The 72,089-nt window shown below is 42.5% G+C and overlaps 1 long non-coding RNA gene across 1 annotated transcript; it reads right to left on the reverse strand.

Moving 5' to 3' along the window:
• Positions 1-7,537: 7,537 nt before the first annotated feature.
• Positions 7,538-34,545, reverse strand: LOC144690702 (uncharacterized). Its single transcript, XR_013578938.1, has 3 exons — positions 34,453-34,545; positions 8,731-8,776; positions 7,538-8,085 (listed from the first exon to the last, which is right to left on the reverse strand). It is a non-coding gene; the product is annotated as an uncharacterized LOC144690702 (long non-coding RNA).
• Between the last annotated feature and the right edge of the window lie 37,544 nt (positions 34,546-72,089).

Consider the following 72,089-nt stretch of genomic DNA (forward strand, 5'->3'; position numbering starts at 1 on the left):
CGACAGCACCTTTCAAACCCACGACCTCTATCAGCTAGGAGGACATGGGAGCAGATGCATGGGAACACCACCGCCTGGAAGTTCCCCTCTAAGCCACACATTGTCCTGACTTGGAACTATATCTCCGTTCCTTCATTGTTGCTCATCAAAATCCTGGAACTACCTTCCCAATAGCACTGTGGGTGTACCTACACCAGATGGACTGCAGTGGTTCAAGAAGGTAGCTCACCACCATCTTCTCAAGGGCAATTTGGGATGAGCAGTAAACGCTGGCTTTGCCAGTGACACCAACATCCCCTGAAAGAATAAAAGAAAATAAGAAATGACACAACCTCTGATCACCCTGCCAACAGTCACATTAAAAAAAATATTTTTAAAGAATTTCTGATACTTATCCTCATCTGTTTACGAGAATTATTCAATTGATACGAAAACAAAAAAAAATTAATAATTATTTTCTTACATATTTATAAATCTCCTATAGCCATTTAAGCTTCATCTTATTCTGTACAGTTCCTTGTATTTGAGGAACATAGAAGTTCCTCCTACTATGAATATACATTTAAGTACACTTTTCTGTTACAATTATTTCTATCTAACACCACATTACACTTCATTCTACCTTCTTCAAATATTTCCTCATCTTTTAAAATTGCGCCCTCATGAAGTCAGGCTGGAACATTGTTCTATGCTGTAATAATTTATCTAACCAACTGATACTAATTTTATTTTTTGTCCAGATGTTCTTCTGCTGTTAGAGATCGGATATCATACCAGGGTCATGGCAAAGAACTAAATCCAATAGATTTGTTTCCCAAGTGTTTCCACCTTGCCTCCCTCTAGATTTAGCTGCTTTCAGCTACCCGCCAACTCTCATCAGTCCACTTAATGAATAGGCAATTGAAATCCTGCATAACAACACTAGTCTGTTCTACTGCTCCTCTCTAATTTGCACAGAGTCCACTGTTTTACTGGATCTGTTATGCCAGAAGTTTATGACAGGTGGAAAGGATCAACTTTGGACCAATTCATTGACCCAGCTGCATTCAAATCTTTACAGCTCTGCGTAGTTGACCAATATCCCTCTGGTTTATCGTAACTATATCTTTTAGAAATAGAGCTACATTCTTTCCTTTTGACCAACCGTATCTTTTTGGAATTCTCCTATAGTAAATATACAGAGCTGACTATGTTTGCTTCAGTCCCAATTATTTTTTAATTTCGAGTTGCTTGTTCCATATGCAGGGCCAACCACAGCTCCCAACCAGTTTATATGAATCCCATTCTTTCTATAAAATTTATGGTCTCAGACAAAATTCCAATTGTCCACAAATATGAGCTTCTTTTTGATAACGAGAGCTCTAACCAATTCTATGATTCCAATGCCACTACTCTGGGCTGACTGAATAGTTCCCCTGAAGATCTGTGGGGTCTGAATTTCTGGATAGCTGAGAAGCTCATGCAAACTTCTTTCCACCGAGGAGCCTTGAACCACCATGGCAGCTGCCTGAGCTTCCACAGGAGCTTTGCCATTCCATGGAAGATGCTATGATTGTACTGCAAGCTATGATCTCAGTTATCAGACATTTCATAATGTTAGGCCCCAAAGGTTGTTGGATGGAATTGGCCAGCCTCTCACCCTGCAGAGGGTGGACTTCAGGTTCTGTGTCAAGCCACAGGGCCAGGTTGGAGGTGACCAGCCATGACCCTGTGCTCTGAGGCAGGCTCTCCATTGCACCAAGCATTTGTTTTGTCAGACCCACTGGCTTTCTTCTGATGAGGTCCTTATCTGACTTTTCAACAGCAAAACTAATATGTGACCTTTTCACCCCAGCAAGATAGTGCATGTATGCCCCTTCCATCCAAGGTGGCTGCTGCCCACTAATGCCCGGCATGTGCCATTGTGAGGATCCATGTTCCAACCACGCTCCAAGTTGTGTGGTACTGGCATCTAAGCTGGTGCCTGCAACAGTGGTAACAATTGACATAGTGAGGAATAGGTACCTCTTCCTCCTAGAAGTATGCAGTGATCAAGCTGGAAGGACTTAGGGTTTGATGTGTGTGGAGGATATGTGTGATGGGACTATATTGAGTTTATGAATGAGGATAAGTTTGTAGATTAGGGATCAGGAATAGTTGTGGATGTGTAGGGAAGCTGAAGTGGCCATATACCCTTAGACAATATGCCCCGCTCTACCTGTGGCCACGATGCCTGACACTCCTCTCCCAATCAGCATCAGCACTGCCTCTGCAAGGAGAGTGATCTCATGCAGTCAGTCATGTTTCCCTGCCCCACTTAGGTCCTGTTATGTCCTGAAAGAGAAAGAGTGGTAATTATGAATGAATGCATTGGCAGGTGTGTGTGTGTGTGTGTGTGTGTGAGTGTGTGCGCACATGTCTGTGTGTGTGATGCCTCACATGTTTGAAGAGCTGTGAGATGTGTCTGAGATGTGAGTCATACCTGTAAAGGATGCAATATTATGGAGTTTGTGAATGTCAGCATGTAGTTAAATGATGGATAAAGTGCTTTAAAGGTTGTGATGCTGGTGGTGGTGCAGTTATTACCTCTGGTACTGAAGGTGGGCAGAGGTAATGTTTCCGCCCATGTTAGTCTGTTTGTCTATAAACAATATATCTCAAAAACAAATGGGCTGAAGCCAGAGCCAAGTGGATGCTGACTGAGGCAGGGCCATCGCAGCCCAAAACTAGCACAGCAGGGCATCCAGTCTTTCCTTTTCAGATTCTCAGCAGCCATCCATCTTGCATGCTGACGCCACTCAGGTTGCACTTTGTAGAAGCATCAGTGTTGACAAATGCACTTACAGTAATCACTATGAATAAGCACCAGGGCTAGTAGTTTACTATTTTAAGAGCTGTTGGTTGTGTCATGTTTTAACTGTTTACTTTTGCTCTAGATAATGGTAAAATCATGGTAAATAGGTAGTGCTGGAATTAATTATCTTCTTTATTGCTCATTCAGAAGGGGTTAAGAGGATTGAGTGCAGATTGATGGATCCTCAAACATGGAAGATATGTTTCAATGTTCAGTATGTGCTCTGAAGTCTGATATCTAGGTCTCTCAAAAGCAACCTTCAATTAGATGGCAGTGAGCCTCCCTCCCAGATGAGGATCATCAGCCTGGAACCCTCATGTGCTTCCTTGGACCCCTTCTCCTCCTCTGTTGGTTCCTGAGTTTGATCCTGTGGTGCAATTGCTAGTGGTAACCTCCGGCCTCTCATGATTACCAGGTTATGGAGCATGCAACAAGTTACCATGAATCTGGAGCCCTCTTCACCCTCTTGTCCCTCCTCTTCCTCTCTTCTCCAGGGGCTGGTGCAACTCTGTCTCCCCTCAACTTCTATTTCTCCTCCAGACCAAGTGCAACCTCTAGCAAGAGCCCCATGACCAACCACTCCCTTTTTACTGCTGACTCCTATAAGGTCTCCAATAAGGCAGAGTAGCAGGGCACTTACTCTTTCTAGGTGAAGTCCTCAGATAATTAGCGGAAAAATATTGATCAAGTGCTGTTAATGTCTTGAAAACATGTCATAGAAAGTTTCCTGATCTGTATCAAAAGTCCTCTTCAAATGCAGTAAATCTCAATCAGCAAATGAACAGTGAAAGCTGAGCATGACATTAAATAGTCTTGACAATCCTCACCAATGATTTCTTTACTCCTGTTCAGCTGGTTGCTGTTGAGAGATATCTTTAACTTAAAATCTAGCCGACAAAATGGTGTGCAACCTCTTTAATGAGTGTTGTGGTCAATTTAAGTGGTAATGAAAGGCTTAATCATCCTCAGGGTGGCTGTTCCTAGCATGTGTAAACTCCTTTATGAAAATGGCATCTTGCACTAAATGTCGACTAACCAGGTGTTGCAGCTCAAGAGCCCATTTTTGCCACCTCGATGGCTCTTTAGCACCTAAACTATTAGCATTGCAGCAGGGAAAATACCCCCCTGAGTTTTCGCACATTCTGCTTTACTGTTTCTTCTCTCGCTTTTTTGCACTTTTCCCTTTTTTTCCCTTAGCATTTACTTATAAGCCTGTTATCTTCTTGCCCCTTATCTTCCCTGCATTACTGTACACTCACACAATAATATTAAAAACTGGCAAGGCAATTATTTCCATATCGGGGGCAAACTTACATGTCCTTTCTGCATTGAGATGCAGCCCATCTCGCTTGAACTGTGCTAGTTATCCGAATTATCTATCAATCAAGAAATACATTGAATATAGCACCTTTCACATTTTCAAAATGTCCCAAAGTGCTTTATAGCTTATAAATTACTTTTGAAGTACAGTCACTGTTGCTTTTTGAACAACTGCCGTCATGAATTTGTGCACAAGGCCCCATAAACAACAATGCAACAAATGATGAGGTCACCTGATTTGGTTGTATAAGTTAAAGGTGGAATTTTAGCCAAGGAAGAACTGCCAACCTTTTTCGCAGGAGCACCATAGAGTCTTTTTCATCAACCTGACCAGGCAGACATCTAAAAAATATTGTCTCTGGCAATGTAGACACACCTTGCAGATGCAATATACACTGAAAACCACGCTCACATCATCCAATTAGATACCTTGTTAGATCACTGTGACACAACCTAGTTATGTGACTAGTAATTATTTATGTAGAAATCTAGGAGTAGGCCATTCAGCCCATCAACCTGATGCCATTCAAATAGATTCTGGCTGATTTGTAGCTTAACCCAATCTACCTGTCTATGCTCTGTAACGGTTGAAAAAGAAGAAAAAACCCATCAACCAGAACTTTGAAATTTTTTAATTGACCTCGCCTCAACATCTTGGGAGTTCTCAACTTGCATTTCCCTTTGCGTGAAGAAGTGCTTTATAACATCTGTGTGCAGTTCTGGTCACCATATTATAGGAAGGATGTGATTGCACTGGAGGGGGTGCAGAGGAGATGCAGCAGGATGTTGCCTGGGATGAAACATTTAAGTTATGAAGAGAGGTTGGATAGACTTGGGTTGTTTTCGTTGGAGCAGAGAAGACTGAGGGGTGACCTGATCGAGGTGTACAAGATTATGAGGGGCATGGACAGGGTGGATAGGGAGCAACTGTTCCTCTTAGTTGAAGGGTCAGTCACAAAGGGGCATAAGTTCAAGGTGAGGGGCAGGAGGTTTAGGGGGGGTGTGAGGAAAAAATTTTTACCCAGAGGGTGGTGACGGTCTGGAACGCACTGCCTGGGAGGGTGGTGGAGGCAGGTTGCCTCACATCCTTTAAAAAGCACCTGGATGAGCACTTGGCATGTCATAACATTCAAGGCTATGGGCCAAGTGCTGGTAAATGGGATTAGGTAGGTAAGTCAGGTGTTTCTCATGTGCTGTGCAGACTCGATGGGCCGAAGGGCCTCTTCTGCCCTGTGATTCTGTGATCACTCCTGAACAGCCTAACTCTAATTTTAAAATTATGTCCCCATGTTCTATTCACACATTAAAGGAGAGAGCTCCTATCAATCTATCCTAGCACTCCTTCAATCGTATTAAATATCTCAACTAGATTGTATCTTAATCTGCTCAAGGGAATAGAAGTCTAGCCTATGCAGCCTGCCTTCACAATTTAACACTTTTAGCCCTGTTATCATTTTAGTAAAGTTGCCATGCACCCCATTCAAGGCTGATTTATCCTTCCTGAGGTGCAAAAACAGAGGCAAAGTAAGTATTTAGCAAGTCTGTCATCTCTCATTTTTAACTGCAATATCAACCGGGTACGTTTTTAAGAGCCTACATTGCTCTTTGTCATACTCTGTCTCTCAATATACTTGTAGAAGTTTTGTTCTTAATATCCCTTTTAAATTTTTGCTAATATTCCCTTTTTGCAGCTCTTAGTCCTTTTATTGTATTCCTTTGCAGTTCTTTATATATTTTCCAGTTCTTGGGATCTTTGCAATCATATAAATCCTTTCTTTTACTGATATATTATCTGCACTTCTCTTGTTGACCAAAATTGTTTAAAGGGTTATGTACAGGTCTTATAGTAACCAAATATTTCTTTGAACACCAACTTGCACGTATTTAACACCTTTAGTGTAGTAAAATATCCGAAGGCACTTCATGGGAGGTTTATCACACAACATTTCACACCAAACAAAGGGATATTAAAAAAGGTGACCAAAATCCTGATCAAAGAATTATATTTTAAGGACTATCTTAAAGGAGTGAAGAGGTTTATGGATTAATAGTTCTGGCCTGTCTAATGTGGTCAATTTCTGTCTCATCCCTCCAAATTTATCTAAGTTGCCTTATCTAAATTTAAATTTAAAACCTTAGTTCGCAAGTCACCCTTCTCACTCTTAAAACTGATATCGACTTCATTATACTGGGGTCCTTGTTAGTTAAATGTTGCCTTATCGTTAGATGATTGCCACATTTTTATTATCAGTCATCACTAAATCTTTTAAGACCTGCTCCATCATTGGTTCAAGAACAAATTGCTCCAGAAAGTTGTCTCGAGAAAATTGATGCCTTTGGAACTCGGGTTCTTCTGTTTCTCCATTTAAAACTTAAAGTCTCCCAACATTACCATTTTATTACCAATATTCCAGTTGGCCTGTTCATTTTACACTGTACACTGATAATGATGTGCACATTTAGCTTCCAACAACTCAAGGCTAATTTGTTCAAGCTTTCTGAATGCAAGGAACTCCCTGAACAATGTCCTCCTGCCACCACTGAGTGTATGAACTTCTTTCAGTTTGGCGGGGTGAAAGAAGGAGTCCATTAAAACAACACAAAAAGACAAGTATCGTGTGAAAATATCCTGTGCCAAATATTATGCCAACCACATTGGTATGGGACTAGAGTTTCAGATAAGCAAAATAGTGTAAGGAAAGCAGGTTTCCTTCCCTAAAGTACATTAGTGAACCGGTTGGGTTTTCATGAGAATCTGACAGTTTCATATCACTTCTATTTAGACAGTTTTTATTTCCAGATTGTACTAAACTGAATTCAAATGCTTGATCTGCTATTTGAACTCGCATTCCCTGGATTATCAGCCCAGGGTTATGGATAATTGTTCAGTTATGCACACTATTGTGCATTGTAATCCACCTCTCACTTGACGAACCTACTGAATCCAGCAATAATCACATATATTTGATAAATGGTTAACAATTACTGATCTCCCTATGCACATTGATCCCATTCCCCAACACTGCTATCCATTATTTCAGAAGTTTAATTAACAGACAATATTCACAACAAGTAGAAACATAGAAATTAGGAGCAGTACCAGATCTGACCTCCACAGCATTGCATACAATGAATAGACTACAATATAGATCAAGGAATTCATTACACTTCATCCCATATGTGGCAGAAGCTATGATTTAGAGTATTCACGATAACAATGCCAAATAACTTTCACTGTCCCTTTTTGCCAGTAGGTGAATACAATCAGATAATAAATTTAGCAAAGAAAAATAGCATCTCTAACCAGACTGCACGTTTGAGAAATGGAAATCTAAGACCTAGGGTGAAAAAAAGTTTATTTGTAATTTCATTTGTGCTTTCCAGAACAAGCATAGCTTAATGCACATCAGCACCAAATTTCCACATCATTTTCAGCATTTGTGCAAAACTGGGGCATCTATTTGCTTTTTGCAACAGAATGAGCTAGAAGCTGTTTCTGCTGGATTTTCAAAATTGGTCTTTCAGTTTCCTAATATGATTTGGCCTGTCCCATGATCCAAATCAATTCATGATCACAAATGGTAATGAGTGACAGTGGCACTGCATATCTGGATTTCCTGTTCTTGTGATCGATAGCTGTAAATGGAATGAGAATTATAAGGCACCTTTGCAGCCAGGTTTAGCTGAGGCTGGAAGAAGTGATGAGGTTTTGAGCTTAATGAGTGTGGAGTGGTTATTGAAACTGGTAATTACTTTTTAGAGCAATGCATTTTACCATTCTGCCTACACAGTCTTTTCATTGTTTTTTGGACAACTGAGATGAATGGGATTATTACAACTTGATTCACATCCCCACCAAGTGAAGATGGTGAGCAGGTTTGGAATTTTCCATGGGCATTTCTCATCCACTGCCCTCCATTGCTGTGGTGAATCTGCAGGAAAGAAGGGTACATGTTAGGAATGGGTGAGCATTATTCAATGAGATTAAAAAGACAAGGAGTGAGGATGTTTGTTTGCTGCTTTACAGGAATGCTAGTCATGGGTAGATGTTCAGGCACTAAGATGGCATTGGCAGTATGCCCCAGCCTCATCATCTTGGAAAGCAAGAGCAGTGTGTCTCCTCATCAACTCCATGCCCAGTTCCTTATAAACCATGAGCTCTTTAGTATCGTGCATATCCTTTACAATGAGCTTCCTCTTGTGGCATTTCTATAACAGATTGTCCTTCAATGTGATTGAGTAAATTAGGTTGATGGCCAGCAGTGGAGGAGTTTGTGAGAAACAGGCAGAATGGGGCAGCTGAATTAAAAGCATAGTGAGAGATTCAAGGACTAATTACTGAACAAGAATTGGAGAACTGGCGTGAGGGAGCATAACAAAGTGCCTGAAGGCTAGTGAGACTGAAACAAACAAAAAAAAGAGTCAAAACTGACATTATTGGTGGACTGTTATGCCAGTGCAGCTAATTTAGTTTATTGATTAGAATCTTGAGTGGTTAATAACAAAATAACCTTAAATCATTTTACTAACCTTAAATAAATTATGGTAAACATGTCAGAAAAGCTGAGGCCCATTACCTGCGCATGCTGTGCCATGTGGGAACTCAGGAACACTTTGTACATTCTGGAAAAGAACATATACAGGAAACGTAATCAAATGCTCGAGCAGAGCTCAGAGTTTCAGAGTTTGAGAAGTGACCGACATCACTATAGTGCATACGAAAAGTTGGGGAGTTTTACAAATTGCATGTTCAGGAGGTAGTCACCCTGCAGCTTGAGAGTTCAGGAGGAGAGAGAGTGGCTGACCACCAGTCAGAGGAACAGGCAAGCAGAAACAGGCAAGGAATCCCCTGGGAGTGTGGCACTCACAAACTGACATTCAGTGTAGAATACTAGTGAGGGTGATGACACCTCAGCGGAGTGCATCAACAACACTGTGTTATCCCGGCTGTACATTGTGGTAAAAAGAATTGTAGAAATGCAGTTGTTATATTGGATTCAATAGTCAGAATGATAGACAGTGATTTATGTAACCACAGACATAAGTCATCAATGGTGTGTTGTCTTCCTGATGCCAAGAGGGAAGGATACCACTGAATGGATGCAGTTTAGGGAAGGGAACAGCTTGAAATATCTATCTATTTTGGAATGAATGACATAAGTAGGAAATATGTTGAGGCCCTACAAGCAGAATTTCAGGTGTTAGGATTAAACTATGAAAGAACAGGATCCCAAAGGTAGTAATCTCTGGATTACTCCCAGTGGCACATGCTAGTGAGTACAGAAACAGGAAGATGGTGCAAGTGAGTGAGAAGTGAGGCAAGGGGAGGAGGTTCAGGTTCCTGTGACATTGAGATTATTTCTGGAGCAGGAGGGGCCTGTACAAGCTGAATGTGTAGCACATAAACAGGGCTGGAGCAATATCCTCACTGAAAGGTTAACTAGTACTGTGGAGAGAGAGTATAAACAAATTTGGCAGTGGGCAACCAGGAGGCAGCATCAGGGAAGAGAGGCAAAGTACAGAGGAAACCAAGACGGACAAACAGCAACAGAACAAGAAATCATGTAGGAAGAACACTAATTAGATGGAGGGAAAAAAACCACAGTCAATTAGCATAGTGTTGACATTCATGTATTTTAATATGAGGAGAGTTGCAAATAAAGTTGATGAGTTACAGCCACAAGTAACCACATGGAGTTATAATATTGTGCCTACAACAATGACCAGACTTAAATATGGACAAGAAGTGGAACTAAACATTCCTGACTACTATCTATTCAGGAGGAATAAGGAAGGATAGAGAGGCTGGCAGTACTGAGTAGAATATTACAGGTATACGGAGGGATGATATATTAAATGATACAAAGACTGAATCTATATGATTATAGTTGAGGAAAGGAAATAGAGATGTTACATTGCTGAGTGATACAGATATGAAGATTATAACTCGGTTAGGCTTTGGGATGGTCTCTTTAGTTAAACGGAGGAATAAAGGTGGTCATGTGATCTGCTCTGAATCTTGCCTGACAACAAACTTGCGCAACTTGATTGCTAAAGCCTAAAGGGAGGGCCCAGGTTGTCTTACTGGGCAGGAGGTGTGAAATATTCATAGCTGGCAAACGATAACTAGAGCAGCTGTGCTAACAGTGGATAGACTTTTAGGCCAGAATTTTCCAGCTCCTCACACTGGTGGGATCTTCTAATCCCGCTGATGTGAAGAGATTTCAATGGCTTGCTCGGGGGAACCCACTGCGGGGGCCTGGAAAATTCCAGCCTTAGTCTCTAATTCTCACGGGGAGATGTTAGGAATGTCAGGTTTTATAAATATATACTTTAAAGTGTTAGTTAATTCCAAGATAGAATGGAGTTGGGTATCTAAAGGACAGATAATCAGCATTTCTACCTGAATGCAAGGCTCATGTGATTCACATTGCCATGGAGATCAGCTTTGAGAGGGGAACAAACCACAGAAAGCCATAGTGGTATTGGCTTATGGGGTTTTCTTAAGATATCCCTGAATCCTTCCAGACAGGTCAGTGTGCAAGAATCTGAGAGAGAAGAGAGAGAAAGAGCAGAGAAATGGAGACAGCAGTCTCTATTGATCACCACACAGAATGTGGGTGGGAGCTGACACTCAGATTGAAGAGAACAAGTTTGTGAGGATTCAAACAAGGCTGGAAGTTTTGCCTAGCTTTAGTTAGAGGGAGGAATCTCCAAGGTAACCCTCACTGTGAAAGTCAGTTTGGGGATTAGAAGTTATCCATCTGAAAAAGGAAGAAGGAAGCAAAGCATTGGGCGCTGAGAATAACTTTGGACTGGTTCCTGGAGAATTAAGTGTTAATTTAAGGGACGAAGTGAAATATAACCATGGAGGGAGATTTTCAGTTATTTGAAAAGTTAAATGGAGGATCTTTTCTGTAGTTTAGAGTATAAGTTACCTACTGAACAATGTTTAGACTGTTTCTTTTAGCTTGTTTGTTGCAGTAAAAGTCTTAACATTTGAACTGTTGTTGATGAGCCTTCCAGGCAGTCACTAGAAGTTCAAATATCTTTTTAAAAGTTATCGATCTCTATGGGGATTGTAACAAATCGGGAGCTGTTGTGAGATTTTGCACCAAAAGGCTGAGATGAGTACACAGGGCTTTGTGAAAGAGAAATGCAAAAACTTGAACTTGTGTTTCAAGAGAATGAGAAAAGGAAAAATTAGAAAGGGAAAATCTTGAATGGCAAAGAGTGAGGGAAGCCAGAGAATTTGAACTGGACAGAGAAAAGCTTTGATTACAAGAACAGGGACCAGCAGGGAGACTTGGCGATCAATCAGCTTTAACTCCTGGATTTGATTTGGCAAGGAATGTGTGCCTAGTGTCTAAATTCAATGAGGAAGGAGTTGACATATATTTTGTATCATTTGAGAAAATTGCAACAAAGTTACAATAGCCAAGAGAAATTTGGACAATTTTATTACAAAGTGTTTTGGTAGCGAATAATCTGGAAGTTTATTCGACCCTTTCAGATGAACAGTCTGCAGATTATGGTTAAGACTGCTGTGCTTAATGCATATGAGTTAATTCCATAAGTTTACTGACAAAAGTTTAGAGGTGTAAGGAAGAGACAGAATCAGACCTTTATGGATTCTGCTTGAGAAAAATTAATATTTGATAGATGCTGTAGAGCTATTAAGCTTGAGCAAGATTTTGAAAACCCTAGAGAACTGTTGTTAATTGAAGAATTTTAAAACAGTATTCCTTTAGGAATAAGGTCCCGCCTAGAAGACAGTGACATTTCTAAGAGAAGCTGCTGGTTATGGCTGATGGTTACAACTTTTCCACAAACACATAGGTGGCAGTAAACCTTTATTTGCAAACCCACATAGAAACTGGGGAGATAAGATAAGTGATAATGAACAGAGCACTACTTCCAATGAAGAGGAAAGCAGAAGTAAAAAGACATAGATTCCTCAGAGCTGTGAAAAAGACAGTATGGGAGATAAATATGATCTGAGGGGACCAAAATGTTATTTTTGCCATAAGGGAAGCCATGTGATGGTGCATTAAAAGCAAAATGGTAGCCTTTGTGACCATCACGGCATGGCTAGGAGAGTGCGAGAGGAGGACTCTGGGACAGGCAGTCAGCAGCACCTAGAGGAGAGTGCAAGAGGAGGACTCTGGGACAGGCAGCAGCACCTAGAGGAGTTAGGAATTGAAAAGGAGTGTGAGAGGAGCCGGGAGTTGAAAAGGAGGGTTAGAGGAGCTGGGAATTGAAGAGAAGCGCAAGAGGAGTCGGGAGTTGGAGAGGAGCGTGAGAGGAGTCAGGAGTTGAAGAGGAGCGTGAGAGGAGCTGGGAATTGAAGAGAAGCGCAAGAGGAGTCGGGAGTTGAAGAGGAGCATGAGAGGAGTCGGGAATTGAAAAGGAGCGCAAGAGGAGCTGGGAGATGAAGAGAAGCTGGGAGAGCAGGGGTGACAGGGAGTTCGGTGAGGAGGGAACAAGGTGATCCTTTGAGTACCGTGAGTATGGCCCGGTAATCATTTACTACTTTTAATACTTATAGTTTTTAAGGTCTTATTTTGTGGTTCATCGTTTGTAGGGGTTATATTTTGTAACAACGAGGAGCAGAGAAGAAGGGCCCGAGATTAATTGATATTAAGTATCTTCCAAAAGGTTTAATTTAATTTAAAGGGGTAAGTCATGGCAGGAGAGCTCAAAGCCGTGGTGTGCTCCTCCTGCTCTATGTGGGAAGCCGGGCACATTTCCAGTGCCCTGGGGCCAGCATGTGTGCGGGAAGTGTCTCTAGCTGCAGCTCCAGGAAGCCCGGGTTTTGGAACGGGAGCAGCAGCTGGGGATGATGTGGAGCATCCGTGAGACGGAGGGTATTGTGGATAGCACATATAGAGAGGTGGTCACACTGCAGGCTAAGAGTCCACAGGAAGGAAGGGAATGGGTGACCACCAGGCAAAGCAAGAGGACCAGGCAGGCAGTGCAGGAATCTCCTGTGGCTACTCCCCTGCAAAACAGATATACTGCTTTGGATACTGTTGGGGGGGAATGGCCTCTCAGGAGAAAGCAGCAACAGCCAAATTTGTTGTACTACGGTTGGATCTGCTGCACAGGGGAGGAGTAAAAAGTGTGGGAATGCAATAGTTATAGGGGATTCAATTGTAAGGGGAATAGATAGGCCTTTCTGTGGCCGCAAACAAGACTCCAGGATGATATGTTGCCTCCCTGGTGCTAGGGTCAAGGATGTCTCAGAGCGGCTACAGGACATTCTGAAGGGGGAGGGTGAACAGCTAGTGGTCGTGGAACACATTGGTACAAACGACATAGGTAAAAAAAGGGATGAGGTCCTAAAAGCAAAATATAGGGAGTTAGGAAGTAAGTTGAAAAGTAGGACCTCAAAGGTCGTGATCTCAGGATTACTACCAGTGCCACGTACCAGCCAACACCTTCTATGATAGCCATCGAGCTGAAGAAGACTTGAACCACTGGGTTATTGTCACTGGAGATCCTGGTGTCCCACATGGCACCCTGTACAGGCACCTCTGCCTATTTGTAAGGATGAAAACTCAAAGGAAAAGCATCATCGGGCATCAGCTGACCACTCAACTCAACAGCCCACTTGTTAATTTAACGAGCTATAACTAATGAAATGAACTAGAAATTACTAATGTAATGAACTAGAAATAGCAGGATATGTCGGATGAATACGTGGCTGAAAAGATGATGTGAAGGGGAGGGTTTCAGATTCCTGGGGCATTGGGACTGGTTCTGGGGGAGGTGGGACCAGTACAAACTGGATGGGTTACACCTGGACAGGACCGGACTGATCTCTTAGGGGAACATTTGCTAGAGTGGTTGGGGAGGGTTTAAACTAAAATGGCAGGGGGATGGGAACCTATGCAAGGAGTTAGAAGAAGGGGAATCAAAGACAAGAACAAAAGACAGAAAGCGGAATAAGAAAAGTGATAGAGAAATCAAGAGCAAGAATCAAAAAGAGCCTCAGTGAAAAATAGTGGGAATGGGACAAGTAATGTTAAAAAGACAAGCCTTAAGGCTTTGTGCCTTAACACGAGGAGCATTCGCAATAAAGTGGATGAATTAACCGCGCAAATAGATGTAAACAGGTATGATATAGTCGGGATTACGGAGACATGGCTGCAGGGTGACCAGGAATGGGAACTGAACATCCAGGGGTATTCAGTATTTAGGAAGGACAGACAAAAAGAAAAAGGTGGTGGAGTCGCATTGCTGGTTAAAGAGGAAATTAACCCAATAGTGAGGAAAGATATTAGCTCCGACGATGTGGAATCTGTATGGATGGAGCTGAGAAACACTAAGGGACAAAAAACATTAGTGGGGTTGGGTATAGACCCCCAAACTGTAGTGGTGATGTTGGGAATGACATTAAACAGGAAATTAGAGATGCATGTAATAAAGGAACATCTGTAATTATGGGTGACTTTAATATGCAAATCAAATTAGTAACAATACTGTAGAGGAGGAATTCCTGGAGTGTATACGGGATGCTTTTCTGGGCCAGTACATTGAGGAACCAATGAGAGAACAGGCCATCCTCGACTGAGTATTGTGTAATGAGAAAGGGATAATTGGCAATCTAGTTGTGCGAGGCCCCTTGGGGATGAGCAACCATAATATGATAGAATTGTTCATCCAGATGGAGAGTGACATAGTTGATTCTGAGACTTGGGTCCTGAATCTTAATAAAGGAAACTACGATGGTATGAGGCGTGAGTTGGCTATGATGGATTGGGAAAGGTTAGTTAAAGGGATCACGGTGGATAGGCAATGGCAAACATTGCAAGAGCACATGGGTGAACTGCAACAATTGTTTATTACTGTCTGGCGCAAAAGTAAAGGCTTACAAGGGAAATTAGAGATAGTATTAGATGCAAGGAAGAGGCATACAAATTGACCAGAAAAAACAACAGACCTGAGGATTAGGAGCAGTTTAGAATTCAGCAAAGGAGGACCAAGGGATTGATGAAGAAGGGGAAAATAGAGTATGAGAATAAGATTGCAGGGAACATAAAAACTGACTGTAAAAGTTTCTATAGGTATGTGAAGACCAAAAGATTGGTGAAGACAAATGTAGGGAAGACCAAAAGATTGGTGAAAACAAATGTAGGTCCCTTACAGTCAGAAACAGGGGAATTTATAATGGGGAACAAAGAAATGGCTGACCAACTAAATACATATTTTGGTTCTGTCTTCACAAAGGAGGGCACAAATAACATACCAGAAATGTTGGGGAACACAGGGTTTAGTGAGAGGGAGGAACTGAAAGAAATCAGTATTAGTAGGGAAATAGTGCTGGGGAAATTGATGGGATTGAAGGCCGATAAATCCCCGGGGCTTGTTAATCTACATCCCAGAGTAGTTAAGGAAGTGGCCCTAGAAATAGTGGATGCTTTGGTGGTCATCTTCTGAGATTCCATAGACTCTGGAACAGTTCCTACAGATTGGAGGGTAGCTAATGTAACCCCACTATTTAAAAAGGGAGGCAGAGAGAAAACAGGGAATTATAGACCAGTCAGCCTGACGTCAGTAGTGGGGAAAATTCTAGAGTCCATTATAAAAGATTTAATGGCTGAGCACGTGGAAAACAGTGGTAGAATCGGGCAGAGTCAGCATGGATTTATGAAAGGGAAATCATGCTTGACAAATCTACTGGAATTTTTAGAGGATGTAACTAGTAGAGTTGGTGAGGGGGAGCAAGTGGATGTGGTTTATTTGGACTTTCAGAAGGTTTTGACAAAGTCCCACATAAGAGATTGGCATGTAAAATTAAAGTGCTTGGGATTGTGGGTAGTGTATTGAGATGGATAGAAAATTGGTTGGCAGACAGGAAACAAAGAGTAGGAATAAACGGGTCTTTTTCCGAATGGCAGGCAGTGTCTAGTGGGGTACCGCAGGGATCAGTGCTGGGACCCCAGTTATTCACAATATATATTAATGATTTAGATGAGGGAATTAAATGTAATATCTCCAAATTTGCAGATGACACAAAGCAAGGTGGGAGATTGGGCTGTGAGGAGGATACAGAGATGCTTCAGTGTGATTTGGACAAGCTGAGTGAGTGGGCAAATGCATGGCAGATGCAGTATAATGTGGATAAATGTGAGGTAATCCACTTTGGTAGCAAAAACAGGAGGGCAGATTATTATCTGAATGGCTATAAATTGAGAGAGGGGAATGTGCAATGAGACCTGGGTGTCCTTGTACACCAGTCGCTGAAGGTAGGCATGCAGGTGCAGTAGGTGGTAAAGAAGGCAAATGGTATGTTGGCCTTCATAGCCAGAGGATTTGAGTCCAGGAACAGGGATGTCTTGCTGCAAATGTACAGGGCCTTGGTGAGACCACATCTGGAATATTGTGTGCAGTTTTGGTCTCCTTATCTGAGGAAGGATGTACTTGCTATAGAGGGAGTGCAGCGAAGGTTTACCCGACTGATTCCTGGGATGGCGGGGCTGACATATGAGGAAAGATTGAGTCGATTAGGATTATATTCACTGGAGTTCAGAAGAATGAGGGGAGATCTCACAGAAACCTATAAAATTCTAACAGGACTAGACAGGGTAGATGTAGGAAGGATGTTCCCAGTGGTGGGGGAGTCCAGAACCAGCGGGTCACAGTCTGAGGATATGGGGTAGACAATTTAGGACTGAGATGAGGAGAAATTTCTTCACCCAGAGAGTGGTGAGCCTGTGGAATTCGTTACCACAGAAAGTAGTTGAGACCAAAACATTGTACGTTTTCAAGAAGGAGTTAGATATAGCTCTTAGGGCGAAAGGGGTTAAAGGGTATGGGGAGAAAGTGGGAGCAGGCTATTGAGTTGGATGATCAGCCATGATCATAATGAATGGCGGAGCAGGCTCGAAGGGCCGAATGGCCTACTCCTGCTCCTAGTTTCTATGTTTCTATGACTACAGAAAATGTTGCACCAGTAGATGACGCTAGTGACAAACCAGAAGCTTTGAATGTATTTACTATTGGTAAAAATCAAAACATGGAGGATTATGAGGTCTCCACATCTTTGTCTGATGAAACAGGCAAACAAATAACTTTTCTAAGAGATACGGGGTAGGCACAATCACTCATCGCTGTAGGTGATGTGAAACTCCCTTTAAAAGGTCTGCTATTTCAGAAGATATTGATTATGGGCATTGCTAGAGGTTGTTTAACCACTCCATTGCATAAGATTAATTCAAAGTGTTCTTTAATTTCTGGTATTATAACTGGGCATTGTGTCAATGTTGCCTATTAATGGTCATAATTTCATACTAGGGAATCACCTGACTGGAAATAAAATCCTGTCATCTCCTGTGATGTCAAACAAGTTCAGTGAAATGGTAAAAGTTGAAAATGTACCAAATATATCAAATTATGAACAGAAATCCCCAACTATTTGTATTCCTACTGAGTCAATTACAGTTCCAACCAAAGATGTGTTCCAAGAGTCAAGAGCTCAGGCTGCTGAAATTAAAAGAACATTGAAATCTCAGACTGACAACAAAGAATAAACAACAGCTGAAAATGAACTGTAGCTGTCTAAATTAAGCCTGCAGGCAGACCCTAAGCCAGTGTTCTTTATTGCAATGCCCGTGAGCCAGTGGCGACTCCCATCAACAATAAGTGCGGCTCCCGACTCCACGTTAGTAAATTAATGGGGCTTGTAATTGAGCATCGCGAGATTAAGTTTAACGTTGTTTCTCATGTGACTGATGCCACTTTGGAGCAGCCTCTCGATGCTCCCTGACCTCCGAGTTGCGGCCTACCCCCCTCCCTGATCTCTGAGGGTTGTGGCCTTGTCCCTGTCCCTGACCCACTCTCTCGCCAAACCTCCTGCTCTCTGACTCACCCTCTTGCCACTTCCCTTTTATGGACCTGCATTCCCATTCAAGATCCAGATCTGATCTGAAGCCAGAGCTCCAATGTTGTTGAAGTACGAATTCCCATGGTGCAGAAATACCGAGCTAGGGATGCTGCAATCCATGTCTTTTTTAAAATGGCTGTTGAAGCTGCGCCTGCCTTGATCACAACGTGGCTTTCGGAGAGGGAAGCAGCAAGTGGGAGCATTTAAAAAAAACTGAACTGGACGAGCCATATAAATACAGTAGCTGCAACAGCATGTCAGAGGCTAGGAATCCTGTGGTGAGTAACTCACCTCCTGACTCCCCAAAGCTTGACCACCATCTACAGGGCACAAGTCAGGAGTGTGATGGAATGCTCTCCACTTGCCTGGATGAGTGCAGCTCCCACAATGCTTAAAAAGCTTGACACCATCCAGGATAAAGCAGCCCACTTGATTGGCGCCCCCTTCACAAACATTCACTCCCTCCACCACCGACAAACAGTGGCAGCCGTGTGTATCATCTACAAGATGCACTGCAGAAACTCACCAAGACTCCTTAGACAGCACCTTCCAAACCAATGACTGCAACCATCCAGAAGGACGAGGGCAGCAGATGCATCATTCACCTGGAGGTTCCCCTCCAAGCCACTCACCATACTAACTTGGAACTATATCATCGTTCCTTCACTGTTGCTGGGTCAAAATGGGGAGGTGATAGTGTCGTGGTATTGTTGCTGGACTAATAATCCAGAGACCCAGGATAATGCTCTGGGGACCTGGGTTCGAATCCTGCCATGGCAAATGGTGGAATTTGAATCCAACAAAATATGGAACTAAAAGTCTAATGATGACCATGAAACCACTGTTGTAAAAACTCATCTGGTTCACTGATGCCCTTTAGAGAAGGAAATCTGCTGTCCTTACCTGGTCCGGCCTACATGTGACTCCAGAAGCACAGCAATGTGGGTGGTTGGCTCCTAAATGGCCAAGCAAGCCATTCAGTTGTATCAAAACAGGAATGAAATCGACGTTAGCACTGGGTGATTAGTGCCAAAATTGGGAGAGCTGTCTCACAAACTACTCAAGCAACAGCCTGACATAGACATCATCATGGAATCAAACCTTCCAGATAATGTCCCAGACACCACCATCACCATCCCTGGTTATGTGCTGTCCAACCGGCAGGAAAGACCCAGCAGAGGTGGTGGCACAGTGGTATACAGATGGGAGGGAATTGCCCTGGGAGTCCTCAACATCGACTCGGGATCCCATGGATCAAGTCATAGCATCAAGTCAAACATGGGCAAGGAAACCTCCTGCTAAATGCCACATACTGCCCTCCCTCAGCTGATGAATCAGTGCTCCTCCATGTTGAACACCACTTGGAGGAAGCACTGAGGGTGGCAAGGGCGCAGCATGTACTGTAGGTGGGGGACTTCAATGTGCATCAGCAAGAATGGCTTGGTAGCACCACTACTGACCGAGCCCTAAATGACATAGCTGCTAGAGTGGGGCTGTGGCAGGTGTGAGGGGACCAACAAGAGGGAAAAACACACCTGACCTCATCCTCACCAAACTGCCTGCCGCAGATGCATTTGTCCATGACAATATTAGTAGGAGTGACTGCCGCACAGTCGTTGCGGGGACGATGCCCCGCCTTCGCATTGAGGACACCTCCATCGTGTTGTATGGCACGACCACCATGTTAAATGGGATAGATTTTGAACAGATCTAGCAACTCAAGATTGGGCATCCATGAGGCGCTGTGGGCCATCAGCAGCAGAAGAATTGTACTTGAACACAATCTGTAACCTCACGGCCTGGCATATCCCCCACTCTACCATTACTATCATGCCATGGGATCAACCCTGGTTCAATGAAGAGTGCAGGAGGGTGTGCCAGGAGCAGCACCAGGCATACCTAAAAATGAGGTGTTAACCTGGTGAAGCTGTAACAAAGGAATACTTGCGTGCCAAACAGCATAAGCAGCAAATGATAGAGCTAAGTGATCTCACAACCAACAGATCAGATCTAAGCCCTGCAAGTCCTGCCACATCCAGTTGCGAATGGTGGTGGACAATATGCAACTTGCTGGAGGAGGAGGCTCCACAAATATTCCCACCCTCAATGATGGAGGAACCCAACACATCAGTGCAAAAGATTAGGTTGAAGCATTTGCTACAATCTTCATCCAGAAGTGCCGAGTGGATGATCCATCTCAGCCTCCTCCGGAGGACCTTAGCATCACAGATGCCAGTCTTCAGTTAATTCGGTTCTCTCCACATGATATCAAGAAATGGCAGAAGGCTGAATAAAGCAAAGGCTATGGGCCCTGACAATATTCCGGCAATAGTACTGAAGATTTGTGCTCCAGAACTTGCCGCACCTCTAGCCAAGCTGTTCCAGTACAGCTACAACACTGGCATCTACCGGTCTATGTAGAAAATTGCCCAGGTATGTCCTGTACACAAAAAGCAGGACCAATCCAACCTGGACAATTGCTGCCCATCAGTCTACTCTTGATCATCATTAAAATAATAAAAGGGGTCATTAACAATGCTATCAAGTATGACTTGCTTAGCAATAACCTGCTCACTGACACCCAGTTTGGGTTCCGCCAGGGCCACTCAACTCCTGATTCTTTACAGCCTTGGTTCAAACATGGACAAAAGAGCTGAACTCCCAAGGTGAGGTGAGAGTGGCTGCCGTTGACATCAAGGCCACATTTGACCAAGTGTGGCATCAAGGAGCCCTAGCAAAACTGGAGTCAATGTGAATCAAGGGGAAAACTCTCCTCTGGCTGGAGTCATGCCTTGCACTAAGGAAGGTGGTTGTGGTTATTGGAAGTCAGCAATCTCAGTTCCAGGACATCACTGCAAGAGTTCCTCAGGGTAGTGTCCTCGGCCCAGCCATCTTCAGCTGCTTCATCAATGACCTTCCATCACAAGGTCAGAAGTGGGGATGTTCGCTGATGATTGCACAATGTTCAGCACCATTTGCAACTCCTCAGAGACTGAAGCAGTCCATGTGCAAATGTAGCAAGACCTGGACAATATCCAGGCTTGAGCTGACAAGTGGCATGTAATATTCGCATCACACAATTGTCAGGCAATGATCATCTCCAACAAGAGAGAATCCAACCATTGCCTCTTGATGTTCAATGGCATTACCATCACTGAATTCCCCACTATCAACATCCTGGGGGGTTACCATTGACCAGAAGCTGAACTGGAGTAGCCATATAAATACTGTGGCTACGAGAGCAGGTCAGAGGCTAGGAATCGTGTGGCAAGTAACTCACCTCCTGAATCCCCAAAGCCTGTCCACCAGCTACAAAGCACAATTCAGGAATGTGATGAAATATACTCCCCACTTGCCTGGATGACTGCAGCTCCCACAACACTCAAGAAGCTTGAATCCGTCCAGGACAAAGCAGCCCACTTGATTGGCATCATATCCACAAGCGTTCACCCTCTCCACCACCGATGCACAGTAGCAGCTGTCTGTATCACTTACAAGATGCACTGCAGGAATTCAACAAGGCTCCTTCGACAGCACCTTCCAAACCCACAACCACTCCCATCTAGAAAGACAAGGGCAGCAGATAGATGGGAACACCACCACCTGGAAGTTCCCCTCCAAGTCACTCACCATCCTGACTTGGAAATATATTGCCGTTCCTTCACTGTCGCTGGGTGAAAATCCTGGAACTCCCTTCTGAACAGCACTGTTGTTGTACCTACACCACATGGACTGCAGCAGTTCAAGATAGCAGTTCACCACCACCTTCTCAAGGGCAACTAGGGATGGGCAATAAATACTGGCCCAGCCAGCAAGGTTCACATCCCCTAAGTGAACAAAAAAAACCTCCCTCCCTCCCTAACAACACTGTGGATGTACGTACACCACATGGACTGCAGCGATTCAAGAAGGCAGCTCAGCACCACCTTCCCAAGGGCAGTTAGGGATGGATAATAAATGCAGGCCTAGCCAGCAATGCACACATCTCGTAAATGAAATTTTAAAAATGTACAAGGACACCCAAATCCCTTTGGATACCTACATTGTCTCTCATCTTTGAAAACATATTTTGCTTTTTCATTTTTCCTTCCAAAATGGATTATTTCACACTCCTCCATATTATACACCATCTGGCACCTTCTTACCCAAACTTACAAAATGTTTACAAATGTGCAGAAGGAGGCCATTCAGCCCATCGAGTCTGTTCTGGCTCGCTGAAAGAGCATTCTACCTAATCCCACTCCCCTGCCTTATCTCCATAACCTTGCACATTCTTTCTTTTCAGATAGCAATCCAATTCCCTTTTAAATACCTCAATCGAACCTGCCTCCACCGCCCTTTCAGAAAGTTTGTTCCAGACTCCAACCAACCTCTGCATGAAAAAATTTCTCCTCACATCACTTCTACTCCTTGTGTCCATTATTTTGAATCTGTGCCCTCTAGTTCTTGATGTACTCTTGAGACAGAACTGTTTGTCACTGTTTAACCATACTCCTCAGCATCTTGAATACCTCTATCAAGTCTCCTCTCAGCCTTATTTTCTCCAAGGAAAACAGACCCAACCTCTCCAATCTATCCTCATGGCTACAGTTGTTTACCCCTGGAATCATTCTTATTAACCTTCTCTGTACTCCCTCCAATGCCTTCACATCCTTCTTCAAGTATGGCACCCAGAACTGGGCGCAGTACTCCAGATGAGGCCTAAGTAGCATCTTATACAAGTTTAACCTGACTCCTTACTCTTGTACTCAATGCCCCTATTAATAAAACATAGGAAACCATATGCTTTACTAACTGCTTTCTCAACATGCCCTGCCACCTTCAATGACTTATGTACACACACACCAAGGCCCCTTTGTTCCTGCACCTTCTTTAGAGTTTTTCCCTTTATTTCATACTGTCTCTCCATATTTTTCCTGACAAAATGAATCACCTCACACTTCTCTGCATTGAACTTCATCTGCCATTTGTCTGCCCAATCCACCAATATGCCTATGGCCTTTTGAAGTTCAAGATTATCCTCATCACAGTTGACAACATTTCCAATCTTTGGATCATCCGCAAATTTTGAAATTATGCCCTGCACACCACAGTCTAGATCATTAATATACATCAAGAAGAACAATGGTCCCAACACCGACCCCTGGGGAACCCCACTACAGACCTTCCTCCAATCTGAAAAACAACCATCTATCACTAATCTGAAGAAGGGTCATACAGACTCGAAACGTTAATTCTGTTTCTCTCTCCACTGATGCTGTCAGAGCTGCTGAGTTTTTCTAGCATTTTCTATTTTTATTTATAACTACTCAGCCAATTTCTTATCCAAGTGCCTACTTTCCCTTTTATTCCATGAGCTGGAATTTTGCTCACAAGTCTATAGTGTGCACTGTATCAAATGCCTTTTGAAAATCCATATAGACCACATCAACAGCATTGCCCTTATTAATCTTCTCTGTTACCTCCTCAAAAAACTCCAGCAAGTTAGTTAAACATGACCTTCCCTTAATGAATCCATGCTGGCTTTCCTTAATTATCCTGCACCTGTCTAAGTGACTATTGATTTTGTTCCTGTTTCCAGAAGTTTCCCTACTACTGAAGTCAAACTCCTTGCACCCTTTTTTGAACAAGCCTCTAACATTCGCAATTCTCCAGTCCTCCAGCACCATCCCTGTGTCTAAGGAAAACAGGAAGGTTATCACCAGTGCCTCTGAAATTTCCACTCTCAGCTCCCTCAGCATCCCCAGATGCATCTCATCTGGTCCTGGTACCTTATCAATTTTCAGTAAAAATAGCCTTTCTAATACCTCCTCCTTCTCAATTGTAAATTCCTCAATTGTACCAGTTACCTCCTTTCTCACTTTAGCCTGGGTAGCATCCTCTTTCTTTGTAAAGACAGAAGCAAAGTACTGGTTTTAATACCTCTGCTACTTGTCCTGCCTCCACATGCAAGTCTCCTCTTTTGTCCCTAATTGGCCCTACACTTTCTTTTACCACCCTTTTATTATTTACATGCTTATAGAAGACCTTATAATTCCCTTTTATATTAGCTGCTAGTCTCTTTTCATGCTCTCTCCTTGCTTTTCTGATTTTTTTTTCACTTCCCCTCTGGTCCTTCTATATCCAGCCTGATTGTTCATTGTATTTTCTACCTGACATCTGTCATACGCGTATTTCTTCCTCTTCATCTTCACCTCTATCTCCCTCGTCATCCAGGGTGTTCTAGATTTATTTGTCCTACCTTTCCTCTTCAAAGGAATATACCTTGACATTGCTTGCAATACTATCGCTTTGAAGGTAGCCCACTATTCAGACTCCGTCTTTTCTGTGAACATTTGACTCAGATGCATTCTCTTCCCATCGAAGTTGGCTTTCCCCCAATTAATTATCCCCATTCTGGATTGCTCCTTGTCCTTCTCAGTGGCCAACCTAAACCTTATGATACAATCGTCACTGTCCCTTAAATGCTCTCCCACTGTTATTTGATCCACTTGGGCCAATTCATTCCCCAGAACCAGGTCCAACAGTGCCTGCCCTTTCGTTGGACCGGAAACATACTGCTGCAGAAAATTATCTTGAACACACTCCAGGAACTCTTGCCCTTCTTGTCCCTTTGCACTATCCCTATCCCAGTCTGTATTTGGATAATTGAAGTCCTCCATTATAATTGTTCTATAATTCTTGCACCTCACTGTGATTTCTTTGCAAATTTGTTTCTCTACATTCCTTCCACTAGTTGGTGATCCACATACTACACCGACCAATGTTATTGCACCTTTTTCATTCCTTACCTCTAGCCAGAGAGATTCTGTCCATGACTCCTCTGGATCATCCTCTCTCTCCAGCACTGTAATACCATCAACAGTGCCACTCTGCCCCTTTTCTTCCTTTCCCATCTCTCCTAAATACCTTTTACCCAGGAATATTTAACCCCCGTCCTGCCCTTCTTTGAGCCAGGTCTCTGTTATAGCAATAATATCATAGTTCCATTTGTCAACCTGTGCCTGTAGTTCACCGATCTTATTAACCACAATCTTTGCATTTCCATACATGTACATTAATCCTGGTTTAGGCTTTTTAACTTTCCCCCTTGCTCTGACCCCATCTAATGACTCACTATAGCCTACTCTAGTTCCATCAAACTCTCCAAGTATTCTATTTACATTGATATTACTCTCTGATATATCCTCCTTACCAGTTAATACTTCTTTACTTCCCACTACCAGTTTTTTTCCTCTCCTCTCTAAATTTCCCTTCAGGTTCCCACTCCCCCCCTCCCCCGCCAATCTAGTTTAAACTCTCCCCAACAGCACTAGCAAACCTCCCCATGAGGACATTAATCCCAGTCCTGTTCTTGCACAAGTCCCACCTGCCCCAGAATCGGTCCCAATTCCTCAGAAGTCTAAAGCCCTCCCTCTTTCTCCATTTCTCCAGCCAAATATTGAACTGCTCAATCTTCCTATTCTTATGCCCACTCGCAGGTGGCACTGGGAGTAATCCTGAGATTACTGTTCTTGAGGTCCTGCTTTTCAATTTCCTTCCTAACTCCCTAAAATCTGCTTTCTGGACGTCATGCCTTTTCCTCCCTATGTCGTTGGTCCCAATGTGGACCACAACCTCTGGCTGCTTGCCCTCCCTCAAAAGAATGTCCTGCAGCCGCTCTGTGACACCCTTGACCCTGGCACCAGGGAGGCAACATACCATCCTGGAATCATGTCTATGGCCGCAGAAACACCTGTCTGCTCCCCTAACTATGGAATCCCTTACCACTATAGCACTTCCACTCCTCCTCCCCTCCTCTGCAGCTGAGCCACCCATGGTGCCATTGGCTCTTGCTACAGTCCTCTGAGGACCCATCTCGCTCACCAGCATCCAAAATGGAAAAGCAGTTAGAGAGCGAAATAGCGTCAGGGGATTCCTGCACTACCTGCTTGTTTCTCTTAGATACTCTGGCGGTCACCCATTCCCTCTCAGCCTGTGGACTGCTTAGCTGCGGTGTGACCACCTCTCTTAATGTGCTATCCATGTAATCCTCAGCCTTGCGGATGCATCACAGTGACTCCAGCTGCCGCTCAAGTTCCGCAACCCAGAGCTCAAGTTTCTTCAGCTGGTGACACTTCCTGTAGATATAGTCATCGAGGGCACTTTGTGCCTGCATGACTTCTCACATCCCGCAGGATGCACATTCCATGTGGCCAAGCTGCACTGACATACCTTAAACTTAAAGTGTTTACCACCTGTCACTCAGCAATCATCTCCTCCTCTCCCTTTCATGCTCTTTATGAAGTCTCGCTGCTCTCTCTATCTTGCGCCTCTTTATGAAGTCTCCATAGCCTCTTTGCGTTCTCCTCTTAGCTTACTTTGTTCAGAAAACTTGGACATATTACTCTCAGTTCTCTTATCTCTGTCATTGATAGATTGTCAATTGCTGAGATCAAAGCCCTGATCCTTTCAGCTCTCCACCAGTTGACACACTGACATTCCAAAAATAAGGTTTTTATTCCTACTCTCTATTTTGTCTCTGTTAACCAGTCCTCAATCCATGCTAATATATTACCCCAAACCAATAAATCCTAATCTAACAACATCTCATGTGGTACCTTATTGAATGCCTTCTGCAATTCCTAATATACTACATCCACAGGTTCTCCCTTATATATCCAATTGGTTACACCCTTAAAAAATAGACTTGTCAAATACAATTTCCATTTCATAAAACTATGTTGATTCTGCCTTATCAGATTATGATTTTTCAAATGCCCTGTCACTAGTTCCTTGCTGATATTATGGCCGGAATTTTACGGCCCAGTTGCGGCAGGGATGGGGACGTAAAATGCAGCAAGCCACTCTAAGCTCTGTTTACTTCGGCCGGAACGTAAAATCCCGCTGCCATAAAATTCTGACCAAGGTTGTCTCTTGCATATGATGTTAAACATCAGCTAATCAGTTAATCATCAGCTGGATGTAAAAGAACTTAAGGCACTTTTTGAAGAAGGGCAGGGTGCTGGCCAATATTTCTCTGTCAACTAAGGACAAGCAAATTACCTGGCCATTCATTCATTTGCTGATGTGAGACTTAACTATGCACACATTGCTGCCATTTACCTACACAGCAATAAGTAAATTTGCATATTCATTTCTTCTGTATCTGGCAGAGTGGATCATGCACTCATCAGAGAGCCTACCTGAGTCCATTGAAATTAATGAAATGAGAATCAGCAGGTTTAACATGCCAGGCGATCTGCCAGATTACCTTTCAGATGCTGAAGATCAAAATTTACCCTAATATGTCATTTCAAAAGTGTTGGATTGGTTTCAAAATGTTTTTGTATCACTTGAGGACATTATATAATAATGTGCATAACTTCATTCTTTCATTTTAATACTTTTTCTCTTGGTTTTGTATCAAATATTCCAGTTTTCACAGAAGTCACATCGTACTTTGCCCAGTTAGAGCAATAATTCTGATCTCAAACTTAGTTTATCAGAATCTCCTGTTTTCTGGGAAGAAAACAAACTAGAATAACACAATATGTTGGAATCCAACATACTAATGACACAATTTTTGTTGGGGGTGTCAGAGGTTGAGGTCGGTGGTTTGGAGACCGGGAAGGATGTTGGGGGTAAGTCTGAGTGGGGGTGAGGCGATGTTCAGGGGGAGGTCGAGGAGGAGGTCAGACCTTGGGTCAGGTCGAGTCAGGCCTGGAGGGGGGAAGGCTTTGGCCTTGGGTTGGTCGGGGGGGGAGCTGTATTGGGGATGGGGAGATATCAGGTCAGGTCAGGCCTGATTGGAGGTGGTGGAGTAAGGGTCAGGTGTGGTGCGGGGTGGGGAAGAGTCCCCCCGAGGTTGGGGGAATCCTGTGGGTTGGGGAGTTCCTGTTGGGGGATGTGATCTCTTGAGGGTGGGGGGAGTCCCGTGGGGAGGATGGTAACTGGCAGGGGGTGGCCCCTGGGGGTTCGGTGTGGAGGCAGATCCCTGGGAGGGGTGTAGTTGGAGGTTTGGGGTGTGGGGGCTCCCATGGGGGTTGATGTGGGTTTGTACAACAGTTACCCGGTCGGAAACATCTGAAGTTTGTGAATTAAATCGCATTTTCCGATAGTTCCTAGTGCAGGGCAGTTGCCCAGCGGAAGTTTTCTTTTCTGGGCAAACCTTACCTGGGAACTACCAAGAGGGGTTCTCCAGTGCATCTTTGGGGAAACCCCCCAACATGATGTGCTGGAGCTTGGAAGTTACGGCCCATTAATATTTAATGCTACTTGACTAATGACTGAATCATATTAAGCTTAACTAAATCATTTTGAGATATTCTGACAGTTAGACAAGCTATTTATTTAAGTCTAATTTTTATCCTTTCTTACTTCTTAATTCACCAAAGAACTGCTGTTTAATTGGTGACAAATATGGAAAAATTTTGATTTTATTAGATTGCTTAAACTAATAGTAGCTGTAGTGGATATGTGGAGAATTGAAAAGGAGGTGAATTTTTGGACTGAAAGATATTTAAGGTGATATTTTTCATGTGAAGCTTTGTGGTGGTGTAACCAGATATCCATAAACACATCTTTCTTCATGGGTATGTGGATGGGACTTCCAATATTTCCTGAGGTCCCTCATTTCAATAGTTATGCATTGCACTTAGCAATCATTGATCACTAGATATCCCACCTCTCCCATCCTCATAGAATCCATAAAGAGACAACTACACATCCTATCCTATTAAAGCACATCTTCGGCCTTGCGATTTTTTGCTGTATTTTTGAACGTGTCAACAAAGACTGCAATGTCCCAGAGAGTAGGAATGGCTGCTCCCCTTTTTAGCAAAAGTTTTGACAGTTATGCTCAGAGTTGAAGCAATTAATGCAGGATTGTTACGCTTCAGTTAGAAGGGGATTCCCCTCAGAAAGGGGAGTGCTCAGACCACATCTGAACAGGTGGCAGAGCAGGTAAATGCAGTTTCTGCAGACAGGAAGTTCTCGTCTCAGATACACAGGTTTTATAAGGATTGGGGAAGTTGCTGAAGTTAGTGCTGAGTGAATGTATCTGTCTCCCGTGCTGTGTTATGGAATGCCAAAAACACACTCACCCAGCTGCATCTTCACACGCAGTGTATGCTGATTATGAGGTAACTCTGCAACATATCTTAAACTATCATTATATAATCTGTATTCATTTATGTCACATCTTTCATAGTCCAAGGAAACCTTTCAACGATGGGGTACTAAGATTGTAAGAAACTCCACCAACACCTACTTGTCTGCTGAATGCTCCTGCACTTTTATTTTCTGAGGCACTGTGCCAGTTGTACAATAATAACAGGGCTCATTAAACAGCCAGTACATCATGAATTTCATTATAATTGCAGGAAAAAGAAGCCTGTAACTGGAAAAAACCGGAGACAACTAACTCATGCCAGCACATCCATCCTCTAGCCCAGAAACCACCTGGTAAATTAATTTTGCATGTTGTGGGACAACATACTGCATAACCCACTGAAAACGTTCATGCAGCTGCCCAAACCTTATATCCAGACTAGTATCCAATATTGCTTCTGTTTTTCCTGCTATGAATTTGTCACAGTAAGTCATTCTGTCAATAGAATGCTTAAGCACACACCATAACATTATAGCACAGCATGTGTTAGCTAGTGAAGTGTATTACAAGCATAGTGTTGCTGAAAGCAATAAATTCTTCATATTTCCACACGTCTGGCTGAGGGGCACACCTCAGAGCATGAAGATAAAGGGGCTTCCCCCTGATGATACACAAAAGCATGCACCTCATTTGTAGTAAGGATCAGCCCAGAGGTATTCACTAGGGCATTTAGAGTTAGAATTGGAGTAAGATCCAAAAGCACCAGGTGAAACACACAACATGAGTGAAGAGGATCAAGGGAGCTGTAGGATAGATTAGCTTAAGGCCACCCTCAACTGCTAAATTCCAGGATTGGTGTCATCCAGAACTTAAATACAAACGTGTTTGCACCAGCAACTTAAATAGTTAGTGAGAAAAACACTCTGTAAGATATGATTGCCAGCATGAAGGAATCCATTACATTTTGACTGCTTCACGCTTTACAGAACTGCAGTCCATCTTGGAACACTTGGCATCTTTCAGAGTATCTGTCTCAAAGCCTCTTAACAGAATACAGCTGCAAGTTCCTTCAGAAACTTTGGGCTGGATTTTACACTCCCCCCACCAGCAGGTTTGAAGGCAGAGGGCACATAAAATCCATTGGGTGGCCTTCCCATTGCCTACCTGCCCTCTCCCAATCTGTCTGATATTTACAGGAGTTGGGGAGGCATCGGAGGACTAGCTCGCCCTTGGACCTATTGAGGCCCATAAGTGGCCAATTAATGTATTTTACCCATAGTGGGGGTAGGCCCACGCCATACAGGAAGCCCAGCAGCTCCATGGGCTGGTGTCAGACAAGGGTGAGGGTCACCTCCTGTGTAGACTTGATAGAACTGCCGGCTATCCAATTTGCTGGCAGCTCTCTAAGGCAGGACTTGCTGTCAGGATAGGAGTGGAAGTCTTGTCTTGAAGCAATTAATGCTGCTTCCAGTTTTAAATAGGTGTGGAGCATCCGTCAGAATCATGTGTGGGCACTCCCCTGTCTTTATGCCAGGGGAGACAGGGACCACAACGCCTCATAAATTCCAGCACATTATAACTACTACTATAGAGATGCTGGAATAGTTGAGTCTTGAATGAAAAATACATGGATGAAGGTTTCAGCTGTAGATGGCAGTGAAAGTAGGCAACCCTTGTGATGAAGCGGATATCGATCTAGATCTTAGGTCAACTGCAACACTAATGTTGCAAACAGTTTGGTTAAACCAAAGACAGTAGCCAGGGAATGGAATAGAATTGGTGGCAACAGAAATGATTTTGACATAGACTTCAGTCTTGCCAATGTTTAACCGGAGAAAAATGCAGTTCACCCAGGATTGGGAGAGGCAATGCAAAATTCAAAAAAGGTGGTGGAGAGATGGAGCTAGGTATTGCCAAAGAATATCTGAAATCTGAGCTTATGGACCAGATTCTCGAGGATCAGGAAGACTTCACGGACCTTTAAAAATGGCATGCGGGACCTAGATGTGGAAGTCCCACCTCCATTTCCAACAGATCCAATTTTTTCCAGTAGGGGAAAGGGGAGGGATTGTGAGTCACACAGGAGGGAAATCCAAACTCAACAGGGCCATTTGAATGCAGTGCTGAGTTCAAACAAACCCAATTTTGGCTGTTGCAATGGCCTAATCCCACAGTGTGTGAGTTTGAATTGATGGAGTAGACATAAATGCTCTTGAAGATTGGATAAGGCCTGGCATGCTCTGAAGATTTTTTAAAAATCACCTGCTCTTTAAACTTTAAAAAAAGGCTGCAGGTATCGCCTCTGCTGGACTGCTTTGATTGATTGACCATCTATTGCAGGTTAGAATAAAAAGTGACATCTGTTTGTGCAGACTCAATACAGTTCTTTGTTAACATTTCCCCAAGGGTATTATTATTATGTCATTGTGAATGCTTGGCTGAGTTTCAAAAGCTACAATTATCTCAGCAGGGGTTCTGAATTCAAAGTTGGATTGACAGTGTAAAGAGGCTATCAAAGGGTTAGCTGTCTTTGATGCGAGGTCTGAAGTTTTTTTTTAATAAGAGATTAACCACTTGAGGAGATTTAAAAGCTTTGAATGTGTTTTATGAATTTTTTTCACTATTAAGTATTTATGACTGAGTGCTCTATTGGATTGCTTAAAGCTTTTTGTTTCATCTCCATGGCTCCTGGGGTCTGCCTATGTTGGACACTGGGTGAGTATCTATGGAAGTGGCACAGAGAGTATGAGAGGTCATGGGAGGTTGTTGGAGGCATGAGTTATCATTGAATTGCCATGGAGGGTATGAGGGGCCTTGGGAGTAGATGGGGTGAAGGCTAAAGTTCCCAACAGCTTCTGAAACAATTGGGACAAAATACCAAAGAAACAAGGAGGTCCTTCTGACCAGCCTGCCTTGGCACTCACTCACCCCCAAGGTAACCAACGCTCTTCTTCTGGGGTGACGGGACCCGACTCTATACCACACTCCCTCGCCCCCCAATCTAGAGCAAAAATCTCATGATTTGGCATACCTTTTACCAAGGCAGGCCCAGCGATTCAGGCAATTACCAAACATGAACTCCCTGCCTCAGCAGCAAAAATCTGGCCCATGTCTTCAGGCGATGTTGCCAAAGGGCAACATGTAGATAAGAAAAAGGAGAGGCCCAAGAATAGGTCCTTGGGTATCTTTAAAGGTCATGGTGTGAGGATTGGCAAGGAAAGACATTACTGGAGATGTTTTGACTATGATCAAACAGGTAATGTGAGGGATGTGCCACGGAGCTGGCCAACCAAGGAGAGACCATGCAGGAGGATGGTGTGGTTGATTGTGTTAAAGGTAACAGAGAGGTTCATAAAGATAAGAGATAATGCATATTTGTCATGATGAAAGAAAATGTAATTTGTGACTTTGATTAAAGCTATTTCAGTGCAACGGCAGGGGCAAACTTTGATTGAAGATAATTAAACATGGAATTCTGGAAAAACGGGCACGGGTTTGGAATTTGACATCCAAAGAATTTTGGGAAGAAAGGGAGATGCAGAGCAGTAGATTTCAAGAATGAAGTGGTTGAGAATTGGCTTTTGAGGAAGGGGTGATTGATATTTTGAAAGGGAGGAGTCAATAACATACAAAAAGGGACCATTTATGATAATTACAATGTGATATCTTAAACAATGGAGAAGAGACTGGAGGGGAAAGGTTAACAGATGCCCATGGATAGAGTTACAGAGGAGAGGAGGTCAGTAGTTGCCAGCCCAGAAGCCATCTTGAAATAAAGCCTACTGAATTACTCCACGAAATCTCTCACCCATCTTTAGCTTCATGTGGCTGACACCTACCGGTGACTTACTGTTCAGCAGATTTATAGCCTCATGTTGTGGTTGTTGCTTGAACCTGTGCCACAATGTTACGCAATGACTGTTTGAAAAAAGTAGAAGCAATTTAAAGGTCTGTTGTTTTTTAAATTAGATGAAGTTGTGATTTTGGTGGGATTTTGATGAGCTGGACTGCAGCTTTGGCTTAACGATAGACACTCATCAGATGATTAGTAATCTCAGGTAGTACTGGTGCACCATGAGCATAGCCCTGGAGATTGGTATAATGGATGAGATCGATAGCAGCCCATTTACAATGTCTGGTTCTGTATTAATAATCACTATGTGAAAAGGATTATCCTGCTTATTTTGTGGGAATGGTAATGGGGATGGGAACAGTTGTGAGTTTTTTTTTAAATCAAGATAAGAGATGTCAATGCTATAGGAAGGAACTACTTTCCCACATTTTTGCAACAGGAGCCAGCATCACTCAATCCCAAGCCAGGTTTAGTTTGGGATAGATCAAACATCAAACTGTCTCTACTGCACCTCAACAATGAATCAAGTTTCCAGGTGTTGCAAATATTGATGACAGTGTAGCAACACCTGGAAACAGCAGTGATCGGTGGATCAGCATTGATATCTCTTAGGAATGAAGCCTACTGGTGTTGACATCTGTTTCTGAGAGTGTCCCCACAGAAATTCCAGTTACATACACTAACTTGGGAAGTTTCCAGTTGGAGCTGGCCACGTTGCAGTTTCTGCATAAACCAAATCACATTGTGGTACTCAAAATCTGGACAAGAATTAAACTGGACTGGACAGATTTAACTGATGTGTATTCAGCATTTCATCAGAAGCAGGCAACAGAAGAACTTCCCTGACTCCTTTACAACAAACAGATGGCTAAATGGATGGAATATTAGCTCCAGATTTCAACAAAATTCACCACTTGGGCACCTTCCACAAGGTGCCTATTTTTTTCTGTTGCTTTTCTCCAATCTTCTATGTTAAATTGTACTAAACCTCTTGCTTACTACCTGAAGCTAACAAATGATCCAGATCACATGAAAGTCAATGAAGTAATGTTTTTAAGTCCCTTTTGTGGCACTACTGTATAACATAGGGAAGGTAGCCAATCATACCAAACATAATGTGAGGGAGAATGTCCTTAAATGGAGTTTACTAGATTTTGTTACATAATTACATATGACGCACAGCAAAAAATTGTGTCGACTTATTCTGACATGATTCATTTTTAGTGTTCTTCAGTTTGATATACTTTCTGTGAGCATTCTTTTCACTGACAATTTTTCGTGTGATTAAATGAGCTGCCAATTATATTATAATGCATTCGGATTAACTGCATGGAGCTATAATCAAGTTGCCTTCAGGCTATGGTCTGCAGAATATATTGGAAAGTGGCAGAAGATAACAACAGCTGTTTCAGCAGAAATGAGCCACAGGAAGAGGAAAAAAGCTTTCTTCAGTAATCAGTACTTACAATTCCTTGAAGTGGAAGAGATAAAGAATAATAAGAACTTGGATTTGGCATCTCAAAACAAAAGGTTGTCAAGAGACTCAACATAGATGGAAGCATGTCTGGCGTAAAGAAGAATGGAAAAGAGCTTTTGCCAATCTAGAACAATGTAAAAGGGTAGAGGAGGCAATTGGGAAAATAGAAAGAAGCACACTGTAGGAGGGCCAGAATCCCATCAGTTCAATTTAGCTGAAGGAGCAACAGGGCATGAACACGCAAGAATTTTTAGAAATAAAAGGGCCAATAAGTCCACTCCTTTCTGATAAATCAATCACCATGGGCCTTAGTCTTTTCTACCTCCAAAAAAGCATCTATCTGCATCTTGTACCGATGTACCTCTGCTCCAAGCGTTACCTGATAATATATTCCTAAAGGCTCCTCGTCGCTCCCTATAACTTCTTAACCTTTAATTTGAAACTCATGGTATTTGAGCACTTTGGCCCTGAAATTCCTAGGGCAGGAGAGGGCAGTAAGCATCATTTTTGTCTGAGGGAATTAGTTGCAGTATTTGTTGCGGAACCCGTTTACCAGATTCCATGCCGTTTGTCCAATTTCTTCCAGTAGGAGGACCATATAGGTAGATCTTTTGCATGCCAAGTCTCTCCCCTTCATCCCTCTCCCACCTAACTTTGAGTCAAAAAGATATATCTGGCGAATTCCAGGCATTCCAAGGCAATTCCACCCTATATTCCCCTGAAAGACCTGAGAAGTGGCATGAGTTAATTTGAGGTTTTCTGAAGCCCCCAAACCTTGAGGCAACTAAGGTAATTGATCCTGCTCTTATAAATTCCAGTTATCTCAATTCATTCATGTTTTTCCACTTTGTACCCAATGAAAGGCAATAATATTTTTATCTTCTTGAAAAGATCAGGGGTGTAGGGGAATCCAAGACCTCAACAGCATTAAAGCCAATGGAGTAAAATAAAGTGATGCAAAACAAAGATGGGGCAAAATTCATTCATGTTCCTAACAGCCTGCATCCAGAGAATTGAGGTAAGTCTGCATAGCACCACTGCTGCATGAATTATTTTCTCCCCCAGAGACGTTAATGCTGCCATTACGTGGAGAATACTGCAGAGTAACATGTTAGTTGTATAAGCAATGTGAGGTAGGGGGAACTGAGTTAAAGGATAGGAACTTCACCATGGGCTTTGGAATTCTGCCTTCAGAAGCTCACACAGTGGGAAACAGTCACCCAGTTGTGATTTTCTGCAAATTGGTGGCTAGAGGACAGGCTCACCATCCAATTAAGGATACAGGCAAGCTCTTGAAATTAAAAGCTCTCCACTAAGAGGCTCTCCAGCACTGAAAAAGCAGCAGACTGCCCAATTAAAGGTAAGTGACGGAGGGGGCACCCCAAGACAGGGATGTCCTCTGTCCAACTGGTTTTAACTTAAAAAATAGCGTTAGTAGTCAGGTCGCCATTGGAGAAGTCAATTAGATTGCAGGCAGGTGGCCCTGCCATCCATCCCATCCTGCTTCCAGAAAAGTGATTTGGGACTGGTTGGAGCTGGGGAACTGGCATGCCATCTGGTGCTGCACATCTGCCCACCTTTGTGCCCCCAACCCCAATAAGGGCCTAACATTTCAACCCAGTGTCACTGCTTATACTGATGGAGAAGGATAAATTAGAGCTTTCTATAATAACGATTTGCATTTATAGGTTGCCTTTAAGGTAGTAGAATGTCCCAAGGTGTTACCTTGTCATTAGCAATCAAAATTTGACAATGAGCCATGCAAAGAGATATTGGGACTAATGACCAAAAGCTTGGACAAAGAGATAGGATTTAAAGAGCACCTTTAAGGAGGATGGAGAGGTTTAGAGAGACTTCTAGAGATTAGGGCCCAGGCAGCGGAACGCCCTGCTGCCAATAGTGAAGAGGTTAAAATTGGGAGGCTGAAGAAGCCAGAATGTAGTTCGATACATGAGCTTCAGCACAAACAGCCATGATTTGTGTTGCTTCTTGTGCCACATTTACTTCAACAGTAAAGGCTGATGAAATGTCTCTCTCTCTTCAATCAAAAGAAAATGGAATGAAAATCAAAATAGATAATTAAGAGATAATTAATAGATAATTAAGAGCATGTGTGCCTTTTCCATGCTGTAAATTATTCTGTGACCAATTGGAAGGAAAAGATGGAGATGGCTTCACTCACACCAATAAAGTCACAATCAACAAAGTACTTTGGGCACTATATATTCCATTTTTTGGGTCTAATTGAATGAAAATCGCAGGGCTGAATTTTATGGGGCCTGCAAGAGCAGGATAACAGGTGGGGAGGGGTGCCAAAGTATCAGAAGTGAGTGTGGGAGGGGGACAGGTGGTTGAGTTCTTGCTGCCATAGCAACTTGGCGATGGCCCTCCAGCCTAGAGGCCAACTGTGCCACTTAAGTGGCTAGTTAAGGGCCACTTCCTGTCATTGGTGGCATTTTACCAGTAGAGGGTAGGCCATCTGCCCAGTGGGAAGACCACCTGGTAAACCCTGGTGGCCTCCCTGTGGGCCTGGGGCGGATACCTCTTTATCGGTCACTCTGTACCGCAAGGAGTGGCCCCTGAAGTCAAAGGCTGTCCCCAAGACAGCCCTCACCAATCACACCTCTCCTCGCTGGGGACTGCTTAACTGACCCCAGTGACTCCTGACCCCAGTTACCTTGCTGAGAGGGCAGTGTCCTTGGCTTTGTGTAGTCCCAATAGTGGTCCCAACCCCGGTGGTGCTGCTGGGGCTGAAGGAGCTGACAGCCTTCTGATTGGTTGGCAATTTTGGAGACCCTAGCCTTAACAGCACTGTGGATGTACCTACACCACATGGATTATAGCAGTTCAAGAAGGCAGCTCACCGTCACCTTCTCAAGGGCAATTAGGGATAGGCAATAAATGCTGGCCTCGCCAGTGATGCCCACATCCCATGAATTAATTAAAAAATACATGATCTTGCACCCTTCAAGGCACACCAGTGGTAGCTTATTATCTGTAAAATGAGTCTGAAACCCAACCAGGGCTCCCCCAAATGGTCGAGGCAGGGTTGTCCCTGCCTTTCTGGTCCATTGTTGATGCCACCACTGCCCAACAAATTTGCAGCCTCATTTTGCACCAGCCTTTTTGTGCATTATAATGAGGAGATTATATCACTTTTAATTAATTAATAGTTGAATTAAAGCACCTAATTTACAAAGGTGCAAATTTCATTGATGTATAAAAATAAGGAATATTCTCACTTCTCAAAAGGTGGTAAAGCATGAAGTGCATCAAAATACACTATTCAGTGCAAAATACTTTTAGGCACATTTGAGTAGAATTCACCTATCTGCACAATCTAAGCAGACAGGTATTGTTTGGACAATATTCTCGAGCAGGCTGGGTATTTTGCATTTATGTTGTTTTTTTGAACATGTAAGCACCAAGCTTGGCACCAAGTTCCACATTGAAAAAAGGGGTGGATGCAACTACAATATTCACAACCTTGCTTGTAAACTCTTTGGGACAATGGCAATATATCTGTACTAACTCACCTCCTGACTCCCCAAAGCCTGTCCACCATCTACAAGGCACAAGAGTAGAGTGTGATGGAATACTCTCCACTTGCCTGGGCGAGTACAGCTCCAGCAACACTTGACAGCATCCAGGACAAAGCAGTCCACTTGATTGGCACCCCATCCACAAATATGCACTCCCTCCACCACCGGTGCACAGTAGCAGCAGTGTGTACCATCTATAAGAGGCACTGCAGGAGCTCACCAAGCCTCCTTAGACAGCACCTTCCAAACCCATGACCACTACCGTCTAGAAGGACAAGGGCAGCAGACACATGGGCCTGAATTTTGATGTCGGTGTGCGGGGGCAGGCCCAAAACGCCAATGAGTAAAATGACGTCATTTAGACCTTTCATTTGGCGGGTGCGCGCCAGAGGCGGCTGTGCGCCTGCCGAACTGTCAAAGGCCCGTTAAGGCCATTAAAAAGCCAATTAAAGTACTTAGCAATGCTACCCGTCCAACCTTAAGGTCAGCGGGCGGGTGAAGAGCCCAAACGGCCTTCACATTTTTCAGGAAACCTCATCCATGGGTGGGATGAGGTTTCCTGAAGGTTTTATTAAAAAAATAAATAAATATTGCACAATTCATAAACATGTCCCAGCTCATGTGACACTGTCACATGAGAGGACATGTGCAAATAACTTTTATGTTTCTTTATTAAAAAAATCTCAATATGTACTTATGTACATATGTTCTGACAGGCTCTGACTCTCCCTCTTCACCCTGCCCTGCTGAGCACTACCGGCCGTCCTTAATTGGCCCGCCCACGTAAAATGGCAGCGCACAGCCGATCGTGGCTCCCGACTGGCTCACCCGACAGGCAGAAAATTCTGCCCATGGGAACACCCCCACCTGGAAGTTCCCCCCCGCCCTAGCCACTCACGATCCTGACTTGGAAATATATCGCTGTTCCTTCACTGTCACTGGATCAAAATCCTGGAACTCCCTCCCTAACAGCACTGTGGGTGTATCACCACCACATGAACAGCAGCTGTTCAAGAAGGCAGCTCACCATCACCTTCTCAAGGGCAATTAGTGATGGGCAATAAACGTTGGCCTAGCCAGTGACATCCACATCCCATAATTGAATAACAAGTAAATAAATAAAAAATAAAACAAGCTGATTTCCATTTTGAAATGCTTTAGATTTTTCTATTATAGCATTTTTAAAAATGTATTTTCATTCAAAAATGCATAATATATCACACTATGCATTGTTGGTCAGGTTGCAAGGACCCTCACTTCTCTGCTATGGCAAGGTAGGAGATTTTTTCCCAAGTAGCAAGCTGCCATTGTTCTGCCAAAATAATCCCTTGTGAGTTCTGGTTGTGGGGGTGGGGAGATGGGCGGGTGGGTGGGTGGTGCGGCGAAAAATTGGGGGAGTGGGTCTCTCACAGGAATGCCACATCTGGCTTTTCTGAAAACACAATGTGCTTTTTTGCCATTGTGCTCTGCAATTTACCTAATGTTACCTTCTCAGATTGATAATCTCAACCCCCTGGTTCAGTTATACCTTTGATACTGGTTATAACTGGTGGAGCTTGGATGCTATGAAGTATTGGCTTTTTCTGCAGCCTCTGGCTGCCACTTAAGGAATGCCAATAAAAACAGAAGGGGAACATATATTAGAATATTGGCAGTATGATACCCTCCAAAAATTACTTATATGGTAATGTGTGTCACGACTGTTCGTCTGTGTGACATGCATGAGCGAACTTAGGGAGAAGTAGCAACTGAAAAAGAATTGCACAAGCCCAGACTCTAGGGAGGCGTCCAGCTTTACCTCTCCCACTCTTACTAAGCTTTGATTGGCTGTGATTTCACTGCTGATTCCTCAAATGCATTCAAAATCTTAAACTTTCAGTGCATTCCTCCTGCGTGCTTCTGATGTGCCCTGCAAGGAGAGAGAGAGTGTTAGGTGTTACTACAGTTACGTTTTCCATGTCCACCCTGCATAGCAGAATGCGGGAGGGTAATAAATATGCATCAGAAGGCTAGGTTTTGTTGGAAGAATTAGTTCAATACAGACTTGTAAAGTTGTATAAGAGGTGAGCGATGTTAATAATGGAACACTTCCCTTTCGGGCAGCCAGTAGTAATTTGTATCTGGAATAATGTCCTGGAGTATGAAAGAACCATAGGGTTGTCTAAGTGTATTTTATGCAGCCACAAGCCAGCTAAGAAATTATTTCTGCCAAACTTACATTTCCCATCAGCTTGATGCAAGGAAACTTTTTCTCGTTCTGACAAAAATCACTGAGTTGAAATATTGGGCCAGAATTTCCATGGAGTGGCAATCATATTCGGATTACCACCCTGCTACTGTTCACTTACCTTAGTCAGGAGCTGCACATTTCTCACCCGACCGGGTGCAGTGCAACAGCTCCAAAGTCCTTCCAGTGCAGGGCAACAGCATCAGGAGAAGTGAAGCCATACCTCATTTTTACGGCACTAGCTGCCGTAAAGCAGGTAGGTTTAAAGGTCCCAGGCACTTTCAAATGCCAGGGAGAAGGTAAGTATGTAAGGTAAGTGGGTAGAATGGGGGGGGTTGGGGGTAGTAGGATGGGTCTTAGGGAGGGGAGTCAGGGAGGTATGTTGGATCGGGGGTCCGGAGGGGCAGTCAAGGGTTCGGGAGGGTAGTCCGGAGGTTTGGGGGGGTGATGGGGGAGGCTGGGGTTGGCGGGTAGTCAGGGAAGTCAGTCGGGGGGCTGGGGGACCCGTGGGGTGTCGGAGGTATATGAAGAGATATTAATGTGTATAATGTTATTGGAAATTATTTTTAAATTGGACCTGTAGTAGGGTCTGTGTCTATGGGCAGGATTTTACCGTCAGTGAGCTGGTCGGGGCCCGCTCGCCGACACGTAAAATGACGCACGGTGACGTTGGACGGAACTCCTAACATCACTGCACCCCATTTAAATATTCAGGAAGGCGGGGGTGCAGCAAAATCAGCTGTGCGCCCGCCAACCTGTCAATGGTCAATTGAGGCCATTGACAGATCAATTAAAGTAATTAGTGCCCAGCGGGAAGTAGAAAAAACATGAAACCTCATCCACAGGCGGGATGAGATTTCATGTAGGGTTTTAAAAATTTTTAATAACGTTTTTTTGGAAATTATGAACATGTCCCAACTCATGTGACATTGTCACATGAGGGGACATGTGAGGGAATTTTTTTTTTTTCCATTTTTAATATTTTTGAAAGTAGAGGCGATCTCCCTGAGACAGCACTTAGCCTTAGGGAGATGAGTGCGCTCTTTTGTGCACATGCGCGAAAGAACGCACTCTCGATTTTAGGCATTCCCCCCTCCCACACAGGCAGTGCATAGCGCTTCCCTGTGGACGTCACGCTGAGCGGACCTTAATTGTCCTGCCCACGTTAAATGGCGCCGTGCCTCCGATCGGGGGCGCCGATTGGAAGCGCGCCCGCACATGCCCACCCATCAACTTCCCCCCCAACGGGGGGATAATTCTGCCCTACGTGTGTGTCTATGTGTGTCTGTGTGTGGATTAATTGGATTAAAGCCAGCTAGTCTGCGTGCTTTGATGTATAGTAGTTTTGAGATGTTAATTAGATAAACATAAATTAGAAGGTAAAGAGTACATTTGCATTTGTTGAATAAATCATTCAAAAGAATGGGTAAAATCTGGCACCTAGCTGTGAGACACCAAGCAATGTGTTTATATTAATGATGGAATGAAGGGGTTTATTGTTAGGAGAGGTAAAATTAAAAATTAGTAATATAATGGAAAATTTACATTCAAAGGGAAAGCTAGGTATAAACTGAGAGGAGTTTGTGTGTGTGAGTTAGAGACATGTAAGATCTAACCAGCCTGTGAGCCTAGGACTTTGTCTGCAAAGGAACCTCATTTCAAATTCATAAGGTCAAATGTGCTTTGCCTGGTGTCTATTTAAAGTCTATGAGTTATTGGTGCTTTGGTGAAGATTCACCTGGGAGTAATTCATTTGGGGATTTGGTTAAAAGTTATTATGGTAGTAATTTGTAGACATGTGTATGTGTTTAATTAGTTGCTTAATTAATAAATGTTTAATTTAGTTTTATATAAAAAACCTCTTGAAGCTTGGTGGCTTTACTTCTGAATTCAGAGCTGCATCTCATATATACCAATTGAAAATATAGGTTATGACAGTCTTTCAAGTTTCCCTCTGGGATTTAAACAACTCAGCCTTTACCAACTCCTGTATCATAACAGAGGGGTCAGTATTATAGTTACCAAGGAGTTAGAAGTGGTTTTAATTCTTCTAACTTTTTGTGGATAAACTATTCTGCTAAGAGATTTGGACCCATCCAAAATCTCTGACTTATATTGGAGTATTGATGGTTCCCAGTGTAGGATAATTGCCCAACAGAAATTTGAACTTCTCGGGCAATCCCCATGCAATGCTTGCGTGGGGATTCCTGGAGGGGTCCCACCTGGAGATCAGAAGTTCTGGGTCATTATCTTTGTTTCTCTCTCCACAGATGTTGCTTGACTGGCTGACAATTTCCAGCATTTTCAGTTTTTATTTCAAATACCTAGCATCTGCTGTATTTTTCTGTTTAATTACCAGCCTCCTCTCAATCATCTGCACAAATCTATCAAATGATACTTACTCCCCAATAAGCTGCTCACTGATGTTCAATTTGCATTTCACTGAGACCATTCCGTTCCAGACCTCATTACAGCCTTGGTCCAAACATGCACAAAAGAGTTGTATTCCAGGAGCCAAAGTGAAAGTGACTGCTCTCAAAATCAAGGCAGCATTTGACCCAGTGTGACCTTCCCTCCATCATAAGGTGAAAGGTTAGGATGTTCACTAACGATTGCAGTATTGAGCTCCATTCCTAATTCCTCAAATAATGAAGAGGTCTGTGCTGACAATACAGCAAGACCTGGACAACATCCAGGCTTAGGCCTATATGTGGCAAGAAACAAATACGCAACATAATTTGCAGGGACAATATCCAACAAGAGAGTCCAACAACCTCCCTTTAATATTCCATGGCATTAGTATCATTGAATGCCCCACCATCAACATCTTGGGTGGTACCAGAATTTGAACTGACCTAGGCACATAAATAATGTGGCTATATACATATATATATATATATATGAGTACAATCCTGCCTAGGTGCTATCTTCATGTTGACTACTACGGGACTCACTACTACACTCTACTACTCCCATGTGACTCTCTCCATCACAATGTGGGCTGTAGTGTTTCCCCAGTCCCACATTAACCCTCACAGTCCCGAATACCCTAATGCTACATATATCACGAGCAGCAAGGGACCCAGTACTGAACCCTGTGATACCGCATTGGAAATATCCTTACAATCACAGGCCCAGTCTGGCACTAATATAGATAAAGTAAAAAAAAATATGTAATGCAAACAGAATCACAGGTAGTGCATCAGCTTTTAGTAATAATTTGACTTACCTCTCCAAAAATAAATTTAACTAATGGACATATAATGTTACAAGGTTGTATGTTATCTCACGAAGAAGTCAAGAGGCTTGAATGCTTGAACACTAACTGTTTATTAATAACACATAAATATATACATATATACAAGATACAGTCCTGACTAGGTGCTATCTTCATGTCTACTACCAGACTCACTACTACACTCTACTACTTCCATGTGACTCTCTCCATCACAATGTGGATGGTACTGTTTCCCCAGTCTCACATTAACCCTTACAGTCCCGAATACCTCAATACTATATATATCATAAGCAGCAAGGGACCCAGTACCTTGGTACCAGGACCCTATGGTACCGCAATGGAAATATCCTTACAATCACACAAACACCTGTCAATTTTGGATTCAACTTGTCACTTTCATTGGATCTAATGAGCTTTTAACTTACTGATCAGTCTGCCATATGGGATCTTGTCAAAAGCCTTGCTAAAATCATGTAGACTACATCAAATGCACTACCCTCATCAGCCCTTCTTGTTACCTCCTCAAAAATTCAATCAAATTATTTAGGCATGAGTCACTCAAGTTATTCAGCCCAACAAGGAAGGAGGCATTGCTGGATCCAGTTCTGAGGAACGAGGTTGGCCAAGTGGATCAAGTGTTGATATGGGAACATTTAAACGACAGTGTATTATAGTATTATAAACTTTAGGTTGGATATGGAAAGGGACAAGGAGCAATCAGCGTAAAGTTAATTCATTTTGGAAGGGTGAGAACAGATATGGCCCAAGTAAATTGGAATCGAAGATTGGCAAGCAAAACTATAATGGAACAATGTGCTATTTTTAAAGAGGAGATTATATAGATACAGTCAAAGTATATTTCCATGATGGGGAATGGTGGGGCAAACAAATCCAGCTCACTGCACGACAATTTCAAAATATGCAGATGACACAAAACTTGGAATTATCTTGATTTATGAGAAGGATAAAGGTAAAGTTCAACAGGACATGGACAGACCGATGGAACTGATGCAAATGTGGAAAATGAAATTTAATGCAGGGAAGTGTGAAGTATTTCATTTTGGTAGGAAAAATGAGGAGAAGCAATATAAAATAACAGGTGTAGTTTTAAAGGTGGAGCAAAGGGACCTGGGGGGTATTTGCGTACAAATCATTGAAGGCGGCAGGGCAGGTTGAGAAAGCAATTAATGAAACACACAGGATCCCGAGCTTTATAAGTAGGGGCATAGAGTATAAAAACACGAAGCTCAGATAAACCTGTATAAAATCCTGGTTCCATCTCAACTGAAGTATTTTGTCCAGTGGTACACACTTTAGCAATGATGTGAAGGCATTAGAGTGGGTGCAGAAAAGATTCACACTAATGGTTCCAGAGATGAGGAAGTTCAGTTATCTGGATAGATTGGAGAAGCTGGGGCTGTTCTCTTTGGAAAAATGAAGCTTCAGAGGACATTTGATAAATGTGTTCAAAATCATGAGGGATCTGGATAGGATAGATAGAAACTGTTTCCAGTGATGGAAGGGTTGAGGAACAGAGGATACTGATTTAAGGTGATTGGCAAAAGAAGCATCGGCAATATGAGGAAGAACTTTCTTATGCTGTGTTGTTAAAATCTGGAGCGCACTGCCTCAGGGTGTAATGGAGGCAGATTCAATTGTGACTTTCAAAAGGGAATTGGATAATTATTTGAAGGTAAAGAAACCTTGCAGGGCTATGGGGAAAAGGTCCAGGAATGGGACAAGATGAGTTGCTCTTGCAGAGGTCCAGCACAGATACGACAGATCAAATGGCTTACTTCCGTGAGATACCATTCTATGATTCTACGACCTTCCTTTAACAAATCAATGCTGAACATCCCTGATTAAACCACGTCTCTATGAATAATGATTTATTAAGTCTCTCAGAATTTGATTTCTAATAATTTTCCACTGAGGTTAGACTGAGCAGCCAATAATTACTTGGTCTATCCTTTTCAAGTATCAGTATAATTCTAGCAGTCTTCCAATCCTCTGACATCAAACCTGTGGACAGAGAGGATTAGAAAATGATGGCTAGGCCTCCACTATTTCTTCCCTTGTTTCCCTTAACAGCCTGGAATACATTTCATCCAGGGTTCATGATTTATCCACTTTCAAGAATGCTAAAAAGCTTAATATTTCTGTTGTATGCTGGTTGTGACTGGCTGAGGAATGACTGCTGAGACATGGATATGACTGAACAGTAACTGGTTTATTGGAGGAACATAACTATTTAAAGATATACAAGATTGCAGGTATTACTCACTCTCAGCCGTGCGAGTTCTCCTTCTTGACTCTAGATCATGTGTGTCTTACATCATCATGTAGTCGGTACAGTTTCTCCAGTTCCACAGATTAACCCTTTCAGCCCTGAACACCCTAATACTACATCTACCCCCAAGTCTCTGACTTCATGGGCAATCTCTGGCAGGTGGGGAGCCAATCCCTACAATAGAAGCGGGCCCCGTTGCCATTTTACGTGGGCGGGCCAATTAAGGCCTGCCCAGCGTGCTGTCCGGTGGGAAGCGCTATGCGCTTCCTGTGCGGGCAGGGTGGGGATTCCCCAAAAGCGAGAGTGCACTCTTTCGCGCGTCTGCATGAAAGAGCGCACATCTCCCTGAGGCTATGTGCTGCCTCAGGGAGATCGCTAACACTTTTTAAAAATATTAAAAATAGAAAAAAAAATTTTTTAACACGTCCCCCTCATGTAACATGTTCATAATTTACATAATAAGTTTGTTAAACTTTTTTAAACTCTACATGAAACCTCATTCCGCCGGTGGATGAGGTTTCATGTTTTTTCTATTGCCCGCCGGGGCTCCTTGCCTGCCCGCCAACCTTAAGGTTGGACGGGCAGGTCCTTTAGTTGTATAATTGATCCTGTCAATGGCCTCAGTTAGCCATTGACAGGTCAGCGGGCTTGCAGCTGATTTTGCTGTGAGCCCGCCTTCCTGAAAATTTAAATGGGCCGGGATGACGTCGGGGGGAACCCGTGTCATTTTACGCGTTGGCGAGCGGCAAAATTCTGCCTCATATGTTTAATTGGTCTAGAGGTTTCACAACTTTCCCTGATTATGTTCTTTTCAGGTTTGGAAGATCAGTAGTCTCCCTTTGGACTTCTTTGCTTTGACTCAGTCGGTCTTCAGTAAGGGTTGCAATATCTGGTGTATTTTCAGTCTGGATCTCAACATCTGGTTCTCCTGAATGTATAGTGTAAGGTTCTCTTATCTGGACTGTCATAAAGCTATTAATGTATATAATATTATTGGAAAATATTTTCCTTTTAAATTAGAGGTTTAGTCTGTGGGTGTGTTTTAATTGGATTAAAGCCAGCTAGTCTGGGTGCTTTGATGTGTACTAGTTTTGATATGTAAGTGAGATAGCGTGCATTTGCATTTTTTGAATAGAGCATTCAAGAAGTGGGGTGAAATCTGACATCTGTCTAGCAGATACCAAGCCATATGTTTATATTACTAATAAAATTGGTACTATGAAAGAGGTTTTATTGTTAGAAGAGTCTGACGACACAATGATAATTTACATTCAATGGGCAGTGGTAGGTATAACTTCAACATTTTTCGGATGTGCAGAGCAGAGGCAATGTGAGATCAAAAGGCAGTTATAAGCCTCCAAATGACTCCACAGGAACCAAAGTGAAAAGAACCTCATTTTGAATTCTCAATGTGAAAATGCTTTGTCTGGCATCTGGTTAAGTCTATGGATTGCTGCTGCCTTAATGGAAATTAGTTTGGGCATTTGTTAAAAGTTATTTGTAGCCATGTGTATATATATATATATATATATATTTTCAAACATAACACTTAAAATTATAGGTTATGACAGTTGTTTAAAGTTTCTCCGTGGGATTTTTAAATAACTCAGTTTTACCAACTGCATCGTTCATAACAATTGAGAGCTCTTGCCAGGATAAATTATATTTTTAATTCCTTCATTGGTTAGGAATTGGTGGATCTTAAAGCTTACGAGTACGAGAGGCACTTTGAATTCAGGGCCAGTATATTTAGGTTGGCGAGCAGGGAGGGGGTGAGGGGCGCTTGCCGACATGTAAAATGACGTGGGATGACATTGGGCGGAACTCCCAACGTCACCCTGCATCATTTCAATTTTCAGGTTGGCGGGGGTGCAGCCAAATCAGCCATGCACCCATCGACCTGTCAACGGCCTATTGAGACCATTTAAAAACTAATTCAAGTAATTAATGGACCTGCCCGCCCAACATGGGTGGGATGAGGTTTCATGAGGGTTTTTAAAATGTTAATAAAAGTTTGATTAAAAGCGATGGACATGTCCCAACTCATGTGACAGTGTCACATGAGGAGACATGTCAGGGAAATCTTGTTTTTGTACATTTGCCATTTTAAAATTTGACACCGCTCTCCCTGAGGCAGTACTTAGCCTCAGGGAGATGAATGCACTCTTTCACACATATGAGTTGGTTCCTGAAGCATGCAGGTAGAAATTTAGGAATATGAGAAAACAGCTGGGCAAACTTATATTGCATTCGAAAGAAAACAAAGTAATTTTGACTGGTGGATATGGGCATTAAAAACAGAGACAACCTATGCAGCTCTTAGGGAAGTCATTCTTTTGGAAGAATTTAAAGACTCAATCCCTTCAGTAGCGAGAACTCATGTGGAGGAACAGAGGGTTGATTCTGTAACATAAGCATCAGAGATAACTGATGATTATGAGTTAGTTCATAGGGCTAAACCTTTTTTTCGTCACCCTTTCAAATTGGAAAAAGGATAAAAAGTGGGATGGTGAAAGCAAGGCAGGTAGTCAGGGAAGAGGAGTAGCTGGAAGTTCCCAGGAAGTTTTTGCTCAGAATAAAAGGAAAGTGCTGAAGGTAGAAGTGACATTCGAAAATTGAGGTGTTTTCATTGTAATAAAGTGGGGCACACAAAGTCAGTGTATTGGAGATTGCAGGAAAAATCTGTAGGAATTATTGGGGTACAGAAAAGCTCTGGAAGTAAAAGTAATGTGGGTTATGAGGTTCATGCACAGGCAAAACCAGTGGTTTGTGTACAGGTGAAACAGGGAGAATCAGTGAAAGGTAAAGAAGTGGGATTGTGTTCACAGTTTACTCAAGACAATTCTGGGCAGCAGGTTGCAGAAATGCTTAAAGATTTTGTATGTTAAGGGAAAGTGTTTCCGTGTGTACAGGGTGGAGTAGGTAAAGATGTTAAAATTTTAAGAGACACAGGGGCTAGTCAATCCTTAATGTTGTGGGATAGTGATATCTGTTGTTCAAAGGGAGTATTGCAGGAGAAGGTAATAATAAGTGGGGTTCATGGAGATGTTAAATCTATTCCGTTGTGGAAGGTAAATTTAAAGAGCAAATGGAAGACAGGTGAAATTATAGTTGGGGTAGTGGAAAAATTGCCCATTACAGGGGTTCAATTTATTCTGGATAATGATATAGCTGGATTGCAAATGTGCATGATGCCTATGGTAGTTGAGCAACCTTTAGAAGTGTTTTCAACAGAGGTGTTACAGAAGGAACATCCTGGACTGTTTCCTGATTGTATTATAATGAGATCAAAGGCCCATAGGGAAGAACAAGATAAACAATATAAGCAGGCAGTTCAAAGGCAAGAAGAAGGTGTTGAAATCCAATAAGCTGGCACTGTATTTCATAACATTGTTCAGGAAAAAGGAATGCTGGACAAAAACAGAAAATGCTGGAAAAACTCAGCAGATCTAACAGCATCTGTGGAGAGAAAAAAAAAGAGTTAATGTTTTGATTCCTTATGACTCTTCTTCACTCATAAGGACTCAAAATGTTAACTCTGTTTTTTTCTCTCCACAGATGCTATTAGATCTGCTGAGTTTTTCCAGCATTTTCTGTTTCTGTTTCAGATTTCCAGCATCTGCAGTGTTTTATTTTTATCAGAATGCAGGACAATTCAGTTGAAATGTTTAACCCAAAGAGGTTAGTGGAATTACAGAAAAAGGGAGTTGAAATTAAAACAGTTATATCAGAAAGCTTATACAGAAACAGAAGCAACATGTATTCCAGTGTGTTATTATCTTAGAGGGAATATTTTAATGAGAAAATGGCAGTCAGATCATGTCTCAGCAAATGAAAGCTGGAGGAATGTACACCAGATTGTTATCCCATTAGGGTATAGAAATGAGATTCTGAGGGTTGCTCATGAAATTCCAATGGGAGAACATTTAGGAATTAGGAAAACACAGGAAAAGATACAGAGGTTTTTTTTTTGGCCAAGATTGCATAAGGATGTAGTCAAATTCTGTAGAACATGTTAAACATGTCTAATAACAGGAAAATCACAAGCAGTGATTAAGCCTTAATCTTAAATTAAGCTTTAATCCCAATACCAGCATTTGAAGAACCTTTTACCAGGGTCATGGTTGATTGTGTAGGACTCCTCCCTAAGACCAAAAGTTGAAATCAGTATTTATTGACAATAATGGATGTGTTTACTAAGTTTCCTGAAGCGATATCTTTTAGAAATATTGCAACTAAGAAGATTGTGGAGGAGTTAATTAAATTTTTCACACAATATGGCTTACCTAAAGAAATAGAATCGGATCAGGGTTCAAATTTCATGTCGCAGCTATTTAAGGAAGTAATGAACAGTTTGGGGATAAAACAGTTCAAGTCAACAGTTATCATCCAGAGTCACAAGGAGCTTTGGAAAGGTGGCATCGAACTTTAAAAAATATGATGAGAGTATATTGTCAGAATTATCCTCAAGATTAGGATACAGGAATTCCAATTTTGTTATTTGCTATTAGAGACGCTCCTAATGCATCGACTGGTTTTAGCCCTTTTGAACTAGTTTATGGTCATGAGGTAAGGGGACCACTGAAATTGATTCAGGAGAAATTGGTGGGTCAAAATTCAGAAACTACTCTCCTGGATTACATATCAAATTTCAGGGAAAGATTGAACAGAGCATGCGAGCTGGCTAGGGAACATTTAAAGATATCACAGCAAGTGATGAAAGTGAAAGCAGATAAGAAGGCTAAAATTCACGGTTTTGTTTCTGGAGAAGAAATACTACTTTTGTTACCAGTACCAGGTGATTCATTAAATACAGGATTTAGAGGTCCTTACAGGATTGAAAAGAAATTGAGTGAAGTAAATTATCTAATAAATACTCCAGATAGAAGAAAGAAGTAGAGGGTGTGTCATGTAAGTATGCTTAAAAAAGTACTTGGACAGGGAAGAGGAACAAAAAGAGGTATTAGTGATGGTAGGTGATGAGAAAGAGGTAGAAGTGCAGGACTTTGAAATTGATTTTCCTCTAATCAAATTGGATAATGAGGGGGTATTTGAAAATTTAAATAAAATATTGAGTTACCTTCTAAGCAAGTGTCAAAGGGAGTTGGATAAGCTATTGCAGTCATACAAACCTATTTGTGGAAATAAGTTGGGAAAGACACATTTAGCTTCACATGATGTATGTATAGGAATATCATCTTCAATAAGGCAACACCCTTATAGATTAAATACGGCAAAGTTATCACAAGTACAAAAATAAATTGATTTCATGCTTCAAAATGATATCAATGAGTTTAGTTGCAGTAACTGGAGTTCACCTATTGTACTGGTACCAAAACTGGATGGAACACAAAGACTGTGTGTGGATTATTGAAAGGTGAATGCAGAGACAAAAAACGGATTCATATCCCATACCATGGTTGGAGGATTGCATTGAGAAAGTGGGACAATCGAAATTTATCACAAAGATTGACTTGCTGAAAGAACATTGGCATGTACCATTGTCGGAGAGAGCAAAGGACATATCAGCTTTTATATCATAAGTGGACTATATCCATTTAAAGTCTTGCCATTTGGTGTGAAGAATGCACCTGCGACATTTCAAAGACTGACAAACAAAGTAATTGCGGGTCTGAGCAATCGTGCGGTTTATATTGATGATCTAATTATTTTCAGTCAGACGTGGGAGGAGCATTTACAGCATCTGGAAGAATTATTTACTCGACTACAAGAAGCTAATTTGGTGATGAACTTGGCTAAAAGTGAATTGGAAAAGCGCAAGTTACGTATCTAGGCCATACCATTGGACGTGGTAAAGTGGCTCCGAGAGATCTGAAAGTCAAGGCTATATTGTGGATGTCCCAGTACCTACAATAAAACGAGAAGTTTTGAGATTTCTGAGCATGAGTGGGTTTTACCGGAAATTTGTACCAAATTTTAGCCAAATGGTTGCTCCACTGACTGAACTATTGAAAAAAAAACAAGAAGTTGCAATGGACACTGGAATGTCAGAAGTCATTCGATAGTTTGAAAACTGTATTAACTATGACACCAGTGTTGGCAGTACCCAATTATGACAAGCAATTCAAGTTGGCCATTGACGCAAGCGAGGCTGTACTGTTACAAGAAGATGACACTGGAATTGAAAAACCGATAGGGTATTTTTCACGGAAGCTGAATGTACAACAGAGAAGATATTCAACGATTGAAAAAGAGACTTTGAGTTTGGAATATTTGGAGCATTGCAAATTTTGAAATTTATGTTGCAAACAATTCATCAGAAACAATTGTTTATACAGACCATAATCCTTTGAGGTTTTTGGACAAATTTTGAGACAAAAGTGCAAGGCTTTTCAGATGAAGTCTATTATTACAACCATTTAATCTACATATTAAACATATTGCTGGAAGAGAAAATCTGTTCGCAGATGCATTATCAAGTGTTTGACGCTTAAAGGAAAATGGGACTTTAAAAAAAAATCTGGACACTGATATAGAGTGATTTCTGTTGATACCAAGGACTTGTGTATATATATTATGTTAATGCATGCATCTGGTAATGTAATAGTGTAATAAGTTTTGGAGATGGTGTGAGATGGGTTATTAAAATGAAGCCATATTTAGAATTATGGTGGTTCATTTTCAGATAAGGAGGGGGATGTCATAAAGCTATTAATGTATATAATATTATTGGAAAATATTTTTCTTTTAAAATAGAGGTTTAATCTGTGGGTGTGTCTTAATTGGATCAAAGCCAGCTAGTCTGGGTGCTTTAATGCATACTAGTTTTGCTATGTAAGAGGGATAGCATGCATTTGCATTTTTTGAATAGAGCATTCAAGAAATGGAGTGAAAACTGACACCTATCTAGCAGATACCAAGCCAAATGTTTATATTACTAATAAAATTGGTACTATGGAAGGGTTTTTTTTGTTAGAAGAGTCTGGTGATACAATGAGAATTTACATTCAATGAGCAGTGGTAGGCATAACTTCAGTATTTTTCAGGTGTGCAGAATGGAGGCAATGTGAGATCAAAAGGCAGCTGTAAGCCTCCAACTGACTCCACAGGAACCAAAGTGAAAAGAGCCTCATTTTGAAATCTTCAGGTGAAAATGCTTTGTCTGGCATCTGGTTAAGTCTATGGGTTGCTGTTGCCTTAATGGAGATTAGTTTGGGCATTTGTTAAAAGTTATGATAGTAGCAGTTTGTAGCCATGTGTATATATATTTTAACCTGTGTAAATTAATAAAATGTTTCATTTAGTTTAATGTAAAATCTTGAGAACTGGTGGTCTGATTCCTGAATTTAGAGTCACATTTCAAACATAACACTTAAAATTATAGATTATGACAATTGTTTAAAGTTTTCCTCTGGGATTTGTAAATAACTCAGCTTTACCAACTGCATCGGTCATAACAGGATTTAGACTTGATCATCTTTTTCATTTCCTTGCTGTTATAGCTCCCTCAATCCAATGTTTCTCTCCCATGATTGGAGTTTGTGGGTTTATCCCTCTCCTTTGATTTGATATATTCCCTAACCTTGTCTGCTGAATTGTCCTTGGTTCCTTTTAATGGTTTTGTCCCCTTTTCTTTACTTCGAGAATGGTGACTCCTTGTAGCCTCTTGTTCTTGAAGTCTTGGGTAATTTTGGATGCTGCCTCTGAAAACAATTATGTAGGCAGGATAAGAAGCTGTGAGGAAGGCACTTGATCAACGTCTTGCTTTCCCTCAAACTCTAGTCATCCTGGTGTAGCAGTAATGTCAGCATCTTCCAATGTGCAAGAAGTGGACCATGTCAGGGTCGGCCCTGTCTCTAGACGTTTTGACTGCTCACATCCTGGACTACCACTTTTGGTGGATGGATAGGTGTGGATGCATTTACAAAGAAGGCACGTCTGTTGGATGAAAGTGATATTGCACCAATGTAGTCAATCACTTGAGTTTTGTCTTCCACTACCTCAACAGACTCACAGGGTGATGAAGGATCAGAGTTGCACTCAGATACACATAGTTTCAACTGATTCATTACCACTTCAGTCAGAACAAGTTTATCCTCCGTCCACTGGACATGTTCTTAAAAAGGGCTGGATTATCAGCCTCTGTGATGAGAGTCAAAAACTCAGTGCTGAAGTCCCAATCTAGATCATCAGTGTAAGTAGACATTTGAGAGGCTCCAATTTGGTCTCATTGATGACTGTCTGTTCATTGACATCCTTCACTGTCTTGATGAGGTTGAGGTCAACACAGACATTTCAGCTCAGAAGAGAGAATTCCTGACTGTGAATAACATATAACATTTCCAGTATCTGTTTGTTCTTGTATTGGAGTTTTGCTTGCAACAGGCGTATGACATGTAGCTCGATCCCTCCAGGACCATAAAACTGGGTTCCAGTTGTCCTTAAACATTGTTTTGCTAGCCACAGTTCTTTGTTAGACAAGACTGCTACACTTGCTCCTGTATCCAAAATAATGAAATTAGTGATCAATGAGATTAGAAATTGGTGTCCATTGACATAAATGTCCTCATTCCAGAATGTGTATCTTTGATCTTTTTTCCTGGAGTGTCTGGCATTCTTTTGTTTAGTATGTTGTACCATCATAGGGGGTTTTCTGAACCATGGTTTGTCTTCTCTCCTTAGTATGGCTCAATGTTGTTGATATCTGGTTATCTGATTAACTATATTGCCTCCTCCAAAGTTGAGTCTCCTTTGGATTTTTGTAGATCAGGTAGGGTGTCATTTGTAATCTTGACTATGATGCTGTCTCATATCAGCTTAGTTTTAAGATCACCAATTCGCAACTTCAGACAATTGATACTGTTCATTGATAAAGGTAACTGGTTCATCAGTTTTCTGGGCCCTTTTGCTAAACTTGGCTTTTTCTAATTTCTTGTTACTCTGCTAATTAAAATAATTATTAAAGGCAATTATGATTTCTTCGAATTTGTCTGATGTTTTATTAATGCCATGTCTTGCTATCAAATCAGCAATTTCTCCAGAGTACAAATAATGTATTTACTAGTTTGGCCTCTGACTTATCGTTCAATCTGAATGCAATTCTGAATCTTAAAAATCTCTTCCTCCATAGTGCCCCATTCTGTGGCTGATCTGATCCTTTCATGTGCATAAATCAGCCTGGCAAGATGAATTTGGAATCCATAACTGTTTAAACTCTTAGGAGTCTGGATTTTTTAAACTTCTGCTGCAGTAATGGAGCTTTACCATGCTGATCAGCCTTTCACTGATACCTTCTGTGGTCACTGACCCTATTTTGGTAATTGCTCCTAAACTTCACAGAATTTTGAAACTAATCACTGGAAGTTACTATTAAGCCCTGTTCACCGCTTTCCTTCCATTGGGGAATCGTGTATAAGCAGTCATTTTTTTTTTTCAATTGCTGCCTCGTGGTCGACAGGTGCAATGGTGTTGACCTTGGTCCTGGGCTGTGGGGTGTATCGAAACCCACGCTTGCTGAAATTGAATTTTTCCCAGTGCTGCCTGCTTACTGCACCATTATTTTGAAGATTTGAGCCTTTTTCAAGGTTTTCTCACCTTTCCTCAATCATCGCCAGGTTCTTTGACTCTGCTGCTGGATCAGGATTTTTCAGACCATCACATGCCCCTAATAAGCCGAACAGTTGATTTTCTTTTTCTCTGCTTCTCAGTGTCCATGTCTTCTATGTAGTTCTTTTGGTGATTTTTAACTGTCTTAGCAAAGCCTTCAGTTTTGGTTACTTTTTTTCAGGACAGATTTGCAAACTTTTTTAAAGTTGATTTTCAGAGATTTTGGGGTCATTCACCACTGCCACCATGTTGTATGTTGGTTGTGAGTGGCTAATGATCAATTGCAGAGAATTAGATATGTCTGAACAGTAACTGTTTTATTGGAGGAACGTAACTATTTACAGATATACAAGATTACAGGTATTACTCAGTCTCATCCATGAGCATTTTCCTTCTCAACTCTTGGTCATGTGTGCCTTAAATCATCATGTGGGCAGTACTGTTTCTCCAGTCCCACACATCAATGCTTTCAGCCCTGAAGACCCGAATGCTACAATTTCTGCCATCATTATGTTTATTCTGTTCAATATTTCTCACTCCCCCTCCTTAACTTGCACCTCCACACACAAGCTCTTTTTTTTGGTCTCTAATTGTTCCTAGTGTTCCAGCCAGAAGACAGGAAGGAAAATGTGTGTGTGTGTATATCTATGTCAACCTGGCTACTTTATAAAATTATTATTTTTATTGTAAAAATGGGCAAGGCTTTGCCCTGACTATCCATGATCCACACCAGAGGATTTTCTAACCTTCAGAAACCAGCAGAGACCTTGTTATCTTTAAAGAGGTGCAAATGCCCTCTGTAACTGCTAAAAATCAAATTCCAAAGAAATGACCAACTCCCTTTATATTTCTAAGGCAGAGCTCCAGTCAACAGAGATAGTGGGGAGAATTTTCTCCGTGTCGGGGGGGGCGAGCGGGAACGGGCGTGGGCGGAGCAGGCCAGGCCAGAGGGCAGGGTACTGGGGCAGGCCAGGCCGGAGGATAGGGCAGCGGGGCAGTATGCCCCTCATTTTTTGGATGAGTGCCTAGCTGCCCCCCTGGAGGAGGTGGCAGCACAGTGGGAGGTCCTGCTGAGGGGCAGGAGGCGGAGGCCCCCCCACCTGACTAAACGTACCTGGGAGGAGATGGCCGAGAGTCTGAGCTCCCATGATGTGGTGCAATGCATGTGGTTCCAGTGCCACCGGGGACTCAATGACCTCCTGCGCTCGGGAAGAGCGAGTACCATGCTGGCAGAGGTCGTTTAATACAGCTGTCAGCCTTTCCCCCCAAGGTGACCCCCAACAACTCTGAGTGCAGTTATAGCATTGAATCCTTCATGGCATGGTTCCCTCGCTGGGTGGGCCAGCAGATATTGCCCATGCCTAGTTCACCCTGAGAGGGTAGTGCTAAGATGGGTTCTGCAGCCGCAGCATGTGTGATACTGTCACCCAGAGTATAGATCCGGGGGCAAACCCAAGGATCTGCACCTAGGCATAGTGCTGGAACTGTGAAGCATGTCAAAGTCAGGGTGCTAACATGCTGGGAGCGAAGCTTCCAGGTGGCGGGGTACCAATCCATCTGTTACACTTTGCATTCCACGTGCTTGTGCCTCCTTGCTTTGCATGCTGCCAAATGTGATGGAGGCAGCATTTGGGCAAGGAGGGTCAGCCCTGGCTTCTTTGTGTGAGTGTGTGGCAGCTGGGGGGTGATGAAGCACTAGGGGCCTGCAATGTCCCACTCTGATTGGGTTGGCAGGGATGCGATAGGAATCCAGGTACAGGGTGGACTAATCAATGCTCTTCTCTCCTTTTCAGGAGAAGACTGCACACAATTCCACCGAGCGGATGCGGACTGGAGGAAGCCAGGCCCAGTTGGCCATCGTGAGTAGATTTGAGCAGCAGGCCATGGATCTGGAGAGGCGCCATGTGCCCAGGTCCACTGGTGGCGGTGAGGCTGGAGTGCCACAGGGCGGTATGTTTGTAGAGCACAGAGGCCACCATGTGTGTCCCAGCAGCCATGGCACTGCTGAATGCTTAGCGATTGAAGTTTGCAACCTGGGTTGACCATTGATTATGGAAGGATGAACACAATAATCTGGGGGACAGGCATGCACATTGACATTGTCTCCACTTTAACTAATCAAATGACATTGTTCTTCCTTTCAGCATCACTGGAGCAGGGGCAGGAAGAGGAGGCAGAGGGGCCACCTCTCACACCTGAGGGCCCTGAACATTTCGACTCACCAGCAGCACACCATCTCTGTCAGGCAGGCACCAGCACAGATACTAGCACCTCGGTGGGAATCAGATTGTCGGCTAGTGTCCCGGGGCACAGTAGTGAGGGCACTTCACACTCACTTGAGGTGTGGGTGGAGACAGAGAGTGCCCATGGCGCCGGCAGTCAGAGGGACCAGGCACATGCTCGGTTGGTGGCTGATGATGTGCCTCTGGAGCCGTCCGTGAGGCAGCTAATGCTGTAAGTGCAGCAGGGTATGCAGGAGGATCTGGTGGAGATACATGAGGCAATGCTTGACATGGTGCCAGTGCTGGAGGAGTTGACGCGGAGCATCATCAATGCAATGAGCCTCATGGCCGAGTGCCATGCTTACTCTATGGAGAGAATGATGAGTCTCATGGAGAAACTCCTCCAGGAGACCAATTAGGGCCTTCTGGGGTTGCGCTTGGACCTGTTGGTCAGTGCCAATGTGGGAGGTGGTTTGGGCACCAAGTATCCCAGCTCGGTGCCCATCCATCTATGGTGAGCAGGGAGGTCCGAAGCAACCTCACATCGGTGCAGCAGCTGTCTGTCATCTCTGCGGGCTCTTCTCAGGATGCTCCAGATGAGGGCAGCAGCTTCTCCGCTCCTCTGCCAGTGACCGTGGCATCCGATGAGGCTACAGCAACCGGGGAGATGCCAGCTGTGGAACTGGCCACTCCCTCCCAGGCGGGGCCATCAAAGGCTCCACGGGCCAGAGGATGGTCGCCAAAGTCACCGAGGCCAAAAGGACAGCACAGTGAGCAAGCTGTCTCAGATGCCAGTGCCAGCAAGGGGGGAGCACCTAGATTTGGCACCCGTAAGCATAAATTTAAGGCACCTTAGACACAACACAGGTTTCTCATTGGTGCTTTTAAGATGCCCCACTATTAGTTCATGACCACTTGGTGTGATGTGCAACACCATTTTTTTTGTTTCTGAATTTCATTTTGTTATATAATTAAATTTTGATATGTAAGCATGGCTCAGGATGATTCCTTACTTCTGCAGGCGGACGGGAACCCATGATGTTATGAGTGAGTTGTTTGACATTGAGCTTTATTGACAAGCCCCTTAGTTAATGTTGCTACCCAGGCAGATTTTGCACTCAGGTATCGAGTATTGAGCCTGCAGCCCTGGCGTATGTTGGAGGTCCATCTGTGGTGGGCTAGCTGACGGTTCTTTGGATTAAAGCCTCCTGGGTGTCTCTGCCTCCCTGGAGTATGCCCGGGTCAGCGTCTACCCTGTCAGCGTTCTCCTGTGCGTGCTCACCCTCGGACTCATCGTGTGCTGCCAGAGCAGCTGCGTCTACATCTTCATCCACTGCATCACCCCTTTCCAGTGCAAGATTGTGGAGAGTGCAGCATGCAACCACTATCAGCAACACATGATCTGGGGGGTATTGGAGTGCGCCCCTGAACGGTCCTGGTATCGGAAGTGCATCTTGATAAGACCAATGGTTCTCTCTACCACAGTCCTTGTAGAAGCATGGCTCCTATTGTACCACTGCTCAGCCTCTGTTTTTGGCTGGCGGAGTGGCGTCATGAGCCACCTTTTGAGGGGTTTGCCCTCGTCACCCAGCAGCCATCCATCCAGCCGTGCTGGGGCATTGAAGAGCCTCGGCACCTGGGAGTGTCTGGGTATGTAAGCGTCGTGGGAGCTGCCCAGGTACCTTGCACAGAATTGCAGAATCTGCATCTTGTGATCACACACTATCTGCACATTTAAGGAGTGGGATCCCTTCCTGTTGAAGAAGGTACTGGGCTCACCCACTGGCACCTTGATGGCCACGTGTTTGCAGTCAATTGCACCCTGGGCATGTGGGAAGCCAGCAATCGCTGCGAAGCCACTGGCTCGCTCTGTCTGTCTGGCCTTGTCCCACCGGTAGTGGTTGAAAATCAATACACGCCTGAACAGAGTGTCTGTCACCTGCTCGACACAAGTGTGGACAGCTGACTGGCAGGCTCCGCAAACATCACCCACCAACCCCTGGAAAGAGCCAGAGGCATAGAAGTTGAGGGCAGCCATGACCTTTAGCGCCACTGGCATGGGGTGCCCACTCACACAGTTGGCGCCGATCTCAGGTCCTATCATCTGACAGATGGAGGTGACTGTCTCCCTTGAGAGACAGAGCCTCCTTCGGCACTGCACCTCAGACATATTGAGGTAGCTGCTTCGCCGCTTGTATACCCTGGCAGCAGGATAGTGGTGTCTTCTGCGGCCCCTTCCGCCTTGGACCTCCTGTTGGCACTGCGCCCCTTGTGCCTGTGCCTCTCCTCCCAAAGGTGGCTCCCCTGGAGGGTGAATGTGGACTCCTGGCCTTCTCCCACTTCTGGCCCTCCCTTCCTCCTCAGAAGAGACGCCTCCAGTGGATAGCACGACTCCCATTCCCAGGCTAAGGGAAGGCTTCCTGAAACCAGCAGGCCCCAAAAATGACCTTTACTGTAGAGTCCTGACCTGAAGGCTGTTACTCCTGTCCAATCAGCTGTGAACAATTTTGAAGTATTCCTGCTCACACAGGCAAGTGTCAGTAACTTTCACAATTAAATATCTAACAGATACCACTCGCGATCCCACTCACCCCTCTTATCCCATCCATGGATGAGATTTATACAAATGTCTCTTACCCGCCTGCCCGTTGCAACATTCTGAAGATCACACGGGCCCTGAAAAATTGCAGACAATTGCTGCCTCAAGGGCCTTAACTAGCTGATTAATTAATGGCGGGCGCAGATCCAAGAACATTGCACGCCTGCCTACCTATATATCGCGATGGCGCGCGGTGACGTCAGGACACTCATCCGACGTCACCACGCGTCATTTTACACGTTGGTGTGCGGGGCCCACCCCCGCACACCAACAAGAAAAGTCTGGCCGGTATGTCTGTAAAGGACAAAAGGGACCCTGACTCCTCTGTTAAACACCTCAAGGTTCCAGACCTGGGAAAATACTTCCTTTGTCCAACATCCAGGAGAAGAAGTGGGAGGTATGTCACATGAGCTCTCCCAAGCTGCTAGAATCTGTAAAATTGCCATGTGGAACTGAACCCAGGCAGCCTACCATTTTACCACTTAAAAGATAGCAGCAGAAAGAGCTCTGTCCAGGTCAATTGCCTGGCCCTCATCTATACTATAAACTACTGGAACATTGGACCTTGTGCATCTGTACCTTCAAGACTAATTCATCTCTTTCGGCCTTCTCCCATCATAGAGGTGATCGCTTTGGGAAAGACGGATCACCCTGTTATACTCAGCCTGCTACCCTCTGAAGGAATACGCCATGGACTTTTGATTCTGGACTCCGGACTCACGTGAAACCATAAGTATAACTTTTATTGTGATCCTGCCTTGTACCCCTTTCTTTCCCTTATCCCTCCCTCCTTTATTGTATGAGTGCAAAAAGGGCGGATGTTGTGAAACCCCTTCCCGCATTTTGTGTGTGTGCAAAATAAACCAACCCTCTTATTTTACCTTATCTAGAGTTTGCTGTGGGGTTATCCACACAGGATTGGTTCACTCCAAGCTGAAACATTGAGGAAAATACGTCACTACTTATAAAGGGGGAAATCAGAAATCAAAAACACCTTTCTGTTTATGGATGGGTGGTGAGGGGAGAAATCAGGGCTGTTAAATTAATCCCCCTCCTGTCTGTAACACTAGTCTTTCCTTAGTTATCCTTTTCCAATTTATGTATTTTCCTTGATCTTGCTTGCCAATATTTTTTCATGTCCTTTCTTTGCTTTCCTAGTTTCCTTTTTAATTTCACTCCTACACATTCTACACATCTCTGAGCTTTCTGCAGTACTGAGATCTTGGCATCTGCCATAAACTTTCTTTTTTGCCTTGCCCTACTCTATGCTCCTTGACATCCAGAAAAGTTTAGATTTTTGAGTCCCACACTTTTTCTTTGTTCTGAATCTTTTAACTCCTTTTTGAAAGCCTCCCTCTGGTCTGATACTTATTTATCTTCAATAGCTGTTTCCAGCCCACTCAGCTTAGTAAAATTGGCCTTTCCCTCATTTAACTTTTACTCTTGGTCTATTTTTAATCCTTCTCCATAACTACTCTAAACCTAATTGAATTATGATCACTGTTATTAAAATGCTCTCTCACTGTTAACCCTTCCACCTGCCGAGATTAATTCCGTATGACTAAATCAAGAATGACAGCTTCTGATATTCAATCCAGGAGAATCTGGGTAATGCATTTGGGGAGAACAAAAAAAACAGGGAATACATAATAAATAGATTCCTGAGAAGTGTAAAGGAACAGAGGGGCCTTGGAGTGCATGTCCACAGATCATTGAAGTGAATAAGATGATTTAGAAGGCTGTCATCAAGAGATATTAATGTCTATAATGTTATTGGAAATTATTTTTAAATTGGAATTGTAATAGGGTCTGTGTCTATGTGTGTGCCTGTGTGTCTTAATTGGATTAAAGCCAGCTAATTTGGATGCTTTGATGTATAGTAGTTTTGAGATGTTAATTAGATAAACCTAAGGAAGTTGAAAGGTAAAGTGCAATTTGCATTTGTTGAATAAACCATTCAAAAGAATGGGTAAAATCTTGCACCTAGGTGGGAGATGCCAAGCAATGTGTTTATATTACTAATAAAATTGGTGGAATGAAAGGATTATTGTTAGGAGAGGTAATTTTTTTTAAAAAACCTGGCGATACAATGGAAAATTTACATTCAAAGTGATAAAGGGATAGGTATAAACAGAAAGGAGTTTGTGTTTGAGGCAGAGGCATTTAAGATCTAACCAACCTGTACGCTACAACTGTGTCTGCAAAGGAACCAAATTGCAAGGAACCTCATTTTGAATTCATAAGGCCAAATGTGCTTTGCCTGGTGTCTGTTTAAAGTCTATGTGTTATTGTTGTCTTGGTGAAGATTTACCTGGGAGTGACTAATTTGGGGATTTGATTAAAAGTTATTATGGTAGTAATTTGTAGACATATGTATGTGTTTAATTTGTTGTTGAATTAATAAATGTTTAATTTAGTTTTATGTAAAAAAAATCTGTTGAGGCTTGGTGGTTTTATTCCTGAATTCAGAGCTGTATCTCAAACATACCAATTGAAAATATAGGATATGACAGTTGTTCAAGTTTCCCTCTGGGATTTAAATAACTCGGCGTTTACCAATTGCTGTGTCATAACAATTGGGGGCTCATCCAGGATAATATTTGTGATTCCTTGATTGCTTTAGAATTGGTGAATCTTAAGGTTACGAGTATGAGAAGCATTTTGAATTCAAGAGTTGCTGAGGTTTTTCGTAAGTGGTGAGACTGCAAGATGGCTTTGGCAATTGCTAAGATTTGTCTGTGAGTAAAATATATAACTCTGACTGGATTACAAAACGTAATCAAGAGTAAGTTAACAGAGTTGGTGGATAAATTACAATTGGGGTACCTGCAGGGGTAGGAAATCAGATATAATTAAAGTATAGCATAGCATCTACAGTTGGAAGTGCTACCTGACACTAGTGAGTCACAGCTGGAGGTAGTGAGACTTAAGTTATAAATGAAGATGCTTGAACTTGAACAAGCAAAGGAACTGAAAAAACTTGAATTAGAAGCAAAGGAAGGAGAAAGGGCATTTCAAAGGCAGTTAGAAATTGTGAAGATAGAGAAGGAGGAAAGAGAACAAAGAGAGAGAGAGAGACAGAATTTCAACTGAAAAAGTTGGCATTTTAAAAAGAGATGCCAGGAGGTGAGGAAGGACTTATCCCCAGAGTAGAACCAAAGCTCATCCAAAGTTTGAGGAAAAATATATTGAAGCATCCTTTATTTCATTTGAGAAGATCGCTAAACAGATGAAATGGCCACAGGAAAACTGGACGTTATTGGTACAGTCTAAGTTAGCGGGTAGAGCGTATGAGGTATATGCTTCACAATGAAGTATTGGTGAACTATGATGTGGTGAAAAATGCTATTTTGAGTGCATATGAGTTGGTTCCTAAATCATACAGGCAGAAATTTAGGAATATGAGAACAATCTGGGCAAACCTATGAGTTTGAGGGAGTAAAACAAAGTAAGTTTGACCTGTGGATATGGGCATTAAAAATAGAGACAACATATGCATTTCTTAGGGAAGTAATTATTTTGGAAGAATTTAAAGACTCAATCCCTTTGATAGTGAGAACTCATGTGGAGGAACAGAGGGTTGATTCTGTAAGGCAAGCAGCAGAGATAGCTGATGATTATGAGTTAGTTGTTAGTTCAAAGAGCTAAACATTTTTTTGTCACCCTTTCAAATTGGAAAAGGATAGAAGGTGGGAAGGTGAAAGGAAGGTAGGTAGTCAGGGAAGAGAACCAGTAGCTGGAAATTCCCAGGAAGTCTCTTCTCAGAATAAAAAGGAAGGTGCTGAGGGTAGGACTGACACTCAAAAATTGAGGTGTTTTCATTGCAATAAAATGGGACACATGGAGTTAGTGTGTTGGAAATTGTAAGGAAAATCTGTTGGAATTATAATGGTGCAGAAAAGTTCTGGAAGTACAAATACTGTGGATTCTGAGGTTCAGGCACAAGAAAAACCAGGGGTGTGTGTACATGTGAAACAGGAAGAATCAGTGATAGGTAAAGAATTGGGAATGTGTTCCCAGTTTACCCAAGAGAATTCTGAGGAGCAGGTTGCAGAAATGTTTGAAGACTTTGTCTGTGAAGGAAGAGTCTTTCCATGTGTACAGTGGAGTAGGTAAAGATGTTAAAATTTTAAGAGACACAGGGGCTAGTCAATCCTTAATGTTGTGGGATAGTGACATTTGTTGTTCAGAGTGTGCAGGTGATAATAAGTGGGGTTCATGGAGATGCTAAACCTATCCCCTTGTGGAAGATAAATTTAAAGAGCAAATGGAAGACATGTGAAGTTATTGTTGGAGTAGTGCAAAAATTGCCCATTGCAGGGGTTCAATTTATTTTGGATAATGATATAGCTGGGTCACAGATATGGGTGATGCCTATGGTAGTTGGGCAGCCTGTAGAAATGTTTCAACAGAGGTGTTACAGAGGGAACATCCTGGATTGTTTCCAGATTGTGTGGTAATGAGATCACAGGCAAACAGGTCAAAACAAGAAAAGCAAGAAGGGCAGGCAGTTCAAAGGCAGGAGGAAGATGTCAAAATCCAATTAGCTGGCATTGAGTTTGATAACATTGTTCAGGAAGAAAGCGTGGGAGAAAAAATAGCCGAAGTGTTTAACTCAAAGCAATTAATTGAGTTGCAGCAAAAGGATTTGCAATTAAAACAGTTATATCAGAAAGCTTATTCAGAAACAGAAGCAAAATGTATTCCAGTATGTTATTACCTTAACGGTGATATTTTAATGAGAAAATGGAGGCCGAATCATGTCTCAGCAAATGAGGGAAGTGCATCAGATTGTTATCCCATTAGGGTATAGAAATGAGATTCTGAGAATTGCTCATGAAATTCCAATGGGGGGACATTTAGGAATTAGGAAAACACAGGAAAAGATACAAAGGTTTTTTTTTTGGCCAGGATTGCATAGGGATGTCATCAAATTCTGTAGAACATGTCACTAATGTCAGGTAACCGAGAAACCACAAGCAGTGATTAAGCCAGTGCCTTTAATCCCAATACCAGCATTTGAAAAACCTTTAACTAGGGTCATGATTGATTGTGTAGGACCCCTCCCTAAGACTAAAAGTGGAAATCAGTACTTACTGACAAAAATGGATATGTCTACCAGGTTTCCTGAAGTGATACCTTTAAGAAATATTACAAGAAGAAGATTGTGGAGGAGTTAACTAAAATGTTTTGCAGGGTATGGCTTACCTAAAGAAATACAATCAGATCAGGTTTCAAATTTTTGTCACAGCTGTTTAAGGAAGTAGTGAACAGTTTGGGGATAAAACATTTTAAGTCAACAGCTTATCATCTGGAGTCACAAGGAGCTTTGGAAAGGTGGCATCAAACTTTAAAAACCATGATGAGAGCGTACTGCCAAGATTATCCACAGGATTGGGATACAGGAATTCCATTCTTGTTATTTGCTATTAGAGACACTCCTAATGCATCAACTGATTTTAGCCCTTTTGAACTAGTTTATGGTCATGAGGTAAGGGGACCTCTGAAATTGATTCATGAGAAATTAATGGGTCAAAATTCAGAAAGTATTCTCCTGGTTTGCATCACAAATTTTAGGGAAAGATTGAACATGTTGGCTCGAGAACATTTAAAGATATCACAATAAGTAATCAAAATTAAGGCAGAAAAGAAAGTGACAACTCATAGTTTTGTTGCTGGGGAGAAAGTGCTAGTTCTGTTATCAGTACCAGGTGATTCATTAAAGGCAAGGTTTAGTGGACCTTACAATGTTGAAAATAAATTGAGTGAAGTAACTTATTTAATAAATACTCCAGATAGAAGAATGAAGCAGAGGGTGTGTCATGTAAATATGCTTAAAAAGTACTTTGACAAGGAAGAGAACCAAAAAGAGGTATTAGTGATGGTGGATGATGAGAAAGAGGTAGAAGTGTAGGACTCTAAAAATTGATTTTCCTCTAATTAAGCTGGCTAATGAGGGAGTACTAGAAAATTTAAATGAAATATTTAGTTACCTTCCAAAGAAGTGTTAAAGTGGTTTGGAAAAGCTATTGCAGTCACACAAACTTATTTGTGGGAATAAGTTGGGGAAGACAGATTTAGCTGTACATGATGTGTCGTCTTTAGGTTTCATTTTCAATTAGGCAACACCCTTATAGATTAAATCTGGGAAAACTATCACAAGAAATTGATTTCATGCTTCGAATTGATATCATTGAGTCTAGTTGCAGTAACTGGAGTTGGTTTATTGTGCTGGTGCCGAAACCAGGTGGAACACAAAGACTGTGTGTGGACTATCGAAAGGTGAATGCAGTGACAAAAGTGGATTCCTATCCTATACCACAGTTGGAACGTTGCACTGAGAAAGTGGGACAATCAAACTTGACTTGTTAAAAGGATATTGGCAGGTACCGTTGTTGGAGAGAGCAAAGGAGATATTGGCTTCTGTGACGCCAAATGTGGTGTATCAGTTTAAAGCCATGCCATTTGGTGTGAAGAATGCACCTGTGACATTTCAAAGACTGACAAACAAAGTAATTGCAGGTCTAAGCAATTGTGCTGTTTATATTGATGATCTGATAGTTTTCAATCAGATGTGGGAGGACCATTTACAGCACCTGGAAGGGTTATTTACTCAATTACAAGAAGCTAATTTGGTGATGAACTTGGCTAAAAGTGAATTTGCAAAAGCGTAAATTACGTATCTAGGCCATACCATTGGACATGGTAAGGTGGCTCCAAGAGATGTGAAAATCAAGGCTATCGTGGATTTCCCAGTGCCTACAACAAAACGAGAAGTTTTGAGATTTCTGGGCATGAGTGGGTTTTACTGGAAATTTGTACCAAATTTTAGCCAAGTGGTTACCCCACTGACTGAACTATTGAAAAATATCAAGAAGTTTCAACAGACACTGGACTGTCAGAAGGCAATTGATAGTTTGAAAACTTCATTAACTACAACACCAGTTTTGGCAGCACCAAATTATGCCAAGCAATTTAAGTTGGCCATTGACACAAGCGATATAGGCATTGGGGCCATACAATTACAATAAGATGACACTGGAATTGAAAAAAACGATAGGGTATTTTTCACAGAGGTTGAATGTACAACAGAGAAGATATTCAATGATCAAAAAAGAGACCTTGGATTTGGTGTTAGCACTGCAGCATTTTGAAATATATGTTGCAAGCAATTCATCAGAAACAATTGTTTATACAGGCCACAATCCTTTGAAGTTTCTGGACAAATTTCAAGACAAAAGTGCAAGCTTTATCAGGTGGAGTCTATTATTACAACTATTTAATCTACGGATTATACATGTTGCTGGTAGAGAAAATCCATTCACCGATGCATTATCAATAATTTGAAGCTTAAAGGGAAGATTAAAAAGAAACCTGGACACTAAACTGGAATGATTTCTGTTGATACCAAGGACTTGTGTATATATAGTGTTTTGTTAATGGATGCATCTAGTAATGTAATAGTGTAATAAGTATAGGGGATTGTGTGAGATGAGTTATTCAAAATGAAGCTGTCTTTTAAAATTATGACGGTTAATTTTTCGATAGGGAGAGGGAGGTCATGACGAGATTAATGTTGATAATGCTATTGGAAATTATTTTTAAATTGGCATTGTAGTAAGAACTGTGTCTATGTGTGTCTGTATGTGCCTTAACTGGATTAAAGCCAGCTCGCCTGGGTCCTTTGATGTATAGTAGTTCTGAGATGTTAATTAGATAAACGTAAGGAAGTTGAAAGGTGAAGCGCAATTTGCATTCGTTGAATAAACCATTCAAAAGAATAAGTAAAATCTTGTACCTAGCTGGGAGACGCAAAGCAATTTGTTTATATTACTAATAAAATTGGTGGAATGAAAGGATTATTGTTAGGAGAGGTAGAATTTTAAAAAACCTAGTAATACAATAGAAAATTTACATTCAAAGAGGAAGCTAGGTATAAACAGAAAGGAGTTTGTGTGTGAGTCAGAGGCATTTAAGATCTAACCAGCCTGTAAGTCTACAATTGTGTCTGCAAAGGAACCAAATTGCAAGGAATATCATTTTGAATTCATAAGGTCAAATGTGCTTTGCCTGGTGTCAGTTTAAAGTTTATGTGTTATTGTTGTCTTGGTGAAGATTTACCTGGGAGCAATTAATTTGGGGATTCGATTAAAAGTTATTATGGTAGTAATTTATAGACATGTGTTTAATTTGTTGTTAAATTAATATATGTTTAATTTGGTTTCATATAAAAAATCTGTTGAGGCTTGGTGGTTTTATTCCTGAATTTAGAGCGGAATCTCAAACATACCAATTAAAAATATAGATTATGACAGTTGTTCAAGTTTCCCTCTGGGAATTAAACAACTCAGCCTTTGCCAACTGCTGTGTCATAACAAAGGCATAGAAAATGCTGCAGTAATTGTGATTTTATTTCATGTGTAATGTATCTTTAAGAATAATACCAGTTAGGGAAGATCAGATGATCTGTACTAACCAATAGGAGAGTAGCGTGGGCTACCTCAGTAGACAGTGTAGAGATAGGCCAGGATTTTACAGTCAGTGTGTAGGGTTGGCCCGACACATCAGCACGTAAAATGATGCACGATGACGTCAGGGATGTGTCCCAATGTCATCGCATTGTCTTGCAATCTTTCATTTGGTGGGCACGCACTGGAGTCAGCTGCGTGCCCACCGATAATTGATTAAGGCCATTAAGGCCATTAACCAGGTAATTAACCTGAATTTCTTGCTGTCCATCCAACCTTACAGTTGGCGGGCAGGCGAAAAGGCCAAGCAGCCTTTACATTTTTGAGGAAACCTCATCCACAAGCAGGATGAGGTTTCCTAAAGCTTTTATGAAATAAATAAAAACTTTTTCTGAAAAATAAAAACATGTTCCATCTCATGCGACACAGTTACATGAGGGAACATGTTTCACTAAATTTTTGTTGCATTTTTAAATTTTTTAATAAGCGCTTCAATCTCCTTGAGGCAGCTCAGTGCCTCAGGGAGATTGGCGCTAGCCTGACTCTTCCTCCGCCCCCCCCGCTCACTCAGCACTACTGCTCACGTATTATGCTGGGTGGGCCTTAATTGGCCCAACCACGTATAATGGCTGTGTGGAGCTGATTGTGGGCAGCGGTTGGCTCTGCAACTGCCCCTGCCCGCTCCTGTTGAGCCCGTCCAACGCGGAAAAAATTCAGGCCATAGAGTTGGAAGCACATGTGTAGTTACAGCTGAGTATATTGTAAATAAAGTTAATGTTTCCACATAGAAAGTTGTCTGCAGATCAACTCTATTACTAATAGTACAATTCGGCCACCCTATAACAGGTACCTTCTTTAACAACCAAGACAGAGTATAAAAGGAGGAAGGTTATGCAATTACTGTATAAACACTAACTAGGCCACAACTACAGTACTCCGTACAGTTCTGATCATCATATTGCAAGGATGGTGTGATCACATTAGAGAGGGTACGGAGGACATTTATGAGGATATTGCCAGGACTGGAGAATTTTAGCAATAGAAACATAGAAAGTAGGAGCAGGAGTAGGCCATTCGGCCCTTCGAGCCTGCTCCGCCATTCATTATGATCATGGCTGATCATCCAACTCGATAGCCAGCTCCCGCTTTCTCCCCATACCCTTTGATCCCTTTCGCCCCAAGAGCTATATCTAACTCCTTCTTGAAAACGTACAATGTTTTGGTCTCAACTACTTTCTGTGGTAACGAATTCCACAGGCTCACCACTCTCTTGGTGAAGAAATTTCTCCTCATCTCAGTCCTAAATGGTTTACCCCATATCCTCAGACTGTGACCCCTGGTTCTAGACTCCCCCACTATCGGGAACATCCTTCCTACATCTACCCTGTCTAGTCCTGTTAGAATTTTATAGGTTTCCATGAGATCCCCCCTCATTCTTCTGAACTCCAGCGAATATAATCCTAACCGACTCAATCTCTCCTCACATGTCAGTCCCGCCATCCCAGGAATCAGTCGAGTAAACCTTCGCTGCACTCTCTCTATAAAAAGTGCATCCTTCCTCAGATAAGGAGACCAAAACTGTGCACAATATTCCAGGTGTGGTCTCACCAAGGCCCTGTACAATTGCAGCAAGACATCCCTGTTCCTGTATTCGAACCCTCTGGCTATGAAGGCCAACATACCATTTGCCTTCTTTACCACTTGCTGCACTAGCGTGCTTACCTTCAGCGACTGGTATACAAGGGTACCCAGGTCTCGTTGCACATTCCCCTCTCCCAATTTATAGCCATTCAGATAATAATCTGCCTTCCTGTTTTTGCTACCAAAGTGGATAACCTCACATTTATCCACATTATACTGCATCTGCCATGCATTTGCCCACTCACTCAGCTTGTCCAAATCACAATGAAGCATCTCTGCATCCTCCTCACAGCCCACTGTCCCACCTTGCTTTGTGTCATCTGCAAATTTGGAAATATTACATTTAATTCCCTCATCTAAATCATTAATATATATTGTGAATAACTGGGGTTGCAGCACCGATCCCTGTGGTACCCCACTAGTCAGTGCCTGCCATTCGGAAAAAGACCCGTTTATTCCTACTCTGTGTTTCCTGTCTGCCAACCAGTTTTCTATCCATCTCAATACACTACCCACAATCTCATGCACTTTAATTTTACACGCCAATCTCTTATGTGGGACTTTGTCGAAAGCCTTCTGAAAATCCAAATAAACCACATCCACTGGCTCCTCCTCATCAACTCTACTAGTTACATCCTCGAAAAATTCCAGTAGATTTGTCAAGCATGATTTCCCTTTCATAAATCCATGCTGACTCTGTCTGATTCTGCCACTGTTTTCCACGTGCTCAGGTATTAAATCTTTTATAATGGACTCTAGAATTTTCCCCACTACTGACGTCAGGCTGACTGGTCTGTTTTCTCTCTGCCTCCCTTTTTAAATAGTGGGGTTACATTAGCTACTCTCCAATCTGTAGGAACTGTTCCAGAGTCTATAGAATCTCAGGAGATGACCATCAATGCATCCACTATTTCTAGGGCCACTTCCTTAAGTACTCTGGATGTGGATTATCAGGCCCCGGGGATTTATCGGCCTTCAATCCCATCAATTTCCCCAACGCCATTTCCCTACTAATACTGATTTCTTTCAGTTCCTCCCTCTCACTAAACCCTGTGTTCCCCAACATTTCTGGTATGTTATTTGTGTCCTCCTTTGTGAAGACAGAACCAAAGTATGTATTTAGTTGGTCAGCCATTTCTTTGTTCCTCATTATAAATTCCACTGTTTCTGACTGTAAGGGACCTACTTTTGTCTTCACCAATCTTTTGGTCTTCACATACCTATAGAAACTTTTACAGTCAGTTTTTATGTTCCCTGCAAGCTTACTCTCATGCTCTATTTTCCCCTTCTTAATCAATCCCTTGGTCCTCCTTTGCTGATTTCTAAATTGCTCCCAATCCTCAGGTCTGTTATTTTTTCTGGCCAATTTGTATGCCTCACCCTTGCATCTAATACTATCTCTAATTTCCCTTGTAAGCCATGGTTTGTCCACCTTTCCTGTTTTACTTTTGCGCCAGACAGGAATAAACAATTGTTGCAGTTCACCCATGCGCTCTTTGAATGTTTGCCATTGCCTATCCACCTTTAAGTAACGTTGCCCAATCCATCATAGCTAACTCGTGCCTCATACCATCGTAGTTTCCTTTATTAAGATTCAGGACCCAAGTCTCAGAATCAACTACATCACTCTCCATCTTGATGAAGAATTCTATCATATTATGGTTGCTCACTCCCAAGGGGCCTCGTACAACTAGATTGCCAATTATTCCTTTCTCAGTGAAGTAGGATTGGAAAGACTAGTAACAAAAACAGAAATACCTGGAAAAACTCAGCAGGTCTGGCAGCATCGACGGAGAAGAACAAAGTTGACGTTTTGAGTCCTCATGACCCTT

Source organism: Cetorhinus maximus, chromosome 2 (genome assembly GCF_964194155.1).
Source record: "Cetorhinus maximus chromosome 2, sCetMax3.hap1.1, whole genome shotgun sequence".
Taxonomy (NCBI): Eukaryota; Metazoa; Chordata; class Chondrichthyes; order Lamniformes; family Cetorhinidae; genus Cetorhinus; species Cetorhinus maximus.